This window comes from Talpa occidentalis, unplaced genomic scaffold (genome assembly GCF_014898055.3).
Source record: "Talpa occidentalis isolate TD23 unplaced genomic scaffold, MPIMG_talOcc4v2.1 talOcc4.14, whole genome shotgun sequence".
Taxonomy (NCBI): Eukaryota; Metazoa; Chordata; class Mammalia; order Eulipotyphla; family Talpidae; genus Talpa; species Talpa occidentalis.
In genome coordinates, this window is record NW_023601433.1 from 14,393,312 (window position 1) to 14,465,400 (window position 72,089).

The window sequence follows — 72,089 nt, forward strand, 5'->3', positions numbered from 1 at the left end:
GGAGATGGAAGAAACACACCCCAAGCAGCAAAAGTATATTTTCAGAAGAAATGCCTCTGAGACCTTTGCAACAAATTAAAGAACTTAGAACCAAGCTTCTCTAAAACATACCATAGCTAAGTGATTGGCAGAGAAATTCTAGAGCGTATCAGAGTATTCCCTATTCCCCGAAATGAAGAAAGGTAGTAGACTATTTCTAGTCTGCTCAATGTTAAGCCAGCAGGGGGCAGCATTTGTTTTCATATCCCCACCTGAGTAGATTCCAATCATGTTCATGACCTACTATCTAAAACATCTACATTTTAGTGACAATATTACATATATACTATTAGGAACTAAAATTTTATCTCATGGATTTATGTATCATGAGATTTCATGACTGGAAATATTGGGCAGAGCATAGTGAGAGAAATAAGCAAATATTTCTTATGCTGGTCAAATCTTTAGCCTCAAAGAATTGTATCTGGCTATCATAGTCCACATTCCTGTTGATTTTTTTAAGCATTGATATTATTTTCACAGAGAGTCTGAGGCTATAAATATAAATCTGATTATTTATCCAATTATTGAGTTCAACTTATCACAGAATTGAGCTGAAGCCAATGGTGTACACCCCAGTCTGAAGGACAGCACAAGATCTCCTGGACAGTCAGCATTTGGGTATTCAACTGTTCTGAATGGAAGTGAGACTCCATGTGAGCAGGATGGACTAAGTAACTCAGTCACCACAAAGCAGAGTGACAAGGGTGACTGGTTCACAGTGCTGCATATCAAAAGTCTAGGCAGCCTATCAGAAGTCAGAGAGGTAAGAGATTATTTCAGAAGTGGCCTAAGGTAAAGGACAGAAATGAGCTGGGAGGCCCAGAGTCTTTTATTTCAAATAGCTCAGGCATGCTGAGCCAGCCTCAAGGATGATAAATCCATATCAAAAGGATACACACATCTCAAAGAAGTTCCCCCCAGCACACACAACTACTTCAAGTTCAATGTTCAGGTACCATTGTGTGTTTGTGAGGGGAAAAGGCACTAAGCAGAGGAGATAAAAGCCAGTGTCTAGAATAAGGATTTAAGGCATTAGAGAATCCTGAATCCACCATGCTTGAATGGAGGAATTCATCTTGGGCAATTAATCCCCCTCTTTTACTTCATCTGACAAATGATAGGGATGGTGATGTGAAGAAGAGGAGGAGATGGCAGAGGTAGTTTTTGTGGTTGTAGTGTAGTGGCAAGAGTGATTAGCTCATGGTTTTGCTATATCAAATGAGATAATTATTAAAAAATGATTAGAATAGTACAGTTTACAAGAGATGATCTTTGAGAACTCCAGAAATATCCCTAGAATAACCCAGCGACTCCTGTAACTAAAGTCTATCTCCATGCTCTGCTATTAGGATACAAAAGGAATGTGTCCACAGAATCCTCAGAAGTTCCTGGCACATGAGGGGTTGTGAAAGATGCTAATTTTATTATGCTAATAAGAAAACTGATTTTTATCTTGAAATACACAAATATGTTTTTCTCCACTTAAGTTCAGAATATCAAACTCACTGAAGTACATACATAATGTGCAATTTTTGTATATCACCTATGCCTCAATAAAGTGTGTGTGTGTGTGTGCGCGTGCATGTGCTTGGGGAGTTGAATTTTAAAACGAGAAAGAAAATATTTTTATCAAAGAAGCTGAATTGTAGGTACCTTTATGCATTGTTTTGTTTTTTGGTCCCCTGATGACTATTGCTGTAGGATTCTGCATGGACAGGATTCTATCAGTTCATCTTGGAAGAAGGTGGATTGTTTTGAGGAATCCACATCAGTCATCATTAGTGAACAACTAGTTAACAAGAAAATTACTCACAAAATCCTTTCTAATCCCATATTTCAACATGGATATAAACAGAGGCACAAATAACCAAGTCCCTTAATTATAGTATCTAAAATTGCCCTGATTATTAAAAAATACACTGACTTATCTATGCTATAATCAAACACTAAAAATTTCAAGAAATCTTCTGGATGTTTCCTACAAGGTTCAAGAATTCAGCTATGTGTATACTTTAGTGTGGTTACCAGAATTGTCTCAGAGCATAGTTCCCACCCCCCATTTATCTGTGCAGGATATATTCCTAGCCCCCCAGTTGATTCCTGAAGCCATGGATAGTACCAAACCCTATATTGTATTATTCTGTCTACTATACATAGTTATGATGTTTAATTTATAAATTAGGCACAATAAAAGAGTAACAACAAGTGATAATAAAATGGAACAATTATTGGATTGTACTTTTTAATAAAAGTTATTTGAATGTGGGTCTCTGCCCCCAAATACCTTATTACATGTATTATTTTCAGAGTGTAGTTGACCATAAGTATTTGAAACGAGAAAGGGAAACCACAGATCAGGTGCACTAATGAGTATAAAAATACAACTGATTTTTGTATAATGCACTCCCACCCAATAGACTTGCTAAATATGCTTTTTAAATCTAGTCATTCATCAGTAAATTATTCTCAATTTTCTGCTGTGTTCCATTAATAATTCCTTTCCATTAAGACTTTAAATTTCTTACTTGCTTTTATGTACTGGCTTGGACTTTCAGTGATAAATACAGATTTTTTGCCTTTCTACTTACTTCATACAGAAATAAATTAAAGGTTTTATTTAGTGAATTATTTTTAACTATATGTTTGTTTAACAGATTATATTTATATGTATTATTCCTGCTTCTTTATTAATAAGTGTCTCTACAAACATGGCCTTCTCATGTAAACGTTAAAATAGCCTAACATTGTACTTGATAAACTTTCATAATTTTTAGTGCCTAATATTAATGTAGTGATTATGATCCTTTTTCTTAATAAATTTCAACAGAAGCTTATCCATTTCAATTATCCTCTGCAAGGATTTGTTGGATTCAATTCCCTTCATGTTTGTCTATATATTTTTCTTATCTTTTTATGTTCTTCAATATGATTTTCTTTCTACATTCATGCTGTCTCCCATTTTAAAATATAAACTTATGCTACAGGATTCCCTCTAAGAATTTTAAGCAAACGAAATTAAAAGCCATATAATCATATAATCATAACAAAGAAATACTTATTCTTGGGAAAATAATACATTTAAATATTTGAAAATCAACCAGCACAAGTAATCACACTAAGAGATTAAAAGGGAAATAAAATATTATGTCTCAAAAATGCAGAAAACTGTGTAAAATTCAGTATACATTCATGACAAGTACTCTCAGCAGAATAGGAATATACATATATTTACTAACCTAATGAAATATATATATAATATGATATAAAGCTCTCATGTGTGGAAATTAAAAAGCACTGCATGTGAAAAGAACCACAGAGAATAAATCACGAGAGGCGGTGCTAGTAGTCACAATACAGCACAATCCTGGGAAAGAAAGAAAGAAAGAAAGGGGAAACAAGGACCACTGTGAGTTAAATCAACAACAGAAGATTAAAACCAGGGTCACACAGGGCACAGTGTCCTATTGAGCTGCTTCAGGACCAAACGAAGTCTGTGGTATTTGAACAGTAGAAGCGGGAGGTAGACTTCCATCAGGCGTTAAAAAAACCTCAAATCAGAAACACTCCTTGAAAAAAAAAAATTCTAACAGAAGCTGATAATAGTTTTCAGAAAATAAAAACTAGAAATTAAGTGTCCACAAAACAAGACGTCAAAGCTTCCAGCAGTGGCAATCATTCAACCAAAATAATAATAACCTATAAAGACATACTGAACAAAACCAGAATTTATAAAACACAGGTAGGAAATGTTTTATAAACCCCAAGATGAGTTTTTAAACACATGGACTATAATTTTTAAAATAGATAAGAAAAAGCAATCAAATAAAATTGTATGAAGGAGCGCTAGAAGAGATTAAATTAAAACCTCAAAGGGTTGTGATTACATGCTCCAGAGGAGATGGCATACGGCAAGCATTGTGATCAGCCGGCGTGCGGAGAAGCGAAGACCGAGCGAAGACTGGCGGTCCCGACTGATGCGAACAAAGGCAGCTCGAGTCACAGTTCCCGCCCAAAGAGCCAGTTCCCACTCCACGGACCTGGTAGAGGACTAGCATCGCACTACAGGAAGTGTCCGCCGCGCCTGCGCAGAGAAGCAAGTAGGAACAAAGGGCACCGGAAGCAGGGAGCGGGGGGAAGGAAAAGAGATGCACACTTCTCAGGGAGGAGCACGCTGCACCGGCTCCTGCCCGCCGGGCCTCGAGCCCGAAAGGAAAAGACAACGGAGAAGTTCCGGTACTATTTCGGGGAGAAGAAGCTGCCATGGAAGAGCCTGCAGCTCCCACAGAACCCCACGAGGCAGCTGGGGCAACTGCGGGCGCTGAGGCCGCGGGGGCGGAGACAGCCTGGCCCAGCGTCCCAGTGCGCAGGGTCCCCAGAGGGTCGGGGGTTCCGGGCCCAACCCCCTTCCGCCCGTCACGTGTGAGGCCTGCCCAGGCCTCAGGGGGCGGGGCCAGGCCCAGTCTCCTGCCTGGCCGAAGCTGTGGCAGCTGGACGAAGCAAATCGTCTGCAGGTATTATATGCATGGGCTGTGCAAGGAGGGGGAGAACTGTCGCTACTCCCACGACCTCTCGGGCCGGCAGCTGGCCAGGGAGGGCCGCGGCTCGCCGCCTCGGGCCTCTCCCGACAGAGGCCCCAGCACGGCTGCGCACAACGAGCCCCTGCCTCAGCAAGCGGCGGAAGCCCCCCCTGCTGCGTCCTCATGCTCCTTGCCTCTGATTGGCTCGGCTGCTGAAAGGGGTTTCTTTGAAGCCGAGACAGACAATGCCGGCCTTGAGGCTGCTGGAGGAGCAGGTGCAGAAGGCTGGGAGGGTGCCATTGAGTTTGTTCCCGGGCAACCCTACCGGGGCCGCAAGGCCCCTTATATTCCCGAAGCTCCTGTCCAGAGCTGGTTGACTGAGCGGGAGCAGGTTGCTGTGGGCATGGGGGAGCAGCTTTGCCGCGATGCTGCCATGGGGCAATGCTTTCGTGGGGAGAGCTGTGTGTATCTCCACGGAGAGATATGCGATATGTGCGGGCTTCAGGTCTTGCACCCCGTGAATGCTGTCCAAAGGGCAGAGCATATAAAGGCCTGCATTGAAGTACACGAGAAGGATATGGAACTCTCTTTTGCTGTGCAGCGTAGTATCGACAAAGTGTGTGGCATCTGCATGGAGGTTATCTTTGAGAGGGCTAAATCCGCTGACTGCCGCTTTGGCATCCTCTCCAACTGCAACCACACCTTCTGTCTTAAGTGTATCCGCAGGTGGAGGACTGCCAAACAGTTTGAGAACAGGATCATCAAGTCCTGCCCTCAGTGCAGGGTCACCTCCAATTTTGTCATTCCCAGTGAGTTCTGGGTGGAGGAGGAGGATGAAAAGCAGAAACTTATTCAGCAGTACAAGGAGGCTATGAGAAACAAGACCTGCAGGTATTTTTCTGTAGGCAGGCGTTGCTGCCCATTTGGAGAGAAGTGTTTTTACAAGCATGCAGAGCCTGAGGGCCAGGGAGAGGAGCCTCATGCAGAGCCTGAGGGCCAGGAGCCTCCTCATGCTCCTGAGGAGCCTCAGAGGCAGAGTGCTGGGGCAGCCAACACTCAAAGCAGCCAACGTTTGGAGCCTGTGCAGGTGGGAGAGGGCAACATGCCCTTTAAGAGCAGTAAAAAAGAGCTTGTCATGCTTCTGCTGGCCAGTCTGTTGTTCCACTGTTTTCTTTCACTGGGAGGTAATGAGCTCTGCTTCTCAGAATCAATAGGACTTGCTTCATAATGAGCGGGAGGAATCTTTCCATTTGGTCTGTAGCATTGCTGTGGCATGTGGTCTGGTGTGCTGTGTGCTGAGGCTGTGTCATCTGCTAGCGCCTGTTTTCTCTTCATAGACACATCCATCACTTACAGGGGCTGTTGGAACCATTCCATCTCTGTTTTCTTGCCCGTGCCCATTTCTTTCCTCCTAGGATCATGGTGTTTCACTGTGTTCACAAAAAGTCCTTAAAGTTATTGTTTGGTGAAATGAATATTGCTGTCAGTTTATGGTTTATTTTGTCGTCTCTGTTTTCAACAGGATTGATTCAGTTCTAGTCTAATGTTTACAGAATTTCCACTCATTTTGAAGTCCCTCAAGAATAAATGTGACAGGGTGAAGGGAGAAGTCTTACTGAACAAGGAGTTTTTTGCTACTACAGCCTTAAGAAATGGACCCTCTGGGGGGCTTTTGTGGCACAGCTGCTCATCTCTGTTGTTTACATGTCTGTTCTTCCCCTCATGCCCTTTGCAAGTGCACTTTTTAACTTGTTACCTTGTGGTTTCTGTTTTACTTGACCAGAACCAGGTGTGTATGTTTACATGTTTTTATCCTGTTTACCTTGATGTGAAAGTATTTATATTGGAAATATATATTGAAGGATTATAGATATATAGATATATACGTATGCATGTGTATAATAGTTATGCATTTGAAGAGAGAAAGATAAACACCATAATATTTGTTATGTGATAAAATAAATACAGACTTGGAAGCTGAAGGTTAAAGACTAATAGGATTTGCTGTTGTGTATGTGTCTTTCTGTTCTTTAATAGACTTCAGTAATTAACATCTAATGAAAATAATGATTCAAGTGACTTTGGACAAAGGTGGCAGGCGCAGATCTTAAAGAACTTCCAAAATTCGATGTTGGTAACTCCATTGATGTCATCCATGGCTTACTTCACTATTATAAATACAGAAATGTGTATTTCCCTGCAGTTTCACACCATCTCGTTGCTCCTTGTAACGCACAATGATGAACCCAGATACAGAGTTCTTTGTATTCAATATTTTGTGTTAATTCCAAACAAGAGGCTTTAGGCAAAAGTCTGTAGCAAGTAGCAGGAATATAAAAAGGAAAATAGAATAATAAAAATGTTGAAACCAATCAGAATACAAGAATAGAAAGATAAATGGAATACAAAAAGGAATAAAACCTAAAATCACTAGTATTACAGGAAGTTCATAACACAAGTATACCATAGGGTAAATGAAAATAGTTTTAAAAAGACTTGATTAAAATTAAACTTATGCTATATGTTGTTTAAATACTCACCTATTTTGTTAGAATACATAAACATTAAAAGTAATTGGATGGAAAATTTAAACTGATGTGCTATGACTTTCTTGCTGAAGAGGAATTAAGGATGATATATAAACATCAAATTGTAACATACCAGAAAGGCAAATTCTTCAATTTTGTACTAATTTAGTAATGTAACACCTATGCAAATAAATAACTGATAAAAATAGAAAAATCAAAATCTCAGTGGACAATTTTAATTATATCTTTTCAGTAACTGAAGAAGTAAAAGAAAAAAAAAAGCATGTGAGAGTTGAATAGCACAATTTTAACATTTACTTAATTCGCCTGTGTCCCATGCTGTGTGCATCTACTGCAAAAGCCCTCTTTGGCTAAAATAGCTGAAAAAATACGGGGTGGTAAGTCCCAAGACCACCCTGACTGTACAGCAAAGACAGGGCCCATTTACTTAGCTCACATCATATACTGAGCTCTCTTCAAAGTGCTAATATAACTCCCAGAACCCACTATATGAGTCTCTGGTTTCTCTTTTGCAATTTCAATTACCATTGGGGTCAACCACGATCCAAAAGTATTTAATACAGTAAGATACTTTGAGAGAGAGGGAGAAAGCACATTTGCACTACTTTTAATACCATATGCTCTTACATTGTTCTATTTTATTATTAGTTACTGTTGTCGATCTCTCACTGGGCTTAATTTATAAATTAAACTTTACTATAGGTATGTATAGCAGAATGCATAGTATTTAGTCCAGTGCTATCCAGGGCATCCACTGGAGGTCCTAGAACATATCCCACAGAAAAGGGGAGACTACTGTATTTGCTGTAATTTTCTCATCATCCTGATGAGGCCTATAAGGTAGAGAGATTCACTTACTTGCACATTATAAACATAAGCCATAGTTACAAATTAGTGGAATAGCAAATGGAACTCAGGTAGTCTATTTTCAGAGAGCTTGCACTTATTTGCTGCCCTAGTTTACATATATGACAAGGGTGAGGTAGACCAATTGGATATAGCTACTGGACACATGTACAATCATTTAGTATGGATGTTCCAGCCAGGAAGTGCAGAGATGGGTATAAATAAGCTCCTACAGTATGTGGGAATGGCAGCTTCTTATCTGTGGGCTGCTGGATGAATTATATTTTAGTCTACTGCTTAAAATGTCCCTCAGATCCCCATATTTTTATACTGCTGTTCCCTACATAGGTGATTCCCATTGTCTGGGTAAGCACACCAGACTTTTCCATTGGTTTTTTTGCCATATTCCTTTCTTATTTTTTTTTAATTTTTTGAAGATTTATTTATTTATACAAGAACTGGGGTACAGGCCAGATTCGCGGGAGGGTAAGAGAATTCACCAGAGACAGAGTAGGGAACAGAACAGGCAGACTGCCGAAATACACTGCTGACAGGAGAGGTCTGCCGCAACATGTGGGACCCTAGCCGGCCGGGATCGAACCGGTGCTGCAGAGGCTGCAGAAAGCCTCACAGCGCTACGCTTAACTGCCTGCACCACCAGGGGAGGCCCTATTCCTTTCTTCTTGATTCCTCTTATCCAAAAAACTCACCATTCAGCAGATCCTGGATCTCTGCCTATTTCTGGCAGGGTGAGTGATTACAAGTGAAATGCAAACATGTCACCTTCCTTGAGGCCACTTTGGACATGCAGGGGAAAGTGGACTTAAATGACCTAACCAGAGAACAAGACAAATTGTGGCACTCTCAAAGACTTTGTTGACTGCAGAGACAAAATCAAGCTCTGAGGTATGGATCACCTGTGCAGGAGGGGTTTCCAAGCCATGCCTGAAAAGCTTTGAAAACTCTCCTAGTTTACATTTTCCAGCTTTGTGAGATATTACGTCTTTTATTGATCCAGACAACAACAAAATCCTACATAATCAGAAGTGATAGTGGGACAAGGTTTGGTAGAAGACAAACGGTTTGTGGAACAAAGAATAATTAGAATCATGATTCTGCTTCTTACCAGGCATAGACTCTGGAGCAAGTTACTTAAATTTTCTGTCCCTCAGTTTCTTCATATGAGAAATGGGTACAATAGCACATAGGATTGTTGTGAGGATCAAATACAATCAGGACAATGAACTTGAAACATAGGTAGTATTTTTAAGGTGGCATGTACAAAGGTCAGATTTGTACATTTGTGGACACGAGACAAACTTGTACAAGAGTAAAATTCTACCAAATTTTTCTCTTTGGGAATCTTGGGGTTGTGAAGATGACATTATTGTTTTGTGATTATTTTCATAGGGCATATTACCTTTCTGTTCATAATTTCCAAATGGCCAAGTGTTTTTTCCCACAAAATCATTCACTAAAACTAAAAATATACTATTGAATTCCTGAAAATATAGTAAACAAGAAAACTTATGATTTTTCTTTACTTGTGACAGATGCCAAAATGAGGGATAAGATGATTTCTTTTTAATTAGGATTCCCTGTTCCCTCATCAGTTCATCAAGAAAGAGGTCAACTAACTCTTCCCTGTCCACCTCACTGAATAGTTTTCCAAAGGATCTGTTATTGAAGGCAGTTGGGCCACCCCTGCCTGTCCTCACCACACAGAGATTTGCTCTCTAAGTGACTGGGAGTGTGACCTGGCCCTCTCCTCCATCAAGATTCATGGACTCAGCCCCAGGGTCCACACATATCATTCTAACCTTAGAAAAATGCCTAAGTGAGGCAAGTCTACATGCCTGTGCTCCATGTGTCTAAAGTTGGTGGATGTATACAAACTTGCTGATATGCTAAAAGTTGAACAGTACTCCTTCCCCTAAAGAAATGGAAACTCTGTTCTATTTGTATGTTACCAAACCTGTTCCTATAGCCCACAAAATGCCTATATGTTTTCTGGTTCACACTTTTGTAAATATCTCAAGGGTGTGATTTCTGTTTTCACAGCAGATGCTAAACTACAGCCCCTATGCTGAATGGAGTTGGAGTAGAGATAGAAAAAAGGGTTCTTTCGAAAATAATACAGCACTAGTACCGTTAGCACAAATAGAAAGATTAATTTTTTCAATGAAGACACAGCATTTTTTGAATTTTTTTTGTATATCACAATTTCTGGTGTTGATGAAACAGTAACCAAAATAATGGACTGTATTAGATCATAATGAAACTCAATTAAATTGAGATATTAATAGCACAGGGACTATTCTCTGATGTGAATACAAGAAAGTCATTACCACATGAAAACTCTTTTAAATATCTCTTGATATTTAAAAGGAATTTGTGAATTCAAAATCATTTAGCAGGCTAGAATAACAAAAATTATACATACCCTAATCGAGAGGATAGTAATGAATTTGTGCTCAGGGTAAAACTCCTAATTTTAAGTAACATACACTGTAATATACACATTACATAATTAAAGGTATCCAAGTCTGTAAATTTTGATAAAAATATAATAGGTTGACAGAATGAATTCAGGATTAAAGCAAAACTTAGCAGATCAGAAAATAGAAATATAAAGGCTGCTGCTTTGAAAAAACTCGACAGATAAACCATTAACTAACTTAATCAAAAATAAGGGAGAAAATACAATTAAAATAAGAAACAATAAATAAAAAGTAATCAAAGACAAGGCATTAAAGAAATGGGAGGTGAATCCTTGTTATACTGAAGCAAATGCACTTGAAAATATAAAAGAAAATAAAAATCTTCAACATAAGTATAATTTTTCAAACATTAATGCAGTATACAAAGTAAATCAGATCAATTACTAATGAAACATATAAAATTTCCAGAAAAGTACTTTCTCACCTGCCCATCAAAAAAGAAAACAGCATAACAGAGGCATTTGCTCCAGAAATTTACTAAAATCTTTAAATACATTTTTTAAGCCTTTCCAGAGAACAGCAGAAGGGACAGATATATAATTTGCAAATGACACGTAACATTTATATCAAAATTTTACCAATGCATGAACAATTAAGGATGACTAGAGATCAATCTCACTTTGGAGATTGATGCCAAAAATTTAAAATAAATGTTTTTTTTAATATTTATTTATTGCATAAAAGAACTTTGGTGTAGGCCAGAGGTGCGGGGGTGAGAGGATTCACCAAAGAATGGAGAGCAGAACAGGTGTATCTACTGAAATATGCTGCTGAGGGGAGCAGCGGGTGTGACAGGAGAGGTCTACTGCACCATATGTGGGTCAGCTCCCTGGCCGGGGGTGGAACTCAGGCTGTAGTGGTGATAGGGCTGAGACTTAACCCCTAGGCCACCAGGGAGCCCCACTAAAATGAATGTTAACAAACAAATAATACAGAAGAATAAGACCTCAGCAGGAGTAGGTTATATTCCTGGAAAAAGATGGCACAATAGAAGAAATTACTTTATCTTAATAGATTAAGTAATCATGTAAACCTCTTCATATATTTGAAAGAAGAAAACTAAATTCATGATCACAATGATAATAATACTTATTTACAGGGTATACATGTATATATGCATATATAGTTTATGGGTCCTTAATTTTTTAAATGCACACAAAAATGTAACTAAAGAAAGTGAGATAAAAGCTGAAATTAAATAGTAGAGCTAATTAAAATGTTCAATATAAAAACTTACTGTATTTTCTGAAAACAGTTCATAAGATAGGTAAATAAACTATTATCTAACTGAGGAAATGAGAGAGGGAAAAGTGTATATACACACCCACCCTCAGTAGGAGGATTTACAAATAGAGACTACTGAATCATATAGAAAGCCTGAAAGAAGTGGATATATTGCGGGTATATAGAATTAGTCAAATATTGGCTACAAAATACATTAAAATACAACCTACCATTTAACATTGACAACATGAATTATTGCAGTTGTAAATTTTTGGAAGGTGAGAACTTTTAAAATTTATTCTCAATACCTTTCAATATATATTGCTAACTACAGTGATCTTGCTGTCCATGACATCCCCAGAATTTATCTTCTAACAGGGAGTTTATGCCTTTTGACCACCTTGACTCATTTCTCCTACTTCCCAGTGGACATCTCAAAGCTGTTCTCTATTACCATTAGTTAATTTTTTTAATTCCACATACAAATGAGATCATACAACTATAAAGTATTTGTCTTTCTCTAACTTTGTTCGCTTAGCATAATGCCTTCAAAGTCTATCTGTGTTGTCACAGTGGCATGATTTCCTTTTTTATGGCTGAGTAATGTTCCACTGTCTAACATGTATGTACTGAAATATTACCAAGGTAGTCACATATGCAGATGATTTAAATTTAAGAATAGTGATGTATAAATGTAAAAAATACTAGTAAATATCAAAGTAAAAGTATTTGAAGCATGTGGAAAATTAAAAGACCTGTTTTATGGAGATAATTTAAAATGCATTGGAATGAATTTAAATCTGAAAAAAAGCTAATAAAAAGAAACATTTACAATTCAAGTGCTTTGAAGAAACAGAATTTGGTAGGGAATCTCAACATTTAGGTACTTGACAAAGTTCTATTAAAGTACTACTGTGATGTGCTTGGGACCTGTCACCCTTTTTTATTTCTACCCTTTGGAATGGGAATGTCTCTCCTATGCCTGTTGCACTATTGTATTTTTGGCACACATAAATTAATTGTTTTTATAGGTCCACAAATGGAGAGTAATTTTGCCTAAGAATGAATAATACCTTGATTTTTATTCATTTCTGATTTAGATGATATTCAGATGAGACTTTGGACTTTAGACAATCAAGTTGATGGAATGAGTTAAGATTTTGGGGGCTTTTGGATAGAATTAATATATTCTGCATGTGAGAATTTTGGGGGCCAGCAGTAGAATGCTGTCTGCTAAATATACCCTCCAAAATTCATATGTTGAAACCCTAGTCCCAAATGTGATGGTATGAGGAGGTGGGGCTTTGTTAGGAATTTGGTCACGAAGGTGGCGCTGTCATTGAGATTAGTGCCTTTATAAGAAGAGACACAAGAGAAAGTATTTTTCTCCGCAATATGAGAACACAGCTAGAAGGTGCCCATCTGCAAACCAGGAGGAGAACATTCAGCAAATCCACCACCATGCTGGCATCCCGATCATGGACTTCCAGCCTCCAGAACTGTGAGCTATAACTGTTGTTTAAGCCACCCTGTACTGTTATGCAGCCTGAGCAGACTAAAACAAGTATAAATAAACCCTGAAGTAAGTAAATGAAACTGTGCAAGTTCATATGAAGGGAAAAAAATGCCAGTAGAACCTGAACATTTTAGAATTGAAAAAATAACTATTCACTGACCCCTACCAGATCCTGATACATAGTAAGTACCACATCAGCAGTAGGAAGAGTGAGGTACTAGCACTTGAACTGATCAAAAATATGTGTTTAAAAAGACCACAGATACAAATAGAAGTTGAATTTATGATAAAGAGTGTAACAAAAATAACAAGTTTGTTCAGTAAAAGTTGGCAAACTCAGAGCCATCTTGAAAACTAGTGCATGGGTCCATTTTTATGTTTTATACAAGTATAAATTTCAAATGTAATTATGAAGCCAAAATGTACAGAAACAATATTGGCTGGTATGTTTTTCTTTTGAAGTCTGTAGTCAAATGTCTTTCTGTGACTTGAGATTAACTGTCAACTGTATCAAGTTTATTATGTGCCGGGTTGTGTCCTCAGATTCATTACCTCATTTAACCCTTCTCACCATCACAAGGTGAGTAATGGTAGTATTTTTTTAGCTAAAGTTCGTTTACAACACTGTATTTTAGAAGTACAGGTTTCTACCTCTTCCTTAGAAAATAAGGCACTTTTATATATTGCTTGTAAGAGTGTAATTGGTACATTCTCCATAGAGGAAAATTTGATAGTGCCAATTAAATCATAAACTCACAGATGTATATTCCTTGACCAACCATTATTTATGTAAATGTGACTTATAGGCATATTCTACACAAATGGAATTATTCAAGTACAGAACTGTAAATTGCAACCTTTGTTACAGCAGTAAAAGACTGGAAATAACTAGAAAATCCAACAGTAAGTGACTGATTTAAAAAATGGCATAGATGTACAGAGAGGTATTATAAAGTCATCTAAACTTGTATTATTTTAATTGATTCATAATGCTGTATATAATTTAGAGCTATAGATTCACACCTCTTCAGATGAATGTACTATACCCATCACCAGTGCACCCATAGTTCTCCAACATAATCCATTAGGCCTCCTCCCGCTTTTTGTATCCACCCCCATTCTGGCAGCCTCAATTCTACAGTCAGATTTCTAGGGTTAGTTTTGGTTCAGTATTGTCTATTCCTTTTAAAAAGTATACACAAAACACAAAAAAGCATGGGGTAATCTGTGTGGGCTGAGCTGGAGACATAGTGATAAGTAGGAATTAAATGGGAAGTGTATAGAATTATATCACTTGTATATAAAAGCAGTAATAGTTACATATAGTATTTTGTATATATATATATATATTTGTTGTCTTACATGTGCATGCAAGTCAGCTGGCAAATCATTTATAGGTGAAAGAATTTGTGTAAAATATATATGTGAATGTATAGATATATATACACATATACACATGTGTTTATATATTATATGTAAGTAAATATACAGGATAATATGTATAGATATATATGTAAAATATAATAAATGCAGAGCTGAAAACAATGTCAGTGCTTAATACATTTGATTTGTTCATGAGTGTGAGTTGTATCAAGGAGAGATGTAGATGTGATTGATTAGACTCCAGTAATTCAAATTAAGTGGTTTCAGCCTAATACAGCACATTGTCATCGTAAGGACGGAGGAAAAGCTCTCCACATGTCATTGGTATGGCAACAGAGCTCCTTCTAATCACTATGGCAACACAGTTCACTCTCAATGTGCCCAAAGCTATAGATGTAGGTTCACTGATAAGATTCAGTAATGCCTGCTTTTGGCATGTAATCTTTCAGTCTGTGGCTCTGATGCACAGATCTTTATAATCAATGTTTTGTATTCTCCTGAGTCCCTCTAAACAAGGTGGTTGTTTTTAAAATAATTTGAAATAATAACTAAAAGGAGTGGAGGAAGAATAAAATGATTAGAAAGTGGGCATTTAACAAGCAAGCAAAAGAAAATAATTGGAAATTAAGTATAGCTAATTAATTTTAGATTTATTTGTATCAGGCATCTATTCTTAAGGCAAAGGTGATATTAGAAAATGTGGGGAAATTTCAATGTGTCAGGAAGTTGAAAGCATTTTAAATCTGTATTCATGTAATTATGCAGTCTCAGAAAATACAAAGACAAAACAATAGAACTAGTAAGGGAAATCCAAGAAACCATAACTGTAGATATTTTAATCACACCTCATACAGTTATTTTATAAAAAATAAGGGTAGGCTTGATTTTAATAATGCAGCAGACACTATTGACTTAATTGGCATATTTAGACTCCTACACTCATGAAATGGACAAAAAATTTCTTCCCATGGTATGAATGGCAGATAAGAAAAAAAAAGATGACCTGCTGAAGCTCTACCCCAGAAAGCCTTTGCATGACCTTCCTCTCTGATAAAAATAGATGTCACTAAGTTTTTACCATGTACTAAGCCATGTGCTTTGGAGTCCATAGGGATGATCTAATTCTCATAATGGCACTCAGAGTAGTGTTGTATTATTCTTCTAGTATTCCTATTATTCTTCACAGATCAGATAATGAGGCAGGGAAAAGTCAGGTAATTTGCTCACAGTCAGGCCTACATCCAGAAAGTTGTGGAGCCAGGATTTAAATCTGGTTTGTTTGATTCTGAAACGCTTGATTTGATTGCACCCTCCCTTTCTGCCTACCCTTTTTATCTAGGAGTTGGGGGGGGGAGGGTAGTGTTTCCTACAAAAAGCTGCTTGGAGAAAAGTACATATTCTTACATTGTAGATGGACCAGCCATGAATAAAGACTGGGGGATCCTCTCAATCTTAAATATCCTTAATCTGACACTGAACAAGGGACCAGTTGTTCCACTACTGGAGCCTAGCTCCTTTGATTTGCACACCAGCATTGCTTCTTTGTTTCCTGGGATAATGGCTTCTTAACTGGTATTTCTTACTTCTTCCAACATCATCTCTAATATAGTTAACAAGGGATGAAGGCTGATAATTTGGGTCTCAGGGACCAAGAGAAGTATAAATGTGCAAGAATTTTATTTCAGAAAATTTTCATTAGAGAAAAGAGAGAGGTCCAGAAAGGCAGGTGATATATCAGACCAAGTCTGACTCCAAGCAGTGGAGAGAAACAAGGTAGAAGGAAGCATCCTGGACTTCCATTTAGTCTAGCAGGGTCTCAGCAAAACTGACAGTTAGTACTTAAGCTTCCAGCACTGGAATTGCTTATCTCAGAGGTAGGCTTGTTGACAATCAGTCATTAGCTGAAAGTAGCCCATGGGAAGGATGCCTTAATATTAATGTAGGAAGGGATTTAGAGCATAGCATTTGAGGCCCTTGGTCAATCAAGCTCCCTGTAGTTTAGAAATATCCCAGATGCTTGACCCATTGAAAGAGCCAGAAGGTCTTGAACATTCCATTTGTGCCGCTCTCCATGGTGCTGGGTATAGAATGAGACCTTAACCATGACCCTACTATGGAGACACTCATATTCTTAATAGAGCTTTCTTTTAGGACTTTGATTAGCCAAACGACTAATATAAGGCCAGATGTTTCATTCTTTGAGACTCTAATAATAAAAGCAGCTGCTCAAAAATAAGGGCAGTGTAGCAGACTAGGGCAATTGGGACAGATCTCCGAAAGAAGAGGAACTTGAGCTGGCTCTAGACAGTGTGTAGATTTGCTCCTAAGTTTTAATCCTCACAACTGGAAGTATCATTTTCTGCTGCTGACATACTGTGTGTGTGTGTGTGTGTGTGCGCGTGCACGTGCCATTTATCCACATTGGTACAAGAAAAAGCAGAAGTAACACTAGACTGTGCTTGGAAATGGTGAAGTCATTTTAGGGTTAGAGACATGGAAAATTGGAAGGTAACACCATCTCTTTGTTGTACTAATGGGCAAGTTTACTTAAAGTGTCTTAGAGCTCAGTGTACTCATCTGAGAAAATAGAAATATTTCATTCACAGGGTTGTTGATGTGAAATTGACATGAAGAGAAATAGTAAAATCTAGATCAAGTATAACGGAAGGATTATTGAATGATTTTGGGTCCTCTTATAAGCATGATGCCAATACTGAAGGATCTATGCTCCACCAATATTTTTTAAACATTTATTTATGCATACAAGAGCTGGGGTACAGGCCAGAGATGTGGGGGGGGTGAGAGGATTCACCAGACAGAGTGGGGAACAGAACAGGCAGATTGACCAAAGTACACTGCTGAGGGGAGCAGTGGGCGAGATAGGAGAGGTCTGCTGCACCATGTGGGTTGCTCCCTGGCCAGCTGGGGATCAAACTCGTGCTGCAGAGGCTGCAGATTGCTTCATAGTGTGGTGCTTAACTCCTTGCGCCACCAGGGAGGCCCTCCACCAATATTTTTTTAGGTGAACTTTATGAACTTATTGCCCCTGCATCAATAATGACTTAGGCAAGAGGCATATTAGCCCAATTGCCCCAAATTTTAAAGAGACAGGAATTTCTATACAATTAATTTCAATTAAGAACATGAATATTGGAACTGTTTATTGCAAATCTTATCAAATTACTTTACATTTTCTAAAAAAAAATAAAAATCTGTGTTATTTGTGACACTTAAGTAAACAAGTCAAGACATGACAAAATAATACTTTTGGAAAAATAGACAAATGAACAGTGTATGAATACACTCATAAAATGTTAAAGAAAAGGTAAACCTAATTTATTGTGATGAGATAGTAGTCAGAATCTTGGTAACAGTGGGGATATATTGGCAGAAGGGGGCATGACAGAATATGCTTGGATGATGGAAATGTTCCTACCTTGTGTGGGTGTTCGTTGCATAGTTCTGGAATCAATCATATGCTGGAATTGATTCTGATGACTCACAAGAGACAAGTGCACTTTTCTTCCCAACTCCACATTCAATAAGATACTGACTTAAATTTGGACATAGTAAGAGTATTTGCACCAAAAACAGTACAAATTAGTGTTTTTTATTCAGAGAGCAGGATTAGCAGCACATCACTGCACAGATCTATCTGTCAAGTATCTCATCAAATTGATGTAGTGTTAAAGTCTAGATACTTTTCATTAATTTTAATAAAAATAAGGAGAAACTGTTTTCCACCTAAACCACAGTCCGTTTTGACCTTATTAGACATCAGAATCCAAGTCACTGTAACAGGCAAATCATCTAAACCCCCAAAAGAGAGCCCTTTCACCTATAGGTCATTGTCGATAAAAGTCAAAGGTGATAAACCATTTGGATGTAACAATTGAGACCATTTACCTCGAATGGATTCCTCGGGTGGTGGCCCTGCTGGCTTTTTCTTTCCCCTTTTAGGCATGGACGTACTAGCATGATACCACATCACTTGCTCAAACCCAACCTCTTGGCCTTCCTGGTGGGACCTGCCAAATGGATTCCAGTGGTACTTTCTTCCATCAAGATGGTAAACCCCCAACCATACCCATTTAAACAGGGACTGAAGACCTACACCCTGTTGATCATGATATACTTGAAATGGAAGTCATTAAGCCCACATTGTCCCCTTTCAGTAGCCCTGTTTAGATGGAATTTAAGATAACCACTAATTAATGGCACCTCACCATTGAATATAGAAACCTTGATGCTCAGGTCTCCCCAATTAAAGTTCCAACTTCTAATATTATAGAATTGACTAAGAACTCACAGCAACCTAGAGTATCATTGTCATTACCCCAGACAAGATATTCTGTTGTAATGCTATCATGGATGAATCCTAGGCCTGATTTGTTTTCACTTTTGAAGGGCTCCCAATGAGATATGCAACTCCCAATGAGATATTTAAGCACCCTGCAAGTGCACACAGCCTCTGCTACAAGATTTAAGTAACTTAAATAGGAAAAAAATGCCATTTTGGGCATTATATTGATGACATTGTACAGAGGTACCCCTCTGAGGAAGCAGTAAGGGCAGATTTGCACACTGTCACAGACTACCATCTGCAATGTGGTTGAGCCATCATCCTTCAACTTTGGATCAGAGTTCCTTGGGGAGTGAAAGGGCAAGCCTCATGTGTTGAATTTCTGGGTACCATTTAGTCCTTTAAGAGCTAAGAAATTTCCCCATCTGCCATACATCAGTTACTTACCATTAAACCACCCATCATAGTCAGGCATGGTATAACACAATATAGAACTGTTTATGTTCTAGAAGCAACACATCCCTTGTCTCTTACTAATTTTTCACTTTGTACATGCAATCCCATGCAAGCCTCTACTTTCCACTGAGATGAAGTCCTACTGTGCCTTTGTAGCCCAACTGGAGGTCAGCAAACCTTTTATTTAGTCCTACCTAGCTCCACATTCCACATTTTGTTATCTCTGGCAATTCTCAAACATTTACACACAAAATTCTTTTTATGTTGTCCTCTGATTCCATTTCCTCCTCCCTCTGTGATTCCCCTTTACCTCACCATCCACTATACTCTGGTGACATGATCAATAGTACAATAATGTATAATAGTACAATAATGATCCCCTCATCGTTGAGTTCCCCCCAAAGTCAAGTCCCCCCATCAAGTTAATGTAGGATCATTCCTTTGGAATTCCTGGCAATGTTAAAGCCTCTGTAAAGAAGCCATCTCCATGTAAATCACTCCTTCAAATATAGTGGCTACAAAGACTGACTAATGAAGCTAATTCTCCTACTTACTTACAGGAAATGGAAATCACTGCCCCAGACAAGTTTGTGACAAGTTTGGATACCTGAAACAGAAATAAACTCTCAGCTTGGAGCCACATTCAGAGATGCCAGCATGGCAAGAAATCTACAAGTCATGGTGTTGTCTGAAGATAAAGGAGGTAACCGAGGGCTTTCTTCCTAAGAGCAAGCACACTCGTCTATTAACCAATATACAAGTGGTGCTGACAGAAGAACCTGACCCAAGTTGACCAAATGGCAGTGTTCCACGTGTTTATGGCTATTCTTATCCCTTTGTAGAATTTGGGTCATAAAGTTCAGTAGATCTGCAGGGTCTAATTGCACAGACTAAATGCTGGAACAGTTCAGTGCTGGCCTACAATTATAGCATAGGGTGGAAACAAGGAATATCTGAGAACCTTATTGGAATATCTGAGAGCCCTATTGGATACAATCCAGTGTGCCCTGAGTCTGGAGGCAAAGGATTGGATACTATTACAATCAGCACCCTGGAACAATGTCTAGATAATGCTTAGATTTCTGTACATCAAATATTGATATAAGCTAACTATCCAGTGATTGCCCACCATAAAACCCATCTGTTCAGGGACACTGTCACTATGATTTGCCTACAATCTTCATGGGAAGGTCCCAGAAAGCCTAAATAGGATTCATATGATCTCACTTAGGCTGCATTAAATTTTCCCAGAAGCTTTATGCACTTTGGATGAGTTCCTTGGGACACTGACCTTCCCATTGATGAATATGCACAGAAGATGAATAATCCCAGAAAAGCAGAATAATTTCTTCCACTAGCAGTATGATCAAATAAGGAGCTCAGTCCTCAGGAAAGTCTCCAGGTTCTATCTGGCTAGCCTTCCCCAGCCCATGACCAGCACCCCTACTGGATAACCACTGGGAGGGCTCCTGGGTGGCCACTGCGCCAGTGTACTACACTCCCTAGTGACATGGACACATCACTGGATAGGACACAACCTCAGGTGAGAGCCCCACAGTCCACGAGAGGCCTACTCCTCCTGTAGCACAGAGGACAGTCCAGGGACAGGTCACCACTTTGGAGACCTGGATGTTCTCCCAGATTACAATGAACTTAGCAGAAGGCCATAATGGGAGCTATCTGGGAACAGTGGACTAAATATATTGCCTATGGGAATGAGCAGATGATCCATTGGCATATTATTTTGCAGAATTTTCCTGGTGTTTTCCTGCTGACCCATCCTAAACCAAGAGGCCTGTCAGACTTGTGAGTACTTCCTCTGCCAACTACAGAAGCACATTAAATCACTTTTCTCCATTATGGCAAACCAACATGTGCATTCAGAACTAGACAGCTAGTTGTATGTTCCCGTTGACCTTCTGCTCTGTGTTCTTATGTGAGAATCCCTGTCCATGACTTCTGGTGTCTGTGACACCATTGTCCTGGTGCTACCATGACCTCATGACCTCTTCCTCCAAACTGCCCCATACACTTTTCATGATTCCAACAAGAATTCATTCTCCAACACCACTCTTTTTATCCAACGGGCTGATAACACTACTTACCCTCTGGGATTCAGAAATTGCTGGACTTGTTTGAGTTGTGTCTTGCAGTCAAAATAGCTACCAAGGGTGAATTCAGCCACAACAGTGATTCTGGTCTGTGGAGGATTTTTACAAGCAGGAAGGCATCAGCTGAGTATCATAGGTGTTTCAAGTTGGTTGCATTGCCATCAGTAGGCTGGAACACAAAACCAGGTGAGAGCTAATCAGGGTGTAAGATGAGGTCGTAATGAAGGTGAATAAGGATAATCCTCATAACAGATGGCTCTTATTGAAACAGGCTTTGGAGATTAGACTCCGGTTTGAATGTAAATATATGTATAAATAACTTTCAAGAACTTCGTAAAACATGATTTATAACTAAAGGATAAATTGATTAGAGAAAAGGGTTCAGGGACTCTTTAGGGCTCCCAGACCACACATTCACTCACTCACACACACACACACACACACGCACACGCACACGCACACACACACACCCTTGTCCTCCATCTACTTTCAGCTATTCCCTGGTAACATTCCTTCCACTTAGAATTCATTTCCAGAACCTCATTTCTACTTACATTTTTCTTATTCTTAAACCATTCTCATCAGAATTCCAGTTTTACTACTGTATTATGTTAAACCTGAAGCATGATTGGCCATCATCATCTATAGCTTCACAGCACTTGATTCTCTCCTCTCTTCATTTAATATCAACTTTTCCTAGTGCCTCTGTGAATCTTTTGGATCGTTTGTTGTTGTCATAGTCCTGTCTTCCACAACATGCCTAGTCTATGGTTGCTTTCGAAACTTCTCATCCATGGCTCTCTTCTCAAATTGTATACTCATTCTTCACCATCTCGGTTCCATCCAGAGTTTCAACCACTGTCTGTATGTTGACTCCCATATGCTTATCTCCAGTCACACCTGGAACTAAACCCATGATCATGTATATGAATGGCTTCTAGATCACCCACAGTTCTTTACAGAATGAAGTGATAAATAAATGTATCTATCCGTGTGACTTTATTTCTCAGATATGATAGAATATCAGAACCTGAACACACAGTGCTCTGTCCATGTCAGTATCCACCTTCCTGTGTTTCCTTTTCCAGTTAAGGATGTCAGTGTCCATCCGTTCACTCAAGCCTGGGCACTGGGCCCTACTCACCTATGCACCTCTCTGTGTCTCTTGTGCTTGAGTGCAAGAGGGTCTACAAGTCCTTATTCTTTTAAATCTCAAAATCTTATCGCTTTTCTCCATCTCACTGGCCTCTCTTAGGTTAGCCAGACTTTACTCTTTCCTGGATTATTAGAACAGCTTCCATCGAGAGCTGAAAAAAATTCTCTATAATTTTGCATACTTGCAACTAAATATTTCTATTCATTTTCTTTTCAGACTTCAAGCTTCACTCCTTGAAGTCAGAGTTTTGGCTGTTTCTTCAAAGTAAGTAACTCATTCTTATGCGTGCTCTAACCCTATTGTGCTAATAAGAGAAGGGGAGGAGGAGCAAATGTAAAACACCCAGATAAGATGCCAGAATTTAATCAAGTCACATGTCTTTTCTCTGCTCAGCATGTGAGTGTCATGAAACTTCCCATTTCAGGCCCTCCATTTTACACCTCTTACACAAAAAGGTAGGACCTAGAGTTCTATACCATGTCTCTTCTTCTGGAATACCATTTATTTGCCTCACAGACAAATAATCAGTGTCAGTGGGATTCTGTAATTCCTGTGAGCCAATAACCATTGAATGTCTTCCTTTGCCTTTATAAATCAGAGTTTTCATTATGATTATTCTTTCCCTTTCTCCAGTTGACTACTTGGTGTTGGGAGAAAATAACTTACTTTAGCACTCCAGTTCTTGACCATGAAGAATCACATCAGGACTTCAATATCATTCAGAAATCCTGAACTTAGAACAGATTCACTATCTAGATGAATTTTGGGTTGTCTCTTTTAACCACAAGAGTGTGTTCAACATGTGAAAAGAAGAGTAAAGTGAATACTTGATGAATACAAAGACTAATTTGGAAGAGAACATGTATCTTCATCAAGTCTTATTTTCCCTGGACTCACAGTTGACTTATATACCCGCTCACAGTTGTAGTTAATTGAGGCCATGTGATTGAATTCCAGCTAATGGAGTGTAGGCAGAAATAAGAACCATCACATCCGCCCTGTAAAAGCCTCTGCCATGACCCTCCATGCTGTTCTCCTTCCTCTAGCAGGGATGGATTCTGAGAAGCAAAAGAAGAGCTCAGTTGCCTGAGTCTTTAAAGCAGAGGTTCTCAATTATTTTAATACTGAACTTTGAATAATCAAGAATAATGTGATATGGTATATGAGATCACATGTCATGGCATGACTTAACAGAAAATATATGTAACAATATACAACTAAGCCACTGAGATTTGGTGATTCTTGGTCAATGCAGATAGTGCTCATTTTTCTGAGTAACCGGGAAGAGGTATGTCTCCTTGGACATGGTATTTGATCTGCAGCCACCCATAGTTTTAGAGGGAAAACTTCTATGTATGTATCTGGGAACTACTCATTCAAGCAGAGAGAACAACACATACAAAAACCATAGTCTGGGAGCATGTATTTAAGAGTCAGACAGAAACTAGTATGATTCATTTCTAGTGAACGAGGAGGAAAGATAGAGGAAATGAAGGTTGAAAAGGTAGACAGAGGTTAGACCATACAGGGCTGTAGAAGCAGTGGTGGAGAGTTTAAATTTCACTCTAGTTGTGATGGAAAATCATTGGGAAATTTGAAGCAGGGAAAAGACATGGCCTTATTATGACATAGGCTTTTAAACAATAATCTGGGCTACTCTTTATAAGGCTCAAGAGAGGAATCAGAGAGAAAAGTTAGGAAATAGTGACAATCTTCCAGGCAAAACAATTTTTAGTGGAAATGGATGTATTTCACTGAGTCTAGTGAATAAGTCTAGGGAAATCTATGGGTCACACATTCATTTAATAATTTCATGTAAATACATAGTGCAAATTATCCATCAACAAAATATAGGCGTCCTGATTTCTTTTAAATGTTCGGAGCGCTTGCAGGTAGACTGCAGCAAGCACTGATTTTCAGCTTCCTGGAATCCTTACTGTGCGTTTCAGTGACTCAAATTCTTCCCAGTAACGGCAAATACAATAAGCTGTTGGTTTACCCAGTGGCCACCAGCTGGCGCCAATAGACAGAACGAAGTCAGGGCAGTTGAACAGACCTAATGAATCCCACCGAAGATCTGACATGTAAAAATCCTTTGTTGTCCTTTACTGGGAACAGAAAACAGTCCCCAACAACATGATGCACAATTAACAGGTTCACAGCCTAAGAGGGTTTGCTGTAGAATGCTTCAGAAATGGAATGAAATAAGGTCTTCCTGAAATGGGAGAGGGCACATTTTAGAGTGAAGAATAGTGATGTGCACAGGTGAAAAAATGCTTACTCTTACATTTGGGCTTCAGCCAGACAGTTATGTAGACCTCATTTCCCTGTTTTTCGTGAGATAAAGGGAATGATGAAAAAAAAACCACACATAACTAGGGCTTGCTGAAGCCATCCATAAGACCTGTAAAATCTTTTGTGAGATGTTATTTTGCATACTGACTCCTTGTGCTATTTATTTTCTACTTGTTGAGTTGTAAAAAGATCTTTGCATATTCTGGATGCAATTCATTTATCAGATATGTGAGGTCTGTACATTCATAAAGAGCAGACAGATCAATGGAACAGAACAGAGAACTCAGAAATACTACCACAAATATAATCAATTGATTTTTGACAAAGGTACAAGAGCAATTCTATGGAGAAAGAATAATCCTTTCAAAAAGAAATAAATGGAACTCCATATGCGAAAAGTGAACTTTTACACTGACCTTCCACAAAAGTTAACTCAAAATATACCACAAAACTAAATATAAAATGCAAAATGGTAAAACTTTTCCGTAAAAAAACACAATTTGTGTGTCCTTGTTTATGGCTGCTTAGATGCAACAAAATGCATACTTTGTGAAATTAAAAATTGAGGAATTATATTTTATTAAAATCTTTTTCTCTGTGAGTCACTGCTGATGGAGTGAAGGCTAATCACAGCCCCAGAGAGTACATTTGTATCTCATACATTGTCTCAAGCTGAATCCACTCTGAACAAAGGACCTCAGAGAAGTCTCATTGGGAGACTGATTGGCAGTTAGCAAAGCCAAGTCATTAGCCCTGAAAAGTGCTCCTCACTGAAGCTAGCAGCTGACTTCTGCAGCGCCACCAAACAGAACAGGTGGAAGCTGACACTGAAGGAGGCTCCCCTCAGCTTCCATCTCTTAAACAGAAAGGGGCAGATAGAACTTTCAGAATCTATAAGAATTAGAGGAACGGCCTAGTACATATAGAACCCTTTTTTTTTTTTTTTTTGATCCACAATGGAATCCTCTGAAAGATCTGGAAGAAATTGCTTACACTCAGGAAAAACGTTTGGACTCTAAAGAAATAGATCCATTCTAGGTTTTCTTTCCTAGAGATAGGCTCCAGAGAAGCAAAACCTATGATCCTAAACATTTCTTTCCCATGTGCATATTACTTCCTGGGTCAGGGATAAGAGAAGGCAGGAGGGTCTTGTGTTAGTGGCAGGGGCTTCCCGTTTGGACCCACCCTTGTGACCATGTCTGGGTTCTCAGTACAGACTGGAGGAGTTCCTCCAATCATCCAGCAGAGGGACCCCTGCCTTCATTTCTACTAAAGCCATTTTTTGGTTAACCCGTCAGGATGAGCAAAGTGAAGTGACCGAGGATGGCATGTAGCCGAGAAAAGCTGGGAAATACTAAATGCTTTAAACTGAGTGAAATACTGTGAAATGTTCTCGCTGTTGGGATTATGGGGGATTTATGTATCCAACTAGGTCTCCTCCGCTTTAGGAAGCAGATTTCCTGATGCAGGAGTCTTTGTCTTTTCATTCTCACATAAGAAAATTTTAGGTAATACAGTATTAAAAATTTTAAGCATCTTGAAGATGCAGTTGGCAGAGTTTATTTCAGGCAATTTGTAGTAATTTCTACTGTCATCAGAAGTTTTTCAAGGTGCCATTTCATAATGATTTTATTTACATTGGATGTTCTGTGGGGTTGAATTTTATTCTATGCCATTTTAATAAATACACTAGAATTGCAGTGTAATGTTTCTGTCTTTAAATGTTAGTGAGGTGGACGTTTTCAACTTTATTTGTTAATAGTATTTTTTGGTTAAATAACTTATGGTAAATTTATTTACTGTCCTCTTGGGCATAAGGGAAATAATGTTTGAAAATTATTCAGTGATGTGTGTGCTATAATATACATATGTATAAGCTATAACTGCTATTATGCTATGTTATTAGCATCTTTTTTATCACCTGATACTATTTGCCCATTTAGTTACAAGGGGTTTTATTATTGCCATTTCTAATGAAGAAGTTTTGTGCTATATTTATCTATATTTTAACATTTTTCAAATAAACGACTTTGAATGTGTTCCCAATGCTTCTTACCCTCTACCTTCATATTTTTTCTGGATTTTTTCTGTCCTCTGATTTCATACCAGTTTTCTTAAGGTTTTCCATTGGCTAACTAACTTAGTTTACTTTTATGTAGTTAAAATTCATTATTGTTGTAAATTATCTCTCGCTTCAATTGAATCCAATAAAGCCCTTGGAATTATTTGTTTTATATCAGACATGAGATAAATGAGACAGAGGACTGTAAGCAAGAAGTAAGCCTTTCTACCATGGAATGGAGTCACACCTTAGGTATAGCACAAGAGGCTTATGAAGCTACTTTGAAAATTGCACTCACTCTGCAAAGAGCAACTTGCTCAAGCACCACATGAGTAAGTGATTCAGAAAAAATAATAGTGAGAGTAATAAATGACCTAAAAGTAAAATATCAGACCCATATGCCTAGTAAGGCCTCTTTGGGGCTAGTTCTCAGCTGCAGCAGGCTATCTGGTTCAGTTGTTGTCAAAACAACTAAGGATTGATTTTGGGCAACTGTGTAGTACTTTCTGATCCAAGGAGCTTGGATCAGACAATAAACTCTGCCCAAATTCCTGATGAGATGCCCACTTGGACAACTTGCTGACTAGCCCCTGTAGCCAACCACCATCTTGGATGGTGCCAGCCATTCCAGAGAGCTCGGCTCTGCCTGTGCTGGGGCCCCTTCATCTTAGGAGTTTACCTTCTACTATAGAAGCTCGGCTTTCTAAGTGTCAGTGGATTGAATTTGGAGAAGACGTTTCGCTTTGGTCTATGATATAAGAGAAAAGAAGGAACCTCAGGGCACAAATGCAGGTGAAGGTTGTGCTGTAAGTAGTGCAGTAACCCAGGGGATCAGGGCATAACCAAACTGCGGTGGGAGCTGCTCTGTGTTAACTGCAGATGTGGCAGACATCCACCAGCCACTAGGTAGCAGCATCATCCCATTATTGCCATTGGCCTCATGTCTAGACGGTGTTTTTTACCCAGAGAAGGGGGGTTAAATTTGGGCTGGAGGGGTTCTGATTCTTGTAGGGCAGTAAGGGTGACAGCAGCACTGATGATCCCTGTCTACATGAAGAAAAGAGTCACTCCAGGAGGATCCTTTTGCACACACCTTCCTGATACGGGTGTATGAGTATCTTTCCTGAAAGCACTCCGGTCTGTCCACTCCCCCCTCCCCTTCCTTCCCGTACCAGGCCCTGCACCCAGGGGCTGACTAGGCTTATTTAGCAACCTAAGACATCGTGTGGCTTCCCCTGTATGTTAGGATGGGGGCCTCCATCTCTCCACCCCGGGAGCTTCTCCTAGACCTGAATGTTACTAGGTATCGCCTTTGCCAGGGATCCCAAATTCATTGAAGCCACATGTTTCCTTTGCCCTGTTATGAGCCTGTATCTTATGCAGGGAACGTGTTTCTATCCCATGATCAGTGTGTTGATGAAAACCAAATCTGAGCTGCTGGACACGATGAGACACGGGTCAAGTGCCCCTTTGGCCAGTCACCCACGGCACTCGTAAATCTGGATACTTGTGGTCTTAACAGACCACATAACCTTAAGGAAAGTGGTTGTTTTAAATTATAACTTTATTGCCTTGGCACGGACCTGTGCCGTTGAATTCATCTCCTGGAGCCGTAGGCACCCACCTACAAAATGGGGATAATAGTGCCTTACTTGGAGAGATTACTGTGAAAATTAAATCAGACAAGGTTTACCACCCCTTCTTGAGTCTGCCTCCCCGACTTGTGAAGTTATGCTTTCGGCTTAATGGGAAAATCTTCCGTTTCACTCCCCACCCCCACCCCCACCCCCCCCCCGTCACCATCACTGCAGCTTCATTATGAGTGTGATACTATCCCCAAAGAGCAGTTTCGTCACCCTGATTTTTACTATCACGCATAGTAGTCTTAACGCTCAGGTCTATTTGGAGAGCATGGCACATCTTGGCACCCATCACCTAGAGTAAAAATTAGAATAAAGACAAACACTTTTTTTTTGTTATGCTGAAAGTATATTTATATATATAGATATAGATATTTATTTCTCTGCAGACAGCTTTTACTGGTGAGTCATTTTAACGTTCAAAGAACAGCCTATTTCAATGCTACATGAACTGTACCAGAATGACATGGATAGCTTCTCAATTTGTTTCACAAAGCCAGCACAACTCTGATACCAAAACATAACAATTATAACACAAAACAGAGAATCACAGATCTCACTTAAAAATACAGATGCCAAAATACCAAATAGAACAGTAGCCAATTGAACTCAACACCACATGAAAATGTACAAAGCTTTGGCAGATACAGAATCCAATTGAAAATCCAAACTTACACACATAGAATTGAAACATAAACACCAGAAACGAAACATTTCCCCCCCTCCCACAACACACACACACACTCCATCAGAGGCCTCTGGCCGGGGACACAAAGGAACGAGATATCTGCTAAACCTCATTAGCGGGGAGGGGTACTGCTGGTGGGGTCACCGGCGTTATCGCCGGAATCAGGCTCAGGCTCAGGCTCATCCTCATCCACGTCCTCAGACTCACACTCTGCCAGCGCTTCCAAGTACTGGAAGGGCCAGCACTGTGGATCTTTCTTATGGAGCTTGGCCAAAAATCTCAGGATGAGCATCTTGCTGGTTTCGAGGAATGCTCGGGGGCCCCAGAGGAGCTCATATTCTGCTGGCTCAGTGAAGGGGATGCGCCTGTACTCTAGGTACTTCTGCCTTACAAACACTTCGGTGATGAGCTTCTTTGTATTTCCGAAGAGACCATGTGTCTCTCGGACATCCAGCCCTAACCTGTACAGAAAACTGAAGATCAGGTCCTCCCTGACACAATTGCCCTTCATAAAGATGAGACTCAGGACCACCATCAGGAGCCCCAACTTGGGCTTGTCTAGGTAGGACGTCGCCGGTTCACCCTTAGGGTCTCCCAGCTTGTTGATGATTATGTAAGAGTGGTTTTTGGGATCAATTTCCTTCAATTGATAACCAAAGACGCACTCCAACTTATTGTTGGCACGGTTGATGATATCCAAGCACTCATCTTTGTATTCACGGATGATGAATTTCACCATCTCTGAGCGCTTGATGGGCACCTTGGCTTGGTCCTTGACCAAGAGGAACTGCACCAATGCATTTGCTCTTTCATCCAAGGGAGACAGTGGCTGAGTCTCCAACTTGGGCTCATCCTGGGTGGCACCGAATCCCTGAGAGAGACATGTAAGCTCAGAGATAATCAGGGGCTGGGGGCTACCTGGGTTTTCCCAGAGACCCAGGGCCCTGGAGGTGCCTGGACCCTCCCAGGCACTCAGAGCCCAGGATGTGCTGGGCCCCTCCCAGCCACTCAGGATCCTGGAGGTACTGGGGCCCTCCCAGCCACTCAAGACATGGGAGATGTTTGGGGTCTCCCAGTCACCCAAGATCTGGGTAGGGTTTTGAACCTCCCAGTCATTCAAGTTCAGATTGTCCCAGGGCCGTGGGCCCTGCCAGTCACGCAGGGCCATCATCTGGCCACTGTTTTCCTCCTCGGTGTTCAGATGCTTCTTCTTCCGGGTGGCTTTGCCTGAGCGACGTGGAGGCTCAGCGGAGGTCTTCGAGGCCTCTTGAGTGGTGGCCACCGCGGGGGGCACAGCTGCCGCACCCATCAAGATGCTGGGCACTGCCTTGGGTGCCCTGGAGGCATTCACGCTGGGCTGTTGAACCCATGGCACAGCAGGCAGAGCCTCTACACAGGCAAATGGATCCTGCAGAGCAAGTGGCAGTGACTTCGGGGTCTCTGAGGTGGCAGAAGGACCCTTAAAGGCATTAGAAGAGGCAGGCTGGAACTGGGAGGTAGCTGGAAAGACCCTGGAGGTGGCAGTGAAGGTCTCCGGTGTGGCAGCCAAGTTTTTCCAGGCAGGCAGCAGGTGTGCTCGGGCAGCCGACACTGCCTTTGGAGCACAGAAAGTGGCGGCAAAGATCATGCGATCCTTCGAAGGAGCCCTGCGCTCCTTCGAAGAGGTCCTACGTTCTTTAGAAGAGGTCCTCCGTTCTATAGAAGAAGCCCTGGATTCTCCCGATGGAGTCATGAGTGATTTAGGGGAACCCATGGGAAAATTTGCTGCCGCTATGGGGGCTCCGGGCTGCCCTTGCACTGCTGCAGGGGGCCCTTGCCAGGAGGGCTGGAGTTGCATGGTTGGCAGCTCTGCCTGCGCACCCGTGGTCTGGGCCTGCTGGGGGGGTAGCTGGATTTGCAAGGCCTTTTGGGAGGCCGGGACCCCCTGAAAGGGCTGCTCCAGCTGAATCAGCGGTGGGCCCTGCCTCTGGGCCTCCTGGGGGGGCAGGGGCTGCCAGAAATGCGCAGGTGGCTTCGGCGCCTGCCAGGCTATCGCCTGGGCTTGTTGCACCTCCTGGAACTCCATCGATGTCGGCAGCTCATGTGGCACCGGGGGCTGGCCTTTGGGGGCCTGCCAGATGATGGGTGGGCAGTGGGCCACCCGAGGGGCCGACAGTGGGACGGACAGTGCCGCCTGGGGTGCCTGGGGGCCGGCAGGAGGTGCTGTGGGCACCTGCGTAGCAGGAGGAGCCGTGGGCACCTGCTGGACCGTCGGCACCTGCTGGACCGTGGGCACCTGCTGGACCGTCGGCACCTGCTGGACCGTCGGCACCTGCTGCACCGTGGGCACCTGCTGGACCGTCGGCACCTGCTGCACCGTCGGCACCTGCGGTGCTGCCCGCATCTGCGGGGCTGCACGCACCTGCGGAGTAGGCAGCCGAGCCTGGGGTGCCTGCCGCAGAGGCGGTGGGGGTGGCAGGGCCTGCCAGAGATGCGGTGGGGTGGCCAGGACCTGCGGGGCAGGCCTGATGGGCGGTGGTGCCTGGCGGATCAGCGGAGGAGCCTGGCGAATCGGAGGTGGGGCCTGGCGCACCGGTGGGGGCCCAGGTCGGATGGGCGGCGGGCCGGGTCGGATGGGTGGTGGGCCCTGGCGCACAGGCGGCGGCGCCTGCCAGGTGATTGTCGGAGCCTGCCAGGTGACCTGTGTGGCTTGCCAGGCCAGGGGCGTGGCCTGCCAGCCTTGCGGAGGGGCCTGCCATCCCGGCGAGGTGGCCTGCCAGCCCGGGGGTGTGGCCAGCTGCGCCGGCGGGGCCTGCGGGGCCTGGGGAACCTGCGGAGGAGCCCTTATAACCTGAGACTGGATTTGCAGGATCAGAGGCTGAGCCTGGGGGGCCCAAGAAGCCATAGGCTGCGCAGGTGGGGCGGCCGGCTGCACCAGGGGGGCTCCTGTAGCTGCAGGCTGGGCGATGGGAGCTCTCGAACCTGGAGGATGAATCATCAGGACTCCGGGACCTGGAGGCTTGGCTATCTGGGCTCCCGGCGGCGGAGGCTGGGCAATCAAGGCGGCTGGGGGCGGAGGCTGAGCCAGCGGAGCTCCCGGGGCAGGAGGCTGGACCATCAGGACTCCCGGAGTCAGAGGCTGTGCCATCAGGACTCCCGGAGCCGGAGGCTGGGCCATCGGGGTTCCCGGCGGGGGAGGGTGCGCCATCGGTGTCCCCGGAGGCGGAGGATGCGCCATCGGTGTCCCCGGAGGCGGAGGATGCACCATCGGAGTCCCCGGAGGGGGAGGATGAGCCATCGGCGTCCCCGGCGGGGGAGGATGCGCCATCGGGGTGCCCGGAGGAGCAGGATGGGCCAGGGGCGCCCCCGGAGGGGGAGCGTGGGCCAGGGGCGCCACGGGCGCCGAGGGATGCATCATCAGGACTCCTGGGGTCGGAGGCTGCGCCATCGGGGCTCCCGGAGGGGCGGGTGGATCATGAGGACTCCGGGAGTCGGGGGCTTGCCCATCGGGCCCCCCAGAGGGGGAGCCTGGACCAGCGGGGCCCCCAGAGCCGGGGGCTGGGCCATCGGAGCCACCGGGGCAGGCGGCTGACCCTGCGGGGCCTCCCAGGCGGGCTGCGGCGCCTGCCAAACGGCCAGCGAAGCCTGCAGATCAATCGGGGGAGGATCCCAGGGGACCGGCGGCGCCCGGGAGGAGGCGGGCGGGGCCCGCATCAGAACCGTGGGGCGGCTATAGACCGGGGGCTTGGGGGCCTCCGCGGGGGGACTCGAATCTCCCAAATTCTTACTTAGCTGAGACATGTCCTTTCACTCCGACAGCTGGTGGGTCTTTTCCTCCGACAGCTGCTGGGCCTTTTCCTCCAGAGGAAAAAAGAACGCCTACGTGGCCGGCCAGGCGAACCTCCTCCCCGCAGCCTAACTAGGAAGTGAACTCTTATAGCAGCGCGGAGCCAGCAGTTAAAAGCTGGGGGAAGAGGGAGGGGGCTCGATCCCGCCCCTTCCCCGCCCCCGACCACCGCAAGTGGATAGCGCAGAGGGGCGTCTACCAGAAATGCTGGCTGACACAAGATCCCTGCTCGCCCTGTCCAGTCCCCAATTGCTGCCTGGTCAAACTCTTCTGGGATGACTTTTCACAGAGGAGTGACAGGGGCAAATCCAGGTTTTTAGAAATCACGGTGCTGCAGTGGACAGTGGGGAGAGACCACCGGGAGCGTGGAGGGGGGACATGGTGCAGTCTCAGCCCAGAGAGCACCAGCAGGATGAAAGAAGTGTGTACGCACGAGAGTGACTCAGGAGGCATAGTAGGCAGCTGTTAGAATTTAATGGAAGAGTAAGAGATGCTGATGGCTCAGAGATCTCTGTCCCACCGTGGGGGATGGTTGGTGGGGTTGGAGCTCTGAGGTGCGTAGAGGGGGGCGCACAGGAGGAGAGACTGATGAGTCCCCTGTTGGGACATAGGCATTGACAGTGCTGGGGGGCTGCCAACGAGAAATGCCCCGCAGACAGGCTTGCATAATGGCTTGGGTTGCAGGAGAAAACTGTGCTGTAAGTCAGGGCACTTTTGTCATGAAAATAGAGCTGAGGCAGGAATGTGGTTGCAGAAGTCAGCCACGACTGCAACTCCTGAGCTGGGACTTGAATGCGGTTGAGACACAGGCAGAGAAAAGTGATGGCAAAGAGTAGAGAGAATTCTGGAAATGAAGGCATTTCAGCTGGCAGTGGCAAGCGGAGGTGGGGTGGAAGCCTGTGGAATGTATGGGATATAAGACCCAGGGGCTGCCTTGATGTTGCTCATCAGTTGCACAGCACGAAAGAAACTATACATATGAAAACTAAAAGGTACGTTAGACATTAATATCCTGGGTGACGACGTCCAATGTTAATATATAGGGAAAAGGAAGATAAAGGATGAAATATAAAACTTGGGGGAAATCTACTCATGGACAAAATCAGCTTAAAAATTAGACATAATGAATTAACAGGTAAAGCAGAGCACGTCAACATCTTTGAGTGACACTGTACTTCGTTCTGAAAGGAAGTGACCGTCTACATTGTAGGTGGTTCGTTTTCTACAAATATACGAAAACACTCAACGTGAGGATGTTTCTTATAGAAGAGGCTGCTCACAGCCTAGGGCACGAATCTTGATTGACTAAAAGCGGGAAAAGCTCAAGAGGCCACAAGGGGGCGGACGAGAATGGTGAAGGCTATACCCAAATCCTCCTGAGGTAACCCTAAGGGTGTTCCTCAAATTTTGTAATTTATGGATCCCAATGAAGGCATATACACATCCCCAAGGTCATTACTGCCTTAAATAATGAACGAAGAGTTTGAGAGGGTTTTTAGTTCCATATAGCTGTTTTTTTTTTTCCACCCCCCTGGCAATTAAAGGGAAGAGAAATCAGAATTGATAACCTTCAGGAACATTTTCCTTTTCAAAGGCAAAGGTTCTTTCATGGTCACCCGTATTAAAATCCAGAAATCTACTTCTCCTAAATAGATCCTGACAAGCTTCATGGCTTCTAGGTCTTTCTCGGGGGTTAATAATCTATCTGCACAGGACTTCTCAGTTTTATGAGGGTTTAGTACCATTTCCAGAGGGGCTAACTCTGACATATAACCCGCATGGTTATTGGTTAATAGCCTTGAGGTCAACTCACTCTCCAGATAATGACATTTCCACCATCACTGAAGAATGCTTTTCCCTGCTCTAATTTAAATGTACACATTCCCCAGAGATTAAGTTCATCCATTAACCATTTCTTTTTCAGGATTATAGCAGATTTAACCATCAGCCCACCATGCTCTAGGTCATCCCCCACAAATGAATGACCGCCGGCAGGACCAAATTGTTCTCTCTATCACTGGCGCTCCATCAAGAGTATCAACGTGTAATGTCAGCTCCTACCAAACCCATTATGTGTAGAGTCCCCATTTTTGCCCAGAGGTAAAGCAGAAGCCAAAAAGAAAGCATCAGGAATTATGAAGGGGGTAAACATGTTGGTGATCTTAGAAATGGGATGTAGTCAAGTCATATATCAGCATCTTTGCAGCTTCTCGTGGAGAAAAACTGAAGCATCAGTAGTGTGATTCTGGTGGGACCAGTCATCGTGTGTAAATCATTTTTCTTTCCCGGGAAATACATTGGCTTGTTTTAGACAAGAAGCGCATTCAGACCAAGGCCACTTGACAGCTAGCCCCTTTGTGAACACTGATAGTGTTAATAACATCAAGTCCAATAATTGAACTTGTCCAATAATGGGATCTGCTGATTCCACACCCGCAGGTTCAACCAAAAGTGAATTGAAAATACATTTCCTCCTTGAACAACATAAGGATGTTGACCAACCCCCCCACACACACACAATGTCGAAAATCCACATATAAATCCCAGAAATTAATTAACAGCCTGCTGTTGACTGGAAGCCTTACTAATAAACATAAGCAGTTTGATGAGACTTTATGTTATTACAGATTGCATTTTTACAATAAAGTAAGCAAAAGAAAGACAAAGTCACAAAGAAAATCTTAAGACAGAAAAATACATTTATTACATTTATTGAAAAATGTCCACATATAAATGGGTCCCGGTAGTTCAAATGCATGTTGCTCAAGGGTCAGTTACACACATGTAGTTAGGTCTGGAATGGTTGAATCTGTGCTGAACTTCTTTCCCTATTATTTCCAAAACAATACAACATACCCACTATTTACATAATACTTGCAATATTTCAGTATTGTAAGGAGTGTAGAGAAGATTTCAAATATATTAGAGAATGAACACAGATTGTAAGCAAATACGACACCACTTTATATAAAGGACTTGTGCATCCTTAAATTTTTGTCTTTAAACCCGTCTCCACCGTATACAGAGGAAGGACTGTACTGTCCTGAGTCTGGTGGGAATCTAGACCCCAAACTTCAAACAGGTCTCCCCAAACTCCCTTCTTTTTGTGGATCTATTCCAGACTACTAAACTCCCCACTCCCTCTGTGTCTATGCTTTTCCATCTCCATTTTGCTGAACAAAATGGTGTCAAGATTTCCTTTCCTCGCTTCTTCATGAAACACCTTACAAATCCAAGGTGCACAGAAAACAAAAGGCAAACAATACACAGAAGGAGGGTGTCTGTCTATCTTCTAATTAGATGAGACTTTCACTATTCACCTGAATATATAACACACATAATTGAAAAAATTGGATAAAGGAGAGCAGAGGACAGGCAAATAGGAGTAGGAAAATCATTGAGCCAGGTATATAAAGAACTTGTATGCTTATTATCTGGCTCGCCACAAAAAAGGCGCCTCCATGTAGCCTGAAAGCCTATTTTGTTCACTATTGTGTCCCCAGCTCATCCTGAGTAATCAGCAGTGAGCTGTTGAATGGAAGTATAAGATTAAAACCAACAGTGCTTATTTTTCATATCTCTGAAGTTGTTAGGCTTATTGTAAATATTTATGTCAGTAAAATAATTAGTTATGATTTTAGCAAAGCCTACAGTCATTTATTTACAAAATGTCCTTTATTAAGTATTCACTGTGTGCCCAACGCGATGCTGTGTGTATGAAGCAGAGCTACAAAGAAAAATGAGGCACTGGACATTACAGTCCCATGGGGATACTAATACGGTATTTTTAGTGCAATGTTGTTTCTTTGTTTAAAACTAATATTGGTCATAGTTGATGCAAATAACTGAGTATTCATTTCTGCCTGGAATGTGGGGGTGAGGTGGAGCGGGTGATGCTGGCAGTAGTAATAGAAAGGCAAAAAAAACATCCAAAACTGTGGGAGATTCATGAGCTTTCTCCGAATAGAAAGATTGAGCATTAACAGAAAAAAAAAGCATAGGCTATGTCAGAATTACTAGGAGTGAAAAGGAGAATTGGAGGAGTTCATTAAAATAGAGTAACTGCAATTTATTGAATGCTTACTGTTTGATCAAATACCATCCTCAGTTTTGCATACCCTGTATATTGAGTCCTCACCAAATTAGCAAGTGTTTGCCCCCATTTTACACCTCAGTAAATTGAGGCAAAGGATGGTAATTAACTTGCTGAAGGTCTGACAAGCTATTGTAGAATCTGGATTTAAATTCTCATCTATTTGTGGTCGGGATTCTTAGCAGTGGCACCAGTGCTAACAAAACATTTTTCTCTAATTTTTTTTTTTTTTATACAAGTAACACACAGTGAGATGCGTTGAATACAGTATTGTGCTTAATGAGCTTTGTCATTTTGTGTAACACTCAAAACCAGATAAAAGAACATTTTCTTTAACAACAAAAGGTCTAATGTGTACTTTTTAGTAAATTCCTCTCCTCCCAAGGCACTGGCTTTCTGATTTCTCTCGCCATGTATCAGTTTTGCAAGTTCCTGAATTTCCTATAAATGAAATCACACAGAGTGTATTTTTTGTGTCTGAATTCTACTGTTTGTTGAGGTTTAGACATGTTCTTGCATATATTGAAAGTCTGCAATTTTTTAATGCTGAGTAGAGTTCCTTTCTATTTATACTGCAGTTTGTTTAATTCTTACCTGTTGACATTTGAGATATTTACAGTTTGGGGTTTGTGTGAAAAAAGGCTGCTTTGAAAATCTTCTAAAAGTCTTTTTTTTCAGCATGACTTTTTATGTATCTTGAGTTAGTGTTGGACTGAATGACTAGGTCATGGAGAAGATGTGTGTTTATTTTCATAAGAAACTGCATCAGTTACCCATCGTTGGGTTGGGCCATTTTACACATTACCAGAATATATGAGAATTCCAGGTGCCCAACAGTCTTACACAATTTAGTATTGTCAGTCTTTGATTTGGGTCTTTCCAATGGATGTGAGATGATGCCGGTACAATTTTATATTCCTATTAACAATGTCTGAGAATGCTAGTTGTTTCACAACCTCACCAAAATTGATGTGATTAACCATTTTATTTTTCTTTATTTTTAAATTTTTTAAACATCCTGTTTATTTTTTCACAATATAGGATTTTTTTTTTCACAATATAGGATTTCTTCCCTCAGGCACTGCACCCCAGTGCCTGCAGCCCTCCACCACACTCCACTGCCATTTTGTTTTTAGGTTTTTCCAATGCATGAGAAATGGTGCATCGCTGTACTTTAATTTTTGCTTTCTTTTTATTAATGAACTATTTATTAGAGTAATTGTGAAACCAAGCACACCCAGAGGAAAGGGATCACCTGTTCGGTGGGTCTTCATGCACTATGACTGCAGTGCATGACTGAAAAGCAAACACGCAGGGAGAAAGAACACTAATCTGATTTATTTACAGTGAGTGAGAAAAGGAATAAGAGAGAGACAGGTAGACAGACAGAGAGAGAGAGAGAGAGAGATTAAGGGATTAAGAAATTTATACACTGGCACTTGTCCAAATGTGATCTGTCCTATCCCAGAAAGTATCTGTTTCAGAGTCCAGTTCAAAAGCTACAAGTAGAAGTTGGTGGTAGTCCACTGAGCTGAGGCCAGTAAGGCGGATAGGTGCCCAAGAGCTGGAGCTGCATATATGGGGAATGAGCACAGGCATTCTGAGAAAGTGGGGACTAGAGCATAGGAACTGGAGGGCAACACTGTAAGCAGCGGCTGAAGCCATAGACTGTTACAATCCCCAGAGGGGGTTGCTGGTGAGGATCCCCATTGAAAATGCTAAAAAGTATTGCCTTTTTGGGGGTAGAGTAATGCACAAGTAATATACAGTACTGCAGAAGGAGGCACGGATTGATTCAGGCTTGGGGATTCAGGGGTTTTCAGATCTTCAGCATTTGGGGCCAGCAGAATTTGGCCCCCACTGCACTGATCTTCCAGAAGGCTGTTATGGGCCTCTGAACGTGGAGAGACCACCAGCCGCCAACCTCAGAGAGGAAAAGTTCAGAAGCTTTGAAAACTTGTAAGTGACTGAAACTGTTTCTGGTTTTGCTGCTGTTACAGCCTGGCAGAAAGGCAAAGACCCAGAGCTGTGCACCTCACTGAGCTGCATGAGTGTTGCCATTTGTTGGGTCATTCAGCCGCTGCAATTGCTGTCTTGAGTGTTGCTTGTCTGGTGCTGTGCTAGGGCATCCTGGCAGCTCCAAGAGTGTCTTCTCTTGTGTCTTCTGTAGTCTTCATAAGTTGGATCCTGACCTAGAGTCTGGCTGCCATGAGCTCCAGGCCCTCAGTGACAGGAAGATGCCATCTTGGACACGTGGCCTATTGTTCGGGAGAGGACCTCTGTGTCCTCAGTGGTGGGAAGATGCCATCTTAGCTGCTTTTGCTTAGGACTGAAAAACACTGGACACTGCTTCAGGTGAGGTAAACAGCCATTTTTGGCCTCAGTAATTCTTTGTTTTTCCCTGGTTTGTTAAATAAGTCCCATTGTTGTTGTTCCCTGAGCCTGAATAGTCTTGCAGTTGTGAGTGCAGATGAAGAACTTAGACAGTGACCGGTAATCTATTTGGGCAGTGTCCTTGGCCAGTTTTAATGCCCCTTGTTGCCCTGTATCAAGACTATATACAGAGGGTTGGAAGTCACAGGGACTGGAGCTGCACACTTCATAATCCCCAGTGTAGAGACAGAGCCCCGACTTTGAATGTTCCAGCTTTTAAATTACTATGGCCATTCTGTTCTATCCCCTTCCCAGCTGCCCACCCTTCTGTCAGGTGGTGGAGTCTGGACCAGCCACTATGCAACTTGACCATTTCCCTGGTGGTAAAGTGGCACAGGACACCCCGGCAGGTCATGTTGGTGGCCCTATTGTCACCCTAGGGCCCATGGGAGTGGAGGTGTCAAACACACCCACACCAGGTCACTCTCCCAACAGTTGTAGGTTTACAAAACAATTGAGGGGGGAAATTGAGAGTCCCCTTATACCCTCTGACACTCAGCACATGCATACACACATAGCTTCCCACACTAGCAACATCTTGCTCCAAAGGATACCCTTGCTATAATCCCTGAACCTATGTTGACCCATCATTATCACCCAAAGTTGATAGTTTACATTAGGATTCCCTCTTGGTGTTTGTTGTATGTTCTATGGATTTTTACAAATGTTTAATGGTGTGTACATCATTGTACCTTTCCCTACTCACCTTCCCTACCCGTAATTCCTGGCAAACACTGACTTGTTTTCTCTTTCCATAGTTTTCTTTCCAGAACGGCAGCTTCTTGGTTTCAGAGTGGGCAGGTTTTTCTGGTGTCCTCTTTCATTTCAAAATATGGTTTTAAGGTTCCCCCATGTCTTTTCATAGCTTGATGGTCTGTTCAATTTTTAGCATTGAAGAATGCCCTATTAAGTGGTTTTATCACAGTTTATCCATCCATCTGCCAAAGAACACCTTGGTTGCTTCCAAGTTTTTGTTAAATATGAATAAAGTTGCTATAAACATCCATGCATAGATTAATCATTTCTTTTTATCATGTTATAATATCCTATTATATGGTTTTACTACAGTTTATTGCCATTCACCTACATAGGACATCTTCCTTGTCTGAGCAACAATAAAGCTGTTATAAACACTTAAACGAAGAATGTTGTGTGAACACAGTTTTCACCTCATTTGGTTGTATAACAAGGAGCATAACTCCTGGATTGTATGACAAAAATGTACTTAGAGTTGTAAGAAACCTCCAAAAGTGATTTCCAATGTAGCTGTATTTGGTGGTCATAGGTATATCTTCTTTGTATATTTCACTCCCCTTCATGTTTCTTGATTGGATTATCTTTTAGCAGAAATCACATTATTTTTATTTCCTCATCTGCAATTTGGGTAAATTCTTCTTTTAAGGATTTTTCTCCTATTTCACCTAAGTTGTCATGTCTATTAACCTGAAGTTGTCAGCCTCCCTTTATTAACAGTTAACAATCTGTTAATTTTTATACAATTTAAAGTAAAAAATTTCCCTTTAATAAATGGAGATGAACAAAATCTCCCTCTATTTTTCTTTTACTATCTGTACAATAGGTAGTATTGTCTATCCTTCATTCTTGATATGAGTGATTTGGGTTTTTTTTCCTCTCTTTTGTTTTCTTTCTTTTGTTATTACTATTTCTAGGGGTTACCAGACTTCTTACTCTTTTCAAAGACTCACTGTCACAAGTAATTTTCTGTATTGTTAATCTTCTTTCTATTTCATTTATTTCAGCTCTTATTTATATTCATTCTTCTACTTTAATGTTGATTTACACTTTCTTTTTTTTACATCGTTTATGTGCAAGCGTAGGTCACTAATTTTAAATATTTTCCCTTTTGTAGAATGAGTAATTAAAGCTATAAATTTCTCATTAAGTCCAATTATTGCAGTGTATCATAAATTTCAGTATATTAAGCTTTTATTATCAGTAATTTTAAAATATTTCTAATTTTCCTTATGATTCTAGCTTGAATTATAGGTTAGTTGGAGGTATGTTTTTTACTTTTCAAAAAGTTGGCTATTTTGTACATTAATAATATTGATTACTCATTCAGTTACATTCTGATCAGAGAATATGCCCTGTATGACTTCAGTTATTAAGTATATTATCTGACATTTAATGTCCAGCATAGGAGCTACTTTGAAAAAAATTCTATTTACACTTGAAAATAAATTGCACTATTTTGTTCTCAGATGTAATTCCATACATGTCAGGTAGGTCACTTTAATCAGCATACTGTTCATGTCACCTCTACCCTTCCTGCGATTTTAATCTTCTTGTTCATTCAATTACTCAAATAACTGTGTTAGAATTTAGAAATAGGGTCGGGGATTTGTATATTTCTCCCCTTAGCTAGGTAATTCAATTTAATATATTATGAGCTTTTTTTCACCAGGTCACACACCTAATGCAAGTGATTCTGTCATTTTGATAAATTGATCCTTTTATCCCTATGAAATATCTCCATTAGTTCTGTTAAAACTCATATTTTTGAAGTCTATTCTGTGTGGCATTAACAGAACTGCAATGGCTTTCTTACACTTAGTAATTCTATACCCTGTTTATTTGCATCCTTTTAATTTTTTACCTGCCCAGGTCACTATATATATATATATATATATATATATATATATATATATATATGTATGTATGTATTTAATTATATATATGTTGTGTGTGTATATCTATCTATCTATCTAGAGACAGAGACAGAGAGACAGACAGAGATGCAGAGAAAGAGAGAGACAGACATACAGACAGAGAGGGATAGAAATGAACAGGTTTGAAATTCACTTGGAAATTATGAATAATTTCAAATCTGAAGGAGGGGAGAAAGCCTGTGTTCAAAGGTCATCAAGCTAAAAATTTCTCTCTTAATTGGGTGAGATCTATTCAGTTATTTAACTAATTGAAGGAGGCCCATTTGCATTACTGAGGGCAATTTTCTTTACTCAGTCTAGTAATTTAAAGGTTCATCTTATCTAAGTACCTTCACAGAGACACCCAGAATAACATTTAACCAAATATTTAGCTACTCTATGGTCAGTTAAGTTCATGCATAAAATTAAATTAATTTATGACATAATGCAGTCAACTGATTCCCGTCCTTTTCATGGACTAGTCAACTGAAATTTAATATAATTACTTATATAGTAGGGTATAAGTTGACTATTTTCATATTTCTTTTCTATGTATGTCATTTATTTTTTTTTTGTTTCCCAGTTAGGTTTAACACAATATTTTAGTATTCCATTTTAATTCCTTTATTTGCTATTCATTTATAACTTCCTTGATCTTTAATGGTGGTTTACAGATTATAATATAAATCTTTAACTTAGTACCCTCCATCTCGAAATTACTACCTGCTTCATGAAAAACATAAAATCTTTACAACAGTATCATTCTTTTTAAGCTTCTCACAGTCTTTGTGTTCATTGTGTTCTCACCATAGCACCGCCACAGATGCTAGAAATCCCCCAAAATGTGAATTTTATTTTTGTGTTAAATAGTCAGCTGTGTATGTATTTATTTATTTGTTTGTTTGTTTGTTTGTTTGTTTATACACATACACACATATGCAGTACCACATAAATTATATACATTAACATACAAACAATACTCACTGTGCATTAAACTGTATTAGCAGAATTTACACAATTTGGAGGAGTGTATTCACTTTGCATAGTTCTGTAGTAGCTGAGGTTCTATGTAATTTCAAAACACTGTTTTTATAGGTACACATTTCAGTCAACACAGCACTGTGCAAAGTGAGGACTGCTTGTTTCATGTGTGAATGTGTAATTTTAAATATATGAATATCTGTGTATATATTACTACAATATGTATAGTAAAAGTTCTATACTAAGTCAGCAAAACATGCATGGATGTATATAGTAACACAATTTTAGAGGTATTATACATCACACATTTTTATTATGTGCACAATAAGTAATTTCTAGTTTCCTCCTACACATCAAGATTAAATCTAGTATCAATTCTCTTCAGCGTGATGAACTTTGTATAATATTGTAATCTATACCTGCAAGAAGCCAATTCCCCTCAGGTTTTTTCTTTCTGAGCAATAACAATTTCATTTTCATTCTTTTTTGTTTTTTTGTGACCATTTTCACCCATTTCACCCACTCACTAGCCACCATGTCTGACAAAGATAAATTTATCGTCTTTATGCCTTATTTTTTTTACTCATTGATTTGTTTGTTTGTTTGTTTAGCTCCTACATACAAATGAGGTATTTGTTTTTTTTTTTTGTTGTTTTATTTTTGTCTCATTTCAAGTAGCTAATGCCTTAAGGCAACATCACATTCATGTTGTCTCAAATGGCAGAATTTCCTTATTTTTTATGGATGAAAATTTCTTTATATACAGTCATGCTTACCAATGGGGAGATGCTCTGGAAAGTGCATTATTAAGCAATTTATGTCATTGTGTGAAGGACATAGACTGTAATTACACACACCAAACGGTATAACCTACTCCATACCTAGCCTTTATGGTCTAGCCATTTAGATCACTGTCCTTATAGATGTGAGATATAGATAGATAGATAGATAGATAGATAGATAGATAGATAGATAGATAGATAGATAGATAGATAGATAGCTATAGAGAGAGATCATACCTATCACATATATCTAAGTATATGTCATATATATATCTAAGTTTACATATTTAAGAAAACAGTTTCCATCAATGACATATATAAACTCAGATATATGATTTCTCATTATTTTCTATTATTCCAAAGATTGCCTTTTCATTTTGTTGTTGGCCTCCTTTGCTGTTCAAAAACTTTTTAGTTTGATGTAGTCCCAGTTATTTATTTTTGCTTTTATCGTCTTTATTTCTTGTCTCAAATCCAAATAAATCCATTACCATGAATGAGGCTAAGGCACTTACCCACATGTATTCCTCTAGAAATTTATTAATTTAGGTCTTACATTTATGTTCTTAATCTATTTTGAGTTGATGTTGTGTATGGATGAGGTAAGATAGTTGCATGTGACTCTCCAGTTTCCCCAATACCATTTATTGAAGAGACTGTTCCTTCCCCACAGCATATTCTTGGCTCTCATCTTTATGCTTGAATGAGACTTTTCCTGGCTCTAGAGAATTACATAGACTGTTTTTCCCTTTTATTAATTTAAGATTGCTCTTGCATTGTCTTTTCACAATAAGATACCATTCATTATTGTTGTTCTCCAATATCTCCTCTTCTTTCCCACTTAGCTACTTTTAAGACTTTTTCTTTACTTGGTTTTCAGCAGTTTGACAATAATAGGCATAGATGTGGATTCCTTTTTTCATCTTGATTGCTGTTTTCTGAGCTTATTTAATAGGGAGGGTAATACATTTCACCAATTTTACAAAGTTGTCAACCATCATTTCTTTAAATAATTCTTCCTTATTATCTCTCCTAGCATTCCAAGTCTCAAGCTACACAGGTTGTAATTATTTTCTATGTAGCCCTAAGGGTCTTAAATGTTCTTCCACTCTTTTCTCTCTCTCGTGTGTGTGTGTGTGTGCATGTGCATTTTAGTTTGGTGCTAACCTATCTCCATGTTCATTTACCTTTCTTCAGTGCTATATTCATTCTGCTACGAAGCCCAATGAATGAGTTATTCATTTTGATATTGTATTTTCCTCATAACATTCCTACTTGTTCCTTTTATAGTCTTCTATGTATTTGCTGAAATATTTCATTTGTTCATGCACATTATCCACCTTCTTATAACGTATTTTACAACATATATACATAATTACTTAATGCCTTTAAAAAAAGATTTATTTATTTATGCATACAAAAGCTGGGGCACAGGCCAGAGATGTGGGGGGTGAGAGGATCCACCAGAGACAGAGTAGGGAACAGAACAGACGGATCGACCAAAGTACACTGCTGAGGGGAGCAGCAGGTGAGTCAAGAGAGGTCTGCTGTGCCATGTGAATTGCTCCCAGGTGGGCCAGGGATCGAACTGGTGCTGCAGAGGCTGCAGATTGCTTCATAGCGCGGTGCTTAACCCCTTGCGCCACCAAGGAGGCCCGTTAATGACTTTCTTTACCAAATTAAGTCTCCAGATTATCTCTGAGTCTGCTAGTGTGTTTTCTTTATTGCCCATGGGTCATACTTTTCTGCTTCTTCCCATGCTTCTTAATTTTTGATTTAGTGGGAAACTATGGGTGTAAAACCTAAAACAATATAGTGAATAATAATTACTCCCAGAAAAACGTATAATCCTTCTTCTGCCACATCATTAGTAAGTGGGATTTAAACGTTTTTAATTGATTCAATGTGCAGTTAAGTTGGAGGTAAGAACTTTTTGTAAATATACTCAGATTCAGTTTCCCAATAGTGGTTTAATCTATTTTGAGGGTGAGGTAAAAACATTTCACACAGCAGCGATATTCAAACCTAAGATCTGTGAGACTTTGGTATCTCTGTGTATTAGTTGTTTCTTTTGTGGATATTGGTCTCTCTCTCTCTCTCTCTCTCTCTCTCTCTCTCTCTCTCTCTCTCTCTTTCTTTCTCTCTCTCTCTGCCCCCACCCCAGCTGAACCTCATAACTGATCCTTACTCTTCATTTCTGCTCCTGGATCTTCAAGTATGAAGATGTCCTTCATTCTAATTTTCTGCCTTCAGTCCTTATCAGACTGGTGTGTACTCTATGAAGATTTTATGTGCACCTTAAGAAGAACTGCTACTAGTTCTCTTTCTCTGCTGACAGACTTCCATAAACTGCTGCCTTACACTCAGGGAAGAATCCGTGGACCTCTGGGAGACATTTGTTAGTTCTTCTGTCTTACATCAGCCTCCTCCAAGGCACATTTTTGCAAACAGGGAAGTTTTCTTGTCTGTCTCCTCTCCCTGTCCTGTTCCCAGCCATTGGTGTGCTACTCCTTTGCATCCAGTGAGAGCCTTAAAGGAGAAATTTGTCAGTTGGATGTAGACTTCCTTCAGACTCCTTGGAGTTTGAATCTGTCACACAGCACAATATGCAGTCAAAATGTTGTTAATATTTTGAATGGTTTCTCATTACTGGCACCATGGGAGTTTTGTTCCTGCTCCTCCATTCCCCCCCAGATGTTAAAGATTCCCATGGGACTCTGCTCCTAGGAAGGGCTTGCCATCTCTGGAATTGAACTCATTTTGGTTTCTCTGTGTCTTCAGCTCACTATGTGTTTTGTAGTTTACCCATAACACTCACATGTCCAGTGTGGAGCTTTTTCCTTCCGACCCAGAAACAGAAGTCCTTTCCAAACCTTAGTCAAAGAATCTCTAAAAAGCATAGGAGATTAACTGTGTAACAGAACTGAGGATACTACTTTAATAACCCTCTTTGAACTTGATTTCTTTGAATTTGCATGGTTTATATTAAAATATATTCTAAGGTAAATATTCATATTCATAATATAATAGGATCAAAGGTACCAGTGCCTTTATTAAGAGTCATTAAGATTCCATGCTGGTTTTTAATTTAAAATGACACTATGGTGTATATACACGATGGGATGTTACTCAGCTGAAAAAAAATTTAAAAAGATGAAATCCTGCCGTTTGCAATAACACAGATGGACCTAGAGGGTCTTACGCCAGACAGAGAAGGGCAAATACTGCGTGATTTCACTCCTACTTGTACACAGAGAAACAAAAAAGTGAACTAAATAAACAAAATCAAACATGTACAATACAAGACCAAATTAGTGACTACCAGAATGGAAAGTGGAAAGGGGGAAAGTAAATTGGGTGAAAGGGATTAATTGAATAGTGAAGGATGAATTAGACATTTTGTGGTGATCACAATGAAGTGTATACAGATACTGATTTACAAGCATGCACTTGAACCCATACAGTGTCACAAATCAACGTTACTTCCCTATAAACAAACTAAACAAACCAATGGGCATCATCTCTCTCCTTTGATCACAGATTAATATGATTAATTTTTAGAATTAACCCCCCATTATTTAGGCTAAAGCTTAATTTCTTCCGGAAGGTACATGAAAATTTTGACACTATCCAGTTTCTTGCTTCCATGATTTAAAAACAACCAAAAAAGCTAATGCAACTTCTAAGAAGACACTATCACTTTTTAGCAGATTGATCACATCTTGGAGCTGCGAGCTCTATGATAAAAATGAATGTGGCAAACATAATCACCTAAAGTAAATTTACTCTTCCCATCACATATACACAGAAATATAAATTGCAGAGATACAATTAAGAAAAATAAATTAAATTAGAAATAGAAAAAATAAAATGATAGTTTGAATAACTTTACCATGTTTTGCAATCAGCCCTGGAATTACATATCTGCACCCTAAGTTGTGAAACACTAAGCACAGCACAGAATGGGAAATTGTAATAAATAGTCATTATTGCCAATACGGGAAAAGACTTAATATATTCAGGGCATGTATCTACGAAGTTTAGAGAAAAAAGATTGAAAATACATCAGGGTGAGCCAAAGGAAAATTGGTATCTCATAGGACATGAGATGTGGTGGTGGGAGAGTTGTATTTATAATTAATAAAAGACAAAACAGCAGAGAGGCAGTACCTACATTTTCATCTTCAACAGTGTAAAGACCAATCATTAAAGGTGCTCCAGAGAGACAATCTAGATTTCCTCATAGAATAGAAGGACAGAACAGATTAAGGAGAGTAATAATAAACTGTGGTGTCTCCCTGTCGGGAAGGATGGGGTGGGGGTGTTGCCTATGGACAGATAGATCCACTTCTTGCCAGGAGACCATGGACATGCAGTAAACTCCATCTTCAGTGGGCATGTAGGGAACAGACATGTTAGATTCATTGGAGCTTGAACATCTCTCAGACAGAAAAGATTGACAGTCAAGTGGAGTTACAAGGATGAAGGATGCCCAAGAGTGCTTGCCATTTCACACCTTGGGTCTTCTTTTCCATACCTAAACATAGCTATTTGTGCTCCCCATTTTTAGGCATTCGTGAAACATACATGATCCCTAAAGTCTTTTCTTCAAAATCTACCTTTCATTTCATTACCAAGTACATTCTTCAATTTGACCTGACCTCTGGGTTGAAAAGTCCTTCATAGCTCTGGTCCCTATGTTGTTTGGTCCTGTCATTAACCTCCCCTGAAAGCTAAATTTCTATTCAAGGTGTTTCTAGAGAAGCAGCCATCTGATGGGAAGGGAGAAATGGAATCAGTCACAAGGTGGCAGAAGAGTTCAGCCACACCCTTTGCTAAAAGTCTTGAGAGACCTTAATTTCTCAGTTCAATTGGGAAAGTTTTGGAGTTGAATGAATGCCTCACCCGAAGCAGTGTCCAGTATTTTTCAGTTCCATTTAGTCTACTGGGACTATTGCAAATGGAGAATCAGGTTGACACCAACTCCACTGAGCTCCTCCGAGGGCAAACTTAGATGAAGTCCCAGCTTAGGACATGTCTTCCAAATACACCTAAGGAGCTTTCCTCAATGAAAGGTGGAAAGGAGAGACACAAAATGTCTTTAACATTGTCTTGTTCCTGGGGAATACTATATTCCTTAGACAAACAGGCAAACAAAACAATTGCAAAGAAGAGAAACATAAGGTGGTGGTTGTGTAAACAGAATTTCTGCATTACCATGTAATCTGAGTAGCAGGATAGAATCCTGGACAATTTTCTATCACCTCCCAGCTTCCTCACCCAATTTCATCCACATGGAACCCCTCGTAGACTTTGGATTCAGTCCCAGGACTCTGGCAATTATAGATGCTATGCCCTCTGCCTACAGCTCTCTACTCCTTTATTGAGAAATTCCTATGGCTCACTCCCTCATTTCTTTCAGTCTTCTGCTTAATTGTCATATCCTCAGAGAGGCCTTCTGTGACAAGTCCTAGTTGATCTTAATCCTTTATTGTACATAGAACTTGCCACCTGAATTTTTAAAAAATATTTATTTATTTATGCATAAAAGAACCAGGGTGCAAGCCAGAGGTGCGGGGTGGGGGGTGAAAAGATTCACCATAGACCGAGTGGGGAGCAGAACAGGCAGATCTGTTGAAATACACTGCTGAGGGGAGCAGAGGACGAGACAGAAGAGGTCTGCTGAGCCATGTGGGTTGCTCCCTGGCCGGCTGGGGATCAAATTCATGCTGCAGTGGCTGGTGACAGCTTGATAGTGCTTTCTTTAACCCCTGCACCACCAGGGAAGCCCCCTGCCACCTGAATGTTTCCTGTACTTTTTATTTTTGTAACCTGTTCCCTGCCCTCCACCAATAGGTTTGGTGGTTCACGCAAGACAAGGACATCATTGGTTTCATTGAGTCTGTAGGCCAGATTTCCAAAACGAGTGTTGACACATCATCTATGTTCACTAAGTATTTTATTTATTAATGAATTAATGAATAAATGAAAACATAAGCAAGAGAAGGGAATATATTGAAATGCTGAGAGTGGCTATTCCCATTTGTTGGGATTGTGTTCTCTTTAACTTTCAGAATTTTATTTTATACATTTTTCTATATTTTTTATGGATTCTAGGGACATAATGATACAGGTCAGCAAGGAGCACTAACACTGGCCAAGGATACTGACCAAACAGTTTACTGGTCACTGTCTGAGTTCTTCACCTGCGCACACTATTTCAAGACTACTCAGGCTCAGAGAACAACAACCAAGGGATTTATTTAACAAACCAGGGAAAAACAAAGAGTTACTGAGGCCAAAAATGTATTTACTTCATCTGAAGCTGTGTCCAGTATTTTTCCGTCCTAAACAGAAGCAGTTAAGATGGTGTCTTCCCACCACAGAGGACTCAGAGCTCCTCTCCCGAACAATAGGCCATGTGTCCAAGATGGCGTCTTCCTGTCAATGTTGACCTGGAGCACGTGGCAGCCAGACTCTAGGCCAGGTTCCAACTCACGAAGACTACAGAAGACACAAGAGAAGTTGTGTTGGATCCTGGAGTTGCCTGGATGCCCCAGTGCAGCACCAGACAAGTAACACTCAAGACAGCAACTGCAATGGCTGAATGACCTGACAAATGGCAACACTCACACAGCTCAGTGAGGTGCCCAGCTATGGGTCTTTGCCTTCTTTGTCAGGCTGTAATAGCAACAAAACTGGGAACAGCTTCACTCACTCTGCTACCTGCAAAGCTTCCAAAATTTTCCTCTCTGAGGTTGGCTGCTGGAGGTCTTTCCATGTTCAGAGGCCCACAACAGCCTTCTGGAAGATCAGCATCTCAACCAATCTGCTGGCCCCTAATCCTGAAGATCCAAAAACTGCTGAATCCCCGCATGCCCCCTTCTGCAGTACCTTATATTACTTTTCCATTGCTCTCCCCCCAAAAATGCCATACTTTTTAGCTCTTTCCCTGGGACTATCTATCCTCACCAGCAACCCCCTCCATGGGACATCACCTGTAATAGTCCCTGGCCTCAGCCACTGGTTACAATAATACCTTGGGTGAAAATCTCATTTAGGTCATTAACTAGCTCTTTGATCAAAGGTATAGAGGTTAATTATATCTATGTGCTTCACTTTCCTCATTTGTAAAATGGTGGTAAAATAATACATATCCATAGTTTGTAAGAATTTTTCATTAAGTGCTTTCTGAGCAGTAGTCACTACTGTCAGCAGCAGCATTGCTATTCTATCATATCACATTGCCTTTTATGATTTTATAGTCCTTATAGAAGTGCCATCTTTTGTCATTTTATCCTTCCAATTGTTTTTTTGTAAACTGTTGAATATTCATTTTTTTCACACTACCAGGCACACTGAATTTTCAAAAGAATAAATGCCATATTTTTCTTAAAGGCAGTAATAAAAACTGGTTAGCCTTAGGAACTATTATTACCATTTATCTTTTTAACTTTTTATTTTGAAATAAATTTACAACATGCAAAATAACAAAGAATTTCCTTGTCCCCTTCATCTATCTTCCTCCGTAACTACAGAACATTCAAAACCTAGAAATTAACATTTGTACATTATTTTTAATGATTTTACTTTATTTTCTTTAGCAAAATTTTATTGGGTTACTTTCTCTGCACTACTTCATAATTTTCAAGGTACATCTTCACTTCTATGTGTGAATACGCCTCCCCTCACTCATCACCAAAGTTCTAGCACCCTTCCAACTATCAGATTAACCCCTTCTACCTTATTCTCTCTCTAATTCACTTCCCCTCTGGGAACCACCATATTTTTCAGAGTCTAAGAGTAATTTTGATTATGATTTATTATTTCCTTTGTTTTGATTATTTGATTATTTGTGAGAAAGCATACATTGTATTTCACTTTCTTACTTATTTCATATTTCACTTAACACAACCATCTCAACCAGTCTCTGCTATGTTGTTGCAAAAGGCAAGATTTCATCTTTTTTAACAGCTGAGTAATTTTCCATTGAGTACGTGTGCCACAACTTCTTTATACAATCACTCTGTGCATGTGCATTCAGTTGTTTCCCCATTTTGGCTATTGTGAATATTGCTGTTATGAACATAGGGACACATATTTTTGATTTAGTGTTTTCATATTCTTTAGATAAATACCTAGGAGTAATTTTGCTGGCTCATATGGTATTTCCATTTTTAGGTTTAATATGAATCTCCATACTATTTTCTGTAAAGGCTGCACCAATTTACATTCCCATACATGTTGTTTCCTGCTTACTAACTGGGAGATATATTTGCTCCTCACATAGGATTAATACCCAAAATATATAAAGAACTTACCTAATTTAACAACAAACACAAACAACCCAATCAAAAAACAGGCAGAAGATTTGAATACACATTTCTCCAAACAGTATACACAGGTGGCCAACAGGTACATGAAAAAAAATGTTCTACTTAGGAGACATACAAAGCAAAAACCACAATGAGATACAACTCATACACACACACATACATGTAGAGACTGGTAAAATACTGTTAAATAAACTCTAAACCTTAGTCAAACTTCTTTGGTTTTGAAATGCATTCATGTTTTTGAGGGTAAGGGGTAGTTGTACCTGTGTGTTTAATTTTATAAGAAACTTTGAAACAATTTATGGAGTGACTGTACAATTTTACATTTCTACCAGCAATGTGTGAGAGTCCAGTTGTTCAACAGTTGCTCCACATCCTCTTTTGGATAAATTTTCCTTTAGCCATTCTAATATGTGTATAGTGTCATCTCATTGTGACTTTAATTATGTTTCTTTAATAGCTAATGGTATTGACCATCTTTCCAAGTGCTAATTTGTCATCCATATATCTAGTTTTGTCTATTATAATCTTTAACCATTTTTAATTGGATTATTGTCATAATGTTGAGTTTACAGAATTCTTCATATATTCTGAACTCAAGTCTTAAAAATATGTGGTTTCACACTTAGATATATAACCCATTTTGAGTCAATTTTTGTATAAGATGTGAGATTTAAATTGAGGTTTGGGAGATGTTATTTGTTTTTCATATGGAAGCTTAATTGCACCAATGTTATTTGTTGAAAAGACATCCTTCTTCCAATTGAATTACTTTTGCAACTTATGTCAGAAATCAGTTGGCTGTAATTGTAGGGAATCTATTTATGAGTTCTCTATTCTGATCCAGTCTATCCCTCTGCCAAATAACACACTAATTGCTGGATTGCTTAGTAAGTTTTAAATTAAGTATAGCAATTCTCCAACTTTATTCAACTTTTATCTAATATTTTCTTTATTCTTCTTGTTGGGCTAATTTTAAAATTAACTTATCGACATCTATATATATCTTATCTCTATCTCAACTTCTTTTTTTTAAAGTTTTATTTATTTATTTAAACAAGTGCTGGGTATAGTCAGAAGCGTGGGAGGGTGAGAGAATTCACCAGAGCCAGAGCGGGGAGCAGAGCAGGCAGAAGGACCGAAGTACACTGCTGAGGGGAGCAGTGGGCAGCAGAGAAGTCTGCCCACATGGGGGACCCTCCTCCGGTGGCCAGGGAGCAGCCGGGGATCGAACCAACGCCGCAGAGGCCGCGGGCAGCTTCGCAACCCAGCGTTCAACCGCTGAGCCACCGGGGAGGCCCTATCTCAACTTCTTATAGAGTCAACCCAGGACATACCTATACCAAACAAAATAAAGCATAACAATATGATATAATAAATAATTGTAGATATATATATACTATATTAATAATAATCTGAAAAATTGGGTTCACTTGAAACTGTACATTTTTTATGGTTTACTTGCATGATATAAAATGATTTTTTTAAAGATAAAGACAGAACTGATTAACAATGACAATTAGTATTAATTAATAGATGGATGAACTAAGAGGCAAGTACTATGTGTGAGAAAATGTAATAAGATTTTACATTTAAGGGCCTCCCTGGTGGCACAAGGGGTTAAGACGTAACCTATGAAGCTATCTGCAACTACTGCAGCACCAGTTCGATCCCTGGCCAGGACCTCTCCTGACTTGCCCACTGCTCTCCTCAACAGTATATTTAAGTTGATCTCCCTGTTCTGTACCCCACTCTGTCTCTGGTGAAACCTCTCACCCCCTGCACCTCTGGCCTGTACCCCAGTTCTTGTATGCATAAATAAATAAACCTTTTTTAAAAAACGATTTTACGTTTAACTCTTGATTGCAAATTTAAGCATTATAAGTTATATTTTAGTTATTCTTAAGATGTATAGATTTAAGAATTTAGGATAATATAAATGAAAAAGGACTATAGGATACTCGTTTATTTAATTAAAAATAACAATGATGTAATTCTTTCCATCCCATGACATGGTAGGATTTTTTGTCTCCTGTTCTTTCTTTCTTTGTTTTGTTTTTTTTTTTCTTTGCCACAGTATTTCTCTACAATGCTTGCAGTCTTCCTGATATGCTTCATTTATTTTGGTAGTGATAAGATTGAGTATAAACATATAATTCACTTTGATTTGCAGCTGTGCTTTTTTCAAGTCTACATTTCATCTATTCTGTGTCAGTCCAGCATGATGACATCAAGCTAAATGTATTCTCAATGACTATTTGAACATAGAAGACTTAGGATTTTATTTATCAGAAACAGTAAGTTTTTAGATTTGTAGAAATTCATTTCAAGTTTTCAAAAAAGATTCACTTTACAAAAATATCCAAAATGCAATATACTTTGTAGATACAGACTTGTTTTTCTAGACCAGTTGTCTGTCAATCAGATCCTTTGCATCAATAAATTCATTATATTTGCTACTGATGTTAAAATGTCCACAATTTATAAACACTCAGAAGTTCATCGGTTAAAATTAGATTATTAGTTAAAATTAGATTATCTTCTTGCACCGGAAAATTGGTTGCAGAGCATAGAGGTAATTTAAAATTGTGAGATCAAATATTGATTCTAAACATGTTACAATTTTTTTAAAAATGAGCTGAAAATGTTCTGTTTAACTTAGCTGTTATCCTTTTCTGATGACTTTTTAAATTTTTTGAAATAATATTCCCTGGCAAAAATACAGTTTTTTGTTATGTAGCAGTATCATTTTATTCAAACTAAAATATAGCATTAGGTAACTCAGGTGTTGTCTTTTATTTTAGATTGTCTTTTATTTTAGATTTCTGTGGTATCTTCAAAAGTCAATAGTTTTAGGAAAAAAATATACATTTCTGTCTCATTGTCCTCCTTTTCTTTATAATCATCCTCAATGTATTTCCAAAGCAGAAAAATGCATTCTTCTTTTCTCATACTTTGAAAGGAAGCTTCCAACATAAGCCGACATTTTGATATCTTTTCTATGACCAGCAACCGCAAGAGTCAGCTTGTCGGCGCATGTCAAAGGGGCACTGTCTCCTTCTACTTCTATAAAACCAGCAATAGCATTAGTGTTTCCTTATGTTTCCAGAAAGCTGAGAAGTGCTAACAAACTTTTATCAGGAAAGATTCAAAATCAGAGCTAACCATGTCATATTTCACTTAGTGGTGCTGTGTAGAAGATGTGAGGACATTTAACGAATAAGATCTTTTTCCTTTTTTTGGCAATAAATTCATAGATTGATGGAATTTGCTATATTTGCATTTGCATTGTCTGTCAAACACGCAGGTAGATGGATCAAGTCCAGACTGGATTTGGACAAGAAAATGACATGATAATTTGTGGTTGTGTAGTATACTCACACTCATTCAGTGGCTGCTATTTTCAACTTGGAGAAAATTTTGATTCACTAAAAAGTGCATTTTTGTCTCATCCTCAATTTGTGAGATTTTTTCTCCAAATACAGCTTTTCTTCACTGCATTCAGAAGGAATCAACCCTGAAGTTACCTTGGTCTGATTTCTAGCCTCCAGATTCGTGAGAAAAAAGATTTCTGTTGTTTCAGCCACCCAGGCTGTAGTGCTTGCATACAGCAGAGACCTAGAAAACTAATACAAATCATTTAGCTTTCTCTTCCATGCCCAACCCCCAATTACTTTCTTTATATTGAGCAATGTGCTGTATTGTTTATTTACATTTCATATCTAGTTGTCTGTGTCCTTCGGGTGTCTTTAAAATACACAATTGTTAGCCTTCAGCAAAGTCAGGAACATGGTGGCTTGGGTATGATTGTTCTTGTTTTTTGCTATCTGAATTCTTAGAAAACATGTTCAAAATATTTATAATTTGAACTAGCACTAAGTGAATACAAAGCGGAGCTTTTAATCCACAGGCAAAATCAAATACAGACTAACCTCATGATTACAACATGCCTAAGTACCAATTTATATCACAGTACTTGAAGTGGTGCAATAATACATTCATTTACTGTGAAATGTAAGTAATGGTTTCCAATATTAGTGTTCAGAGTAAAAAATGGATAGTATCTACAAAAATCAAATAATACATGCTGTATCCTTTTGATGCTAAAATGTACCCAGGTAATGGGTACTTGGGGCCTGCCAGATGGGTTCTGTAGTTACTCCTCCCTAATCTTTTCTCATAACCTTAAAATCCAGGATTTATCATACCTTACAGGGGAATTTCCTGAACTGTGAGACTTTCAGTGCTAACACCAGGACAATCCTGGACAAACAACGGAGACGTTGACAGGAATTGCATTTAGTCAATAAGTCAGTTTAATCTAATTACTATGTTGAGCCTTCTGAGCTTATGAATATGATGCATCTATCCATTTATTCAAGCCTTCTTGGTGTTTTTTAGATCAGTGTTTTATGTTTTTGACAGACCCTGTACATGTTTTGAGCTATTGCAAATGCCCTGAGCTTTAAATTTTAGTTTCTAATTGTTAATAGCTAGTATATAGACATATAATTGATAGTCTGTGTTAACTTAGTAATCTATGATCTTACCAAATTCATTCAATACTTCTGGGAGTTTGGTTTTTGTTTTTGTTTTCTGTGAATCATTCAGAGTTTTCTAGGTAATCAATCATGATATTTGCAAATAGGGAGTTCTTTATTTATTGTCAACTTTATTCATTGTTATTATTCATTTATTTATTCATGGAAAATATGTTTCTTTTTAATTCAACTTTTATTAATTCAGAATATATTTTTTTATAAAATTATAAAATTTCAGGAGTACAACTTTGTACCTTAATATGAGTATATGCTTTACTCATACACCACCATCAAAGTTCTAGTGCCATGACACTATCACACTGCCCCCTCTGCCTTTCTTCCCAACCCTCACCCCCTTCCCCAGTGGAACCAACATATTTTTCATAATCTAAGATCTGTTTTTGTTTCCTTTGCCAGTTTGTTTCTTTGGTTATTTATATTTCACAAATGAGTGAAACCATCTGGTAATTGTCTTTCATTTTCTGACTTATTTCACTTAGCATAATCACCTCAAGTCTGGGCCATGTTTTCTCAAAAGGCAAAATTTAATGCTTTATAATAGCTGTAGTATTCCATTGAGTATATATACCATAAGTTTATCAAATCATCCATTGATGAGCATTCAGGTTGATTTTGTGTCTTGGCTATTGTGAATGTTGCTGTGAACATAGAGGTACACATATTTTTATTTTATTATTTTTTTATTTTTTTAAAAGATTTATTTATTTATACAAGAGCTAGGGTATAGGCCAGAGGCATGGGGTGGGGAGCGTGAGAGGATTCACCAGAGACAGAGCAGGCAGCAGGACAGGCAGACGACTGAAAGCACTGCTGAAGGGAGCAGTGGGCGAGACAGGAGAGGTCTGCCATGCCATGTGGGTATCTCCCTGGCCGGCTGGGAATTGAACCTGCACTGCAGAGACTACGGACATCTTCACAGCACTGTGGTCAACCCGCTGCACCACAGGGGAAGCCACACATATTTTTTAAATTAATGTTTCCATATTCATCAAACAAGATACATTGACAAAAATTGAACAACCTACTCAAAAAAGTTTACTACAGTAAGGTAACAAAAGAGTGAAGATGATAAGCTCACCTCCTTCAATTATTAACTACTAAATTATTACACAGCAAACTGAATGACCTGTGAAAGAGAATCAGATGACTACTCCATACACTAGGAGAAGCATCCCAACAGAAAAGGATAGGAAAAACTGAAATCAAGCTCTATTTGCAGCTATACTGTACAGTGCAACCTATGAGAGGGAGGGGTGGCTACTGTATAGAGCCCTCTGTTGTTGATTGAGGGGCACATGCCCACATGAGGGACTTTGGAGATCGCACACTGGCCTAGACACAGAAACCACATACATGAGAGAGGGCAAACCACTGAGAAACTATAGGAATAGAGGCTTAAAGTGATTACTGGTTTGAGCCTGTGACTCTTAATCTAGAATAATTGGAGTCTGAACTGGCAGGGTGAACCAAGTCAGATCACCTGTGTCTCCTCACAGAAAAGGCCCAAACGTGTGATATTTGTAGCCCAAAAGTGTGATATTTGAAACACCTGTCTTGCCACCACCCAGCGCCCACACAAAGACAACAACTGAATGTGTTCACGGGGAGTTTAAGCACGTGGATCTTACTAATAGCACTTGCCCCAGGGTAAGTCTCCTTACTCAAAATACAGAGAACAACGCCCAGCTGTGGTCTGTTGCTATAATCCTTCGCCAGTGCTGCACTTAGTGTGCAAATGCAGCCTAGAAGATGTAGCAGAAGACTGTTTGAAATAGTTTAGGAGTTAGCCTAGAAGCAGGGCTTACTGATGATCCTCACCACACAAACACGGTGGGAAGCTTGAACCCTTGGTACTCACTGACAGTTTTTTTTTGGTGGCCTACTGCCAAGGTTCCTTCCACCATTTATCCCTTGCCAGTACCAGCATTTGACCTTACGAGCACATGGGAAGGAATCAGTCTGTGAAATAACAGACACCTAAAGAACCTGGGTGAAAGCCTGTAGCATAAGCGAAAAGTATCAGGCTTTTCAGCCCTCCCACCATCAGGATAGATGAGGGAACCCTGTGGTCCTGAATGCATGCCTGACGGTGGGAACCTGAAGTGGGTACACCTGGGCTGAGAGACTGAGTTTTATAAAGGCGTTATAGGGATGCCCGCAGAAGCCAAGAATGAACGGAAGCCGAGAGAAGAAGAGAAGCAGAGAGAACGTCAGAGAGCCCAGAAAGAGTGAAGACTTGCTGGGGGCTGGGAGGTTGGCCAGCCTCCCAGCCCCCCAGCACCCCTACCTGCCATGTACCCGGTAAATCCAAATAAAAGACCTGCAAAAGCCACTGAAGACCTCTGACTCCTCCTTTACCCGGTCTGCTGGATCACAAAACTTGTGCCGTGGCCATTCCTGTCCTTACAAAGCCCTAAGGTTATGCCCAGCTTCTGACAGGAGAGGGATAAAAGCAATTTACTGAGAGAAAAGTAAACTCCCTGTTACAAACTACAAAAACTAAAAGTGAAGAGACATAGGAACATATCAAAATCTAGAGCAAAACACACACACACACACACAGAGGGAAGCGTCAATTCAAGAAAACTGTGAAATATGTTTAAGGTGTTTAAGGTAACAGTTATAACCATGTTTGTTGAATTAAAACAGTGAATGAGGGGCCTCCCTGGTGGTGCAAGGGGTTAAGCACCACACTATGAAGCAATCTGCAGCCTCTGTAGCACGAGTTCGATCCCTGGCCAGGGAGCTACCCACATGGCGCAGCAGACCTCTCCTGGCTCGCCCGCTGCTCCCCTCAGCAGTGTACTTCAGTCAGTCTGCCTGTTCTGCTCCTACTCTGTCTCTCTTGAATCCTCTCACCCCCCGTACCTCTGGCCTGTACCCCAGTTCTTGTATGCATAAATAAATCTTTTTTTAAATAACTATAAAAAAATGAATGATATAAAACAGAGGTATAATAAAGACAGAAAATAAGAGACTTCTACAACTAGAATTAATGGATCTAAAAAATACCATAACTATTTAAAAAAAAACACAATAGAGAGCCTCAATAGTAAAAAAAAAAAAAGCAGGTATTGGACAGTATTAGTGAGCTTGAAAGCACAGTGTTGGAGAACACACGAATAGAACAACAAAGAGGAACAAAGAACAAAAAAATTATAACCGTACAAGAGGTCTTTGGGATTTCTGAAAGAGAAATAATAGCTGTATCAAGTGGATACCAGAAGAAGAGAAAGACAATGGCAAAGAAAATACTGAAAACTCCCTAATACATTTAATGATGTCATTACTACCCTAATCCCAAAACCAGAAAAGGACAGTACAAAGAGAAAAAGAACAGTATAGACAAATATCCCGACGAACTTAGATTCAGCAACCCTCAAAAAAAAAAAAATACTAGCAAATTGATTTCAAGAATACGTTAAAATGGTAATACATCATGACCAAGTGTTATTTATTCCAGGGATAGAGGGATGATTCAACATAAACAAATCTATTAATTTTATCCATCATGTTAACAAAAGGAAAAGTCAAAATTTTATGATCATATCAATAGGTGCAGAAAATGCATTTGACACAACTCAACATCTATTTAAGATAAAAGCACTCAATAAAATGGAATAAATTGAACTTACCTAAACATTATAAAAGCCATATATGAGAAATCCACAGCCAACACCATACTCAATGTTGAAAAGCTGAACACATTTCCATTAAGATCAGGAACAAGACAAATATGTCCATAGTCACCACTATTGTTCAACGTATTATTCAACGTCCTAGAGGGAGCAATTGCGCAAGAAGATATAAAAGGAACCCAAATTGAAAAATAAGAAATAAAACTGTAACTATTTGCAGATGACATGATAACATACATAGAAAACACAATGACTCTACCCAAAAGGTACTAAAAGTAAGTTGGCAGAATACAAATCAACACACAAAAGTCAGTTGCAATTCTATATGCGAACAATATATCAGAAGAAAGGGAAATAAAGAATACAATCCCACATACACTCACACAAAAAAGAATGAAATACTTGAGAGCAAACATATCGAAGAAGGTGAAGGAACTTGTAGAGGCAAGATGGCACAGTTCAGGATCTCTATGATTGGAGCAGACGGATAAAGGAGAGTCCTGAAGCCCTTGATAGATTTTTCAGGGTTTTATTGGGATTTTACCAGGTACATGGCAGGCAGGGGTGCCAGGGGCACCGAGAGGCTGCAGGCCTCCCAGCCCTGGCAAGTCTTCACTCTTTCTGGGCTCTCTGGCATTTTCTTGTGGCCTCGTTCTCTCTCTTCTGCTGGTTCTCTCCTGCTTGTTCCCTTTCTAGTAGTTCTATTCTGCTCTTCTGGCATCCCCATGACACTGCCCTTATAAGCTCAGTCTCAGCCCAGGTGTACCCACCAATGTATGCCCACACCCTATTCTAGGTGCCCACCATCAGACATGCATTCATGACTGCAGGGATCCATCATCAACGCTAATGGAGGGCAGAAAAGCCTGACAATCATTTACCCTATAGAACTATATATTGAAAACTGTAAGACTCTGGTAAAAGAAATAAAAGAACACAAAGAACCGGAAAGACACCCCATGCTCATGGATTGGGAGAATATATATTAAACTAACCATATTGGGGCCTCCTTGGTGGCATAAGGGTTAAGTTTCAGTGCTATCACACTATCACTTCTGTGGCCTGAATTTGATCCCTGGCCAGGGAGCTGACCCACATACGGTGCAGCAGACATCTCCAATCTCTCCCACTGCTCCCTTTAAGAGTGTATTTCAGTAGATCCACCTGTTCTGCTCCCTTACTCTGTCTCTGGTGAATCCTCTCATCCCCTACACCTCTTGCTAACACCCCAGATCTTCCATGCATAAATAAATAAATCTTTAAAATAACCATATTACTTGAAACAATTTATAGATTCAATGCAATATCTGTCAAAATCCCAATAACTTTTTTCAAGGAAATTAAACAATTATGACATTTATATGGAACCACACAATGCCCCAAATAGCTAAAACATTCCCAAGATAAAAGAAGAAAAATGGAGGCATCACACCTCCTGACTTCTGTATCATACAGCAACAGTAATCAAAACAGTATGGTATTAAAAAATAGAAATTTAGACTGAAGGAATAGCTACAAAGCCTAGGGATTAAACCCACACAAAAAAATGAACAACTAATCCTTGACAAAGGCGCCACAACTATAAAATGGACAAGAGAAAGTCTCCTTAACATGTGCTATTGATAGCCACATGAAAAGAAATAAAACTAAGTCCACATTTAACTCCATACACAAAAATCAATTAAAAAGGGGTTAAAGATCTAAAAATAAGAACCAAAGGGCCTCCCCTGGTGGAGCAGCAGTTGAATGCTGGGCTGCGAAGCTGCCCGCAGCCTCTTCAGCACAGGTTTGATCCCCGGCCCCCGAGAGGGTCCCACATGGCGCGCAGACCTCTCCTGCCATGCCTGCTGCTCCCCTCAGCAGTGTATTTCATCAGTCTGCCTGTTCTGCTCCCCACTCTGGCTCTGGTGAATTCTCTCACCCTCCCACACTTCTGACTGTACCCAGTGCTTGTATAAATAAATAAAAATAAAAACCAAAACCGAGAAGTTTAATGCCACCATTTTCCCCTCTTTCATCAGGATAGCTTTTATTATTCAGGGTCAAAGGAAAAAAAAATTTACATTTTACACAATATGAAAAGTTACTATCCCAGATAGATAAAATGCATCCAGTTAAACAATAAACAATCTGAACACGCAATCCACCAAAAAGGATAACTATAAGGCTAGTAGATGGAAAAATGTGCGTCATCACTCTTAATAAGGGAGATGCAGGTAAAAATCACATTGTGACATCATTTCAGTTGCGAGAGTCGCAACTTTAAAAAAAAAAAATAGCAACAAATGCTGAAGGGCATATGGAGGAACCCTATTATATACTATTACACTGCTGGCATGAAAGTAAACTGGTACAACCTTTTTGAAAAGTATCTGGATTTATGATAAAAATAGAAATACCCTATGATCCAACAATTTTACTTCGGGCATCTATCTGAAGTAACACCCGCTCAAAAAATTATACATTCTACAACATTTACTATAGCATTTTTGCTATTATTATGGCATGGAAACAACTTACTTATCCACAAATAGATCACTAGATTAAGAAGTTGTAGTATAGCCACACAATGGAATACTATTCAGCCATAAAGAAAGAGAAAATGTTGCCATTTTCAGTACAATGGAAGGAGTTTGAGGGAATTATGTATACTAAAGCAAGTCATAATGACAAAGACAAATATAGAACATTTACATTATCAACAAAACAAATTTAGTGGATACTAATAAATGAAGAGAGTTCTCTGGGATGAAGAGGAAAAGAAGGGGAAGTAAAGAGGGCCAAAGGGGCAGTAAGGATGGTAATGGGAAAATAAAACAAAAAAGAAAAAAACACGTTCAAAAGAAAAATAAATTTATGACATACAATTAAGGTAAAAGACCTAGGCACGTACCCTAAAAAGGCGCACATTTAACATATAGGTACATGAAAAAATGCCCAATGTCACTTATTTGAAAGAAAATAAAAATCAGGGCCTCCCCTGGTGGCGCAGCAGTTGAGCGCTGGGTTGCGAAGCTGCCAGCGGCCACGCCGGTTCGATCCCCAGCTGCTCCCCGGCCACAGGAGGAGGGTCCCACATGGCGCGCAGACCTCTCCTGCCGCCCACTGCTCCCCTCAGCAGTGTACTTCGGTCCTTCTGCCTGCTCTGCTCCCCGCTCTGGCTCTGGTGAATTCTCTCACCCTCCTGCGCTTCTGACTGTACCCAGTGCTTGTATAAACAAAACAAACAAATAAATAAATAAATAACATGCCTCTATAAAAAAAAGAAAAGAAAAATCAAATCAAAATCACAATGAGACATCATCTCACACTTTTGAGAATCTCCTGTAACAACAAAAACAAACAAAAAATTGAAACAGCAAGTATGGTGAGGATGTGAAGAAAAATAAGGAAGTCTCATTTACTGTTGATGGGAATGCAAATTGGTGCAGTTTTTATTAAAAACAGAATGGAAATTCCTTTTAACAAACTAAAAATGGAAATACCACATGATCCAGCAATACTACAAGCTATTTATCTGAAGAATATGAAAACACTAATTTGAAAAGACATATGCACTCCTCTCTGTCTTGCTAAACTGGCTAAGACATTCCCTAGCAAGTCAAGAAGGAGTGGGAAGAGGCAACATCCCAATCTTTGAAGGAAACAGTCTTTCAGAATAATCATTAAATTAAATTAGCAGTAGCCAAGGTGTTTTTGTTTTGTTCTGTGCTCTTTAATATGTTGGTGATGTTCCTTTCTCGTTAACTGCCTGAGAGTTTTTATCATGAATGCGAATCAACTTGTGTTAAATGCTTCACCTGCATAAGTTGTGATCATGTGACTTTTCCTATAAAGACTAAGTCAGTATGGCTAATTACGATAACTTACTTTTCAATAGTGAAGCAACATTACATTTCTAGAATAAACAAGAAACTTTGTATCAGTGTATTTTTCTTTTTACATATTGGTAAATTAAATCTGTTACTATCTGCTCAAGTCAACAATGGCAGGCTGTCCTGGAAGATCTGTCCCTTTTCTGGGACACTTCTGGATCTTTCTCTCTTATTAATTCCCTTTTCCATCTTAAATTTGACTTCTACTGCCACTCCTCTGAGAAAACAGAATATTATAAACTTCCTCTCACAAATGTAAGTGCACATACATCTCATCTTTTTTTAATCCTTCATTCTCACCCCTATAGAGAATGCAATCCTGATTCTGAGACTAGTGGACAACTCCACTTATGCTTAGCTCTCACCTGAAAAGAGTCTTCAATGCAGGCTATTCACCATCAGTAGTTGTGTGTGCTCACATAGTTTACACTTACATGCTGCTCAGTTTTCAAGTTACTGAAGCTTGTCTTCAGTTAAGAGCTATTTCATAGAAATGGCTCATTAGAGAAAAATAAATGTGTTTGCTTGTTTGTTTGTTTACTTATTTATTTTTCTTTTGTGTAAAGCCATAAGCCAGAGATGCTGTGGGCAAGGGTGAGAGGTTTCACCCAAGACAGAGTGGGGAGCAGAATGGGTGGATTTTACTGAAATACACTGCTGAGAGGAGCAGAAGGTGAAACAGGAGACATGTGTTGGGTCATGTGGGTTAGCTCCGTGGTGGGGGGTCAAACTCAGTCATAGTGGTGATGGCGCTGAGTCTTAATCCCTAAGCCACCAGGGAGGTCCAGAAAATGATCTATTTAATAATCGCTTTGGTGGACACTCTTCAATCATTTCATTACTTCACACATCAACAAAGTCTAAGTCTACAGGTCATCTTCTCTATCTCTTGGCATCTCTAAAGCCATATCCTGTAAGTCATTCATTATTCCTAATATCTGTCCACTGTTTATTGGTAGTACTTGAGAGTTCTTGCTCTCCTTGTCTGTTTAATACATCTCTTCCCGATCATTCTCCTATGCCTTTAGAAAGAAGAAAATACCATGAGCCAGGGGATAGCTGGTGTCAGTATCTAAAAGGAGCTGACCCATGTGCTTCCTGCCTAAAGTGCTCAGGCAAAGCACAAGTTACCTTTCCAGTTCTACACACTCTCTCTGAGCAATGCCATTCAGTCCTGTTTGTGGCTTCCCAAAATTTTAATCTACATCTTTGGTGCTTCTCTTACAACTTTCGCTCCAACAAATGGATCTTTGTTTAGCTGCCCCCTGTACTGCAAGTGAAATCAAACTCAATGTGTCTAAAAATGAATTCAGCACTTTCCACATAAACCTGCTTTCTATTGCTCCCGAACTGGCCCCACTGAAACTTGTGCATGACAGCAACCTGGCTATGCTGCTGAAGTCTTTGCTGCCCTTATCTGTAGTATTTAATCAATCTCCAATTCCTGTCCACTTTATCTCCAAACATTTATTACTCCTCATTAACCTTCGTCTTCATTATTCAATTCCAGGTTAAAGACACTATGATCGCCTGAGCTAATACACAACACACTATATACTCAGAATTTAACCCTCACAGTATCATCTTTCATGAGCAAAAATCTTCCTAATGAACTACCTTGCCATCCAATGCTTATGAGATTTAAACACCATTTGAAGTCACTAGCTAGTTCCTTCCAGCTCAGAATACTATTTTAATTTCTATATTATGACAGTCTCCTGGTTTATGTTTCTCTCCCCTACACCTTTTAATCACATCACTAGCTCTATCTGCAATACTAGATATGAAAATATTCCAGTTTCCCAGGACATAATCAAGGACACACACTTTTTTAAAAAAATGATTTATTTATGCATACAAGAATTGGGGTGTAAGCCAAAGGTGTGGGGGGTGAGAAGATTCACCAGAGAGAGTGGGGAGCAGAACAGGCAGATCTACTGAAATACACTGCTGAGGGGAGCAGCAGGTAAGGCAGGAGAGTCTGCTGTGCCATGTGGGTTGCTCACTGGCCAGGGATTGAACTCATGCTGCAGTGGCTGGTGATAGCTTGATAGTGCTGTCTTTAACCCCTGCGCCAGCAGGGAGGCCCAAGGACACACACTTTTATTCTAACCTTTACACTTTCTCTCTGGATATATGTATTGCTCCAGTGCAGGGCTATGATACATTCTCTATGTCTGGTATCTTTATTAGCTCTCTCCTTCATATCTTTCAACATGGATGGGGCTAGAAGGAATTATGCTCAGTGAAATAAGCCAGAAGGAAAAGGAAAAATATCGCATGGTTTCACTTATAACAGGGATATAGGGAAACCAAATAAGACATCAGTGTGAAAAAATAATAACAATACAAAACACAACAAAGCAAAAACAGACAATTATAAACCAGAGACATCCTGCAGGGGAGGAGGCTGGAGAGGGATCAGAGGGAGGGAGGGAGGAGCACAGGGGACTGAGGTGATGGTGCACGGGTGCCTTGGGGAAAGAAACTCTATGGGGACTACACCTGAGGGGGTGGGGGGAAGCAAATATTGTTTAAAAATAAGCAATGATATAAAAAATTAAAAATTAACAAAAAAGTATATTTCAGAGTCCTTATAAACGCTTAATGTCTTTCACCCCAAACCTGTTCTTCCCCTTCCTACTTGTACATTAAATCACACTGCCATTCACCTAATGTTCAATCCAGAACCCCAAGGGTCCACATTCTTTCCTCCATCTCATTAATTAAACCATTCTCCATTGCTTAACTAAGTTCATAGTCTTGAAGATGTCAGAGTCAACATCTTGGTGACTGTTTTGACACATTTCGTACTTATATCATAGAGCTGCAACAGTTCCTTATAACCCTTCTATGTTAGAAGGAGTAAAAGAAAGCAGGAGGGGAAAACACTGTAGCTTTTCCTTACATCTCTTGGCAGGAACAGAGCTGAAAGGCTGAGAAATTGAATCTTTAGCTTGTATTGCCTGAATTAAGGAGGCAGACCAGAAAAGAGTATTGATTGTCGCTTGTTGCTAAACCCATCTGAAAGCCATTTCTGTGTAATCAAATTGAAGATACATCCTACTGAATGGGGAAAAAAATCTGCATGAAATACAATGGATAAGGGACTGATAGCAAAGATCTACAAAGAGCTCACACAACTCAACAAAAACAAAGCAAACAACCCAGTCAAAAAATAGATGAAGAATTAAAATGACACTTGTCCAAAGAAGAAATACAAATGGCTGACAGAATATCTGTTGTGTTCACTACTGCATTCCTAAGCCCCAGTACTGCACCTACAGTGTCTTAGGTGTCTATACACATTCCCAATGAACGCATAAAGTAAGAAAATAGATATTTTATACACCTATATAGGTGTATAAGAACACCAATGTCTATTCAGTTTTACTAGTACAGAATATTGACTTTTATTATATCCAGTTGCTTATCATATAAAATACCTTGGTTTGATAGTAAGTGTGGTTGGATATATTTTTCAACCTTGATATCCATGCTTCCTTTGGAGCACTGATCTATTTGTTTCTTGGCCTATTCACCTATGCCAATAATTTATTTGCATTATTTCATCTTTTAAAAACTAATGACTTCACACTTATTAGAATGATTATTATCAAAAAGACAAGAAAGAAGTGTTGGGGATATGGAGAAAAGCACAATCTTGTAAACCATTAGTAGGACTAGAAATTGGTGCAGCAACTACGGAAAACAGTATAGAGGTTCCTTAAAAAACTAAAAATAGAACTATCATATGGTCCAGCAATACATGTATTGCTATACATTTGTCTCAAGGAAACAAAACCACTATCCCAAAAAGATACCTGCACCCACATATTCATTTCAGCATCATTTACAGAGGAAAAACATGGAAACAATTTAAATGTCCTGTGTCAAGCTAATGGATAAAGAAAATGTCCTACGTATACTATGGAATAGTATTCAGCCATAAAAAATAAGAAAGCTTGCTATCTACAACAACATGGATGGGTCTTGTGACCATACTGTATTATCTCACTTATATGTGGAATATAAAAAAAAAAAAAAACCTCATAGATATAGATAACACATTGGAGGTTTTCAGAGGTGAGTGGTGGGTAAGGGAACATGGGAGAGGTACAAAATTTTGGATACAAGATAAGTAATTCTGAGTACGTAATGCACCATCTCATAACTATAGTTAACACTGCTCTATGACATATCTGAAATTCATTAAGATAGTGCAGTGGCAGGATGGGCACAGGGCAGGTTCCCTATGATCCAGCAGATGGGGTGAAGGAGAGTCATGGAGCCCTCGGTGGGTTTCTCAGGCTTTTATTGAGCTTTTCCATGTAGTGAAGCAATCAGGTACACAGCAGGCAGGGGTGCCAAGGGGCCGGGAGGCCAGCAGGCTCCCAAACACCCCACAAATCTTCACTCTGGGCTTCTCTGGCCTTTCTCCCCTTCTCTCTCCTGCCTCTGCTTCTCCTGCCTCTGCTTCTCCTGCCCATTATGGACATTGCGCAGTGGCCCACACAAGTAAACAACACAGCTTAGAACAATGTAACAACTGCAGGTACCCCATTGGCAGGGCAACCCTAATAGTGGGAGGGCAGGAAAACCTGAAAACCATCTACCCTACAGATAGTATATCACAAAGTTTGTAACTAAGTGGCGATGGACATTAACTAAGCTTATTAGGAAATCCCTAATAATATATAGTAATCATTTTGCAATATATACATGTATCTCAACATTATGCTGTATGATGGTTAATCATACAACACCAATATAATTCTATCTCAAAAATATTAAATGCTTAAACAAATAAAAACCTGGTAGATATCGGTGCATTTTCTCAGTGCAGCCAAAAGATTGACCCTTGAAATAATTCTTGTTTACACTATTTTCTGTATTATTTTTTCTTGCAATGATTTCAACTTGTCTATAGTTCCTCTACTTTACATAGGTGTAGGTTGATTGGCATTTGTTATGTTTGGTATTGTTTTGCTGCATGGTGGAGTAGGTCATTTATAATAATTCAAGATTCTTAACTCATGTACCAAGAACATATCAAGCAAATACATTTATTGATCCCTAAATTAAGCATCAAGGAAATGATAAAAATGACAGAGTTGTTACTTTATGTATGTGCCAATCTAGAAAAGAGAGATAAACTAAAGTTAGTATAAGCAACACATGTATGTTGAGCGAAAATTTTAGGTTGCTGTTGGGATAATGCTAGGAGACCACAGCTGAAGGCCTGGAAGGAGTATTCACGAACTTGGAAGGTAACACACAAGGTGGAGAGTATTTTTGAGGCTTTTCAAGCAGGGAAAATACTTAATTACATAATAAGTTCATTTGAAACATTTTTTTTCTTCTCCACAATGGTACTGTAAGTCACTTATTTCCTCTCAGAACAGCTTATATCAGGTGGTGTTGTGTTTTATATTAACTTTACTGAGGCTCCTTTTACCCTTGCGACATTAATGAAATGAAATTAAAAATTCCAGTGAAATACACGTGTGGGTGTTTATAAAGAAGTGAGGCTCCAGTTGGCAGGATGGATGAAGAAAAGTCCCATATTGTGGGGCATTAGGAAGCCTTTCCCACCACAACCATCGGGGCTTCACCACCCTGTTAACTGGACCAGAACATCGAGGATCTGCAGACCCCTCCTGAGTGACCACTCTCAGTACCTTGCAGGTGAACCATTTGGGAAATATTTGACAAACTCTCCACCTTTTCAATTCAGAATCCAGTGAGGGAATCTAAGAGATGCCGAATGCCCCCTCCCTGTGCCCCAAGCTGCTGACAGGCAGACTAGCCATTGTGAGTTAACTCTGTTTCACATCTGGGAAGCCTCTTCCTCTAGGTCTGACTCTGAGACAGCAGAGAAGCCAAGCGGCTCTGCTCACATGACTGGCTGAGGCCAGCCCCTCCTTTCTCAGGGGGCTCAGCCCTTTATGGCTTTAAGTACTGTCTGTGAGCTTGGGACAGCTTTGAAGAGCTACTCCCTCTCTCTCCTAGCACAGGATGGTGACTACAAAAATAGGGGTTTACGTGGAGAGTTGAGGGGTCTGCCTGCCTGATGACTTCTGGGGTAGATTCAAAGGAGTGTAGGAGACTTGCAGTTGTTGCAAGGAGTCAGCCCTGCAGTGAGGAAATGATTAGGGCATTAGAGAAAACGACCAGCACTTCACCCAACGTGGCAGGAGTGACAGCTGGGGTCCTGTTCCCGAAATGGAACTTCCTGAATAGCCCCACGATTTTAAAGAGGCAGATTTGTTTTAAGCCTGGGGATATTTCTTGGGTAAGGTGAAAATAAAACAAATAATTTTAAAATTTCTAGACACATAGCTTGGCTCTGGATAAGAAGTGCCATCAAAGCCAAACCTGAGGTATTGCAGAAATGCCTTCCTGCCCCTCAGGGGAGATGTCACAGGAAGTCTACTGACCCAGGATGGATTCCATCTTGGCAAGTGAGGCTTCTGGTGCATTTTTAGCACCTGGACCCACCTGTTAGGTAATGTCATTAAGTGTCAGAATCTTGGCTCCCAAATTGGATCATAATTCTCTTACCTAAATATAACTGTGTTTCTTTCTTTGGGGGTTCATGTAATACATGTATTCCCCTCAGAATTTTTTTTTTCCAAAACTCTTTTCCAACCTTCTGAAGCTTATGATTTCTGATCCTATATCCTATTAAAGGCTTTTTCTCCCTCCCCTTTGCAGACTGAAAACTTCATTACTCCCAGTCATTGCTCTTCACTCCCACCCACACCCCATTGCAGCCTCTGAGGGGTTACCCAGAGGCTCATTGCAGTCAAGAGCTGCTAGCTGTGATGTTACCTCCCCAATCCCACCTCCCTCCCCAAGCCCACCCCCCTCCCCAAGCCCACCTCCCTCCCCAAGCCCACCTCCCACCCCAAGTGCCCCATGTCCCCCAGTGTCCCAGCACCGCTGGTCAGAGAAAGCCTTCTTCATCTCAGTTTTTCCAGGAAAAGTCCATGTTCCAAATCTTGGCTTCATAGTTAAGCAGGGACCTGACTTGCTTAAGTCAATTAATCTCCCCGAAATGAGAGATTTGTACAATCAGAATGATTGCTTTCTCTAAAAAACTAATGCAAAAATTAAAAAAAAAAATCCCTAGCCTTGTGAATGTGTTTGTGTCCAGGCAGGAGCCTAAGAGTACACTCTAAAATGGAATTTTAAAAAAACAGAAAAACTAAAAGGCAGGCAGCAGGGGCCAGTTGTAGGTAGGGAGGGAAAAATATAAGCTCTGGACTCATTCTATCTGGGTTCAAATCCTAGCTCCCTCTCACTAAACTTTATGACCCAGGGAAAGCTAATTATCTATTTTGTTTCTCTATTTCCTCTATGGTACAGATGTTTTATGTCTAACTCATAAGGCTGTTGTTAGGGTTAAATAAAAGGAGAAAAATGCATATAAAGGGCTCAGCACCATGTCTGTCTTCGAGTGCCAACAAGATAGCTATTAATTTTAATAAAATGCTGAAAATGCAAGAAAGGAAATTGTTATTCCGGTGACGTGTTTTTATGAGCCATTTGCATTTGTTTTTTTTTTTTATGTCAGAGTTTTGAACATGTGAGTTACCTTTT

General features: G+C 40.1%; 2 protein-coding genes across 2 annotated transcripts; one reads left to right on the top strand and one right to left on the bottom strand.

Moving 5' to 3' along the window:
* The first annotated feature begins 4,560 nt into the window (after positions 1-4,560).
* On the top strand, positions 4,561-27,347 carry MKRN3 (makorin ring finger protein 3). Its single transcript, XM_054695457.1, has 5 exons — positions 4,561-18,647; positions 19,898-20,040; positions 21,088-21,143; positions 22,821-22,868; positions 23,238-27,347. Exon 1 carries the CDS (start codon positions 4,561-4,563, stop codon positions 5,785-5,787), a length of 1,227 nt encoding a protein of 408 aa, XP_054551432.1. The 3' UTR covers positions 5,788-18,647; positions 19,898-20,040; positions 21,088-21,143; positions 22,821-22,868; positions 23,238-27,347.
* A 1,595-nt stretch (positions 27,348-28,942) lies between these two features.
* MAGEL2 (MAGE family member L2) lies at positions 28,943-33,183 on the bottom strand. The gene is given in 2 exon segments (XM_037511448.2): positions 28,943-32,733; positions 32,736-33,183. Coding segments are annotated over 2 exon segments (3,666 nt in total). The 5' UTR covers positions 33,070-33,183; the 3' UTR covers positions 28,943-29,401.
* Between the last annotated feature and the right edge of the window lie 38,906 nt (positions 33,184-72,089).

What these genes read in the sequence shown, in the direction of transcription:
- MKRN3 (XM_054695457.1), top strand. Translation starts at nt 4,561, where the DNA reads ATGCATGGGCTGTGCAAGGAGGGGGAGAACTGTCGCTACTCCCACGAC.